The sequence below is a fragment of the Vanessa atalanta genome, chromosome Z (genome assembly GCF_905147765.1).
Source record: "Vanessa atalanta chromosome Z, ilVanAtal1.2, whole genome shotgun sequence".
In the NCBI taxonomy this organism is placed as follows: domain Eukaryota; kingdom Metazoa; phylum Arthropoda; class Insecta; order Lepidoptera; family Nymphalidae; genus Vanessa; species Vanessa atalanta.
This window is the reverse complement of record NC_061902.1, coordinates 4,138,458-4,210,362: the sequence shown is the minus strand read 5'-3', so window position 1 is coordinate 4,210,362 and position 71,905 is coordinate 4,138,458. Positions and strand designations below refer to the sequence as shown.

The 71,905-nt window shown below is 30.6% G+C and overlaps 7 protein-coding genes across 8 annotated transcripts in view; 1 reads left to right on the top strand and 6 right to left on the bottom strand.

Moving 5' to 3' along the window:
- Positions 1-1,228: 1,228 nt before the first annotated feature.
- On the bottom strand, positions 1,229-4,583 carry LOC125076204. The gene is made up of 4 exons (XM_047688254.1): positions 4,566-4,583; positions 3,924-3,976; positions 1,366-3,371; positions 1,229-1,329 (listed from the first exon to the last, which is right to left on the bottom strand). The coding sequence occupies exons 1-4, from the start codon at positions 4,581-4,583 to the stop codon at positions 1,229-1,231; spliced, it is 2,178 nt and encodes a 725-aa protein (XP_047544210.1).
- Positions 4,584-25,804: 21,221 nt separating this feature from the next.
- On the top strand, positions 25,805-30,437 carry LOC125076196. The gene is made up of 3 exons (XM_047688227.1): positions 25,805-25,822; positions 27,684-27,912; positions 30,325-30,437. Exons 1-3 carry the CDS (start codon positions 25,805-25,807, stop codon positions 30,435-30,437), a joined length of 360 nt encoding a protein of 119 aa, XP_047544183.1.
- A 7,261-nt stretch (positions 30,438-37,698) lies between these two features.
- On the bottom strand, positions 37,699-39,193 carry LOC125076293 (zinc transporter ZIP10-like). Its single transcript, XM_047688385.1, has 2 exons — positions 39,114-39,193; positions 37,699-38,854 (listed from the first exon to the last, which is right to left on the bottom strand). Exons 1-2 carry the CDS (start codon positions 39,191-39,193, stop codon positions 37,765-37,767), a joined length of 1,170 nt encoding a protein of 389 aa, XP_047544341.1. The 3' UTR covers positions 37,699-37,764.
- Positions 39,194-43,116: 3,923 nt separating this feature from the next.
- On the bottom strand, positions 43,117-49,768 carry LOC125076156 (protein eyes shut-like). 2 transcript variants are annotated; one of them, XM_047688143.1, is made up of 4 exons: positions 49,703-49,768; positions 46,622-46,674; positions 43,739-44,084; positions 43,117-43,617 (listed from the first exon to the last, which is right to left on the bottom strand). In XM_047688143.1, exons 1-3 carry the CDS (start codon positions 49,763-49,765, stop codon positions 43,739-43,741), a joined length of 462 nt encoding a protein of 153 aa, XP_047544099.1. In that variant the 5' UTR covers positions 49,766-49,768; the 3' UTR covers positions 43,117-43,617. The 2 variants fall into 2 exon arrangements, with proteins under 2 accessions (XP_047544099.1, XP_047544100.1); XM_047688144.1 differs by lacking the exon at positions 49,703-49,768 and adding an exon at positions 47,380-47,466.
- A 461-nt stretch (positions 49,769-50,229) lies between these two features.
- Positions 50,230-50,885, bottom strand: LOC125076229. Its single transcript, XM_047688292.1, has 2 exons — positions 50,812-50,885; positions 50,230-50,607 (listed from the first exon to the last, which is right to left on the bottom strand). Exons 1-2 carry the CDS (start codon positions 50,883-50,885, stop codon positions 50,241-50,243), a joined length of 441 nt encoding a protein of 146 aa, XP_047544248.1. The 3' UTR covers positions 50,230-50,240.
- An 8,388-nt stretch (positions 50,886-59,273) lies between these two features.
- LOC125076228 lies at positions 59,274-60,236 on the bottom strand. Its single transcript, XM_047688291.1, has 3 exons — positions 60,220-60,236; positions 59,636-59,849; positions 59,274-59,569 (listed from the first exon to the last, which is right to left on the bottom strand). Exons 1-3 carry the CDS (start codon positions 60,234-60,236, stop codon positions 59,279-59,281), a joined length of 522 nt encoding a protein of 173 aa, XP_047544247.1. The 3' UTR covers positions 59,274-59,278.
- An 8,381-nt stretch (positions 60,237-68,617) lies between these two features.
- Positions 68,618-71,905, bottom strand: part of LOC125075828 (palmitoyltransferase ZDHHC3) — an 11,299-nt gene continuing 8,011 nt past the window's right edge. The window contains exon 6 of the mRNA XM_047687616.1: positions 68,618-71,287. Coding sequence (XP_047543572.1) covers positions 71,129-71,287 — 159 coding nt within the window. The 3' untranslated portion in view covers positions 68,618-71,128. The remainder of the gene's footprint in view (positions 71,288-71,905) is intronic.

Sequence of the window (71,905 nt, the reverse complement as noted above, 5' to 3'; positions counted from 1 at the left end):
AAATTAAAAAAAGTTGTAGTATTTTACAAAATAGCAATTGAAATTGGTGAAATAGGGCAGTGAAAAGCTAACATCAAAACAAAGAACTAATTATACCTACATCAATAGCGTAATTTATGGTAAAGATGGAGCAAATTCATGAAAAATATTTCCTAATTGTTTTTAGCCATTATATAACTAAGTAAATAATATAGCATCACTTTTGTCGATATTAACCCTCAGCGCCTCACAAAATTGTGAAGCAATTACGTTTAATTTAAACTTAGAACAAAAATACAAAAGGCGTTATTTTTGTTCAATAAAACCTACAGGATACTTAATAACATGTAATGAACAAAGAATGAAATTATGTCTGATTCCTTTTTTAAATATAAAAGCAATATCTATTATCTTGATCGAACTTAATACATGGTCTAGGTGTTAGAGGTCTCTTTTTATGACTTCAGTAGCGTCGTTTTGCTTGTTTGTATGGGTATACTCTATGGGTATACATACTTTGAAAATGACTTTGCTAGCAAGGGCTTGAGTTAGGAAGATTAGAGAACAAGACATGCAGTACTATAACGATTTGTAAAAGTAAAATTCCCGTAAAATAGCTTATATATAAATTAAGAAATATAACAAAACGATTTTCCTTCTTATCTCAGAAGTTGTAGGATGAAATACCTGAAATAATTACACTAAATAGTAATAGTCAAATATATTACATAAATGTCATAAAAACGAACGCATAAAGCCTTATTAAAAATAATTTAAAACATAAATATACCTTTTTTAAGAATTTTTGCACAAACAATAACAGTATTATTAGTATTTTAAAATGATTCAAACATTCATATTTGATAAGATCATTTGCCGACTTGCCGTTTAAATAGTTACTTTTATAAACATTTGAGCAATACAGATTTAAAATAAAATGCCTGCCAGCTAGTATTATCGATACTTCTACATACAAGTGACATACAAAAAATGTATATTTAAAATAATTTATTGTTAACTTTTTCATTATTTTAATTCTTATAAATATCTAAGAATTTGAATAAAATGCATTAATTTTATTTACTCAATCTATTTACATTTTACAGTCAACATATTTTATTATTAAAATAAATTAAGATACTACAGTGGTTATTCTGTTATATCACCGCAGCGTCCATTCTTGATGAACACAGACTTCTGACATCACTGCCAAAAAACAAATTTATACCACTAAAAGTTTCCAGATAATTTAAATTTTGTCACCATATTTAAGTTTTCCTCTAACAATTGGAGAACCTTGATCCTGTGATCTTGCCGACTCCTGACTTTGTATCACTCTTGTTCTGTAATCTCTTCCTGACGTTTGAATATCTTTTACCATAAAACGATCCCTAGGTTCCATGAGAACGTTGCTGTAATTCGGTTGATGAGACGCTTCTTTATTCTTACTAGTAGATTTTAAATCAGGAATATATTTTGGAGATTCAGTGTGAGGATTTTCTGTACTTTGAAAATTATAAAGATTTGAACTGGGCATGGCAGAAGTCGCTGAAGATGCAAACTCTGTCGTTGAAGGAGTCGGCGCTGCAGCATAATGGAAATTATCGTTGGAAGCTTCAGGCACAGATATTTGTTCACCTTGAAGAGCCTTCGCAGCCATCATAGTGTAGTATTGATGGGCTTGAGAAGAATCTTTTATCGTGTATGTTCCCGTTGTTACTGATTCACTATTTTGTGATCGCTCAAATTGATCGTCATTTTCTAACGCCGTTGGGCCGTCATCCAAGTCATCTACAAAACTTTGATCTTCCAAATGATCAACGTATGTTATGTGATCTTGGTTGCCAAACCTAATATTTTGGGTCGATATTGACTTTTTATTTCCCTTTTTATTTTGATTTGAAAATCCAACGTCATTTTTATCCTCAGACGCATAAACGTTTGACGAGGAAGCAAACGTGTCGTATTCATAGTTATTTCCATAAGAATCTTTGAAATTAGCGAAGGGGTCTCTTACTTTTGTTAAGCTTGAAGGTGCAGAAGCTGATCCTGGAAATCTTTTTGGTTTATATTCGTGTACTACAGTCGATGACACGGAAAATGGAGCTGGAGCACTAGCTTGTTGCAGTCGATAATCATTTGATGATTTGCCATAATATGTGGCTACAGAATTACGAGGCTTTTTATTTTCTTTGTATCCAAAATCGGGAACAGGCCTATAATCTTCAAAGTTTGCCTCATCAGAAACTTCAAACGAAGGTACTGTTAATGAAGGCCTCTGTATTTTATTTGGTCTACTGTTTGGAGAGTAAATACTCTCATAGTAAGAGAAATCATTTGATGAGGGCTTGGAGAACTTTTTGCTTTTTTGAGAATGTTTGATTTTATGTCTTTTTTGTGAACCACTGATTCTCAAACCATTACTATTATAAGAAACTTTCGGAGGCAAACCAAAAGACTCCTTATTTAAATCTATATCCGAAGAAATTTCTCCGTGATCATGAAATATATGATCATGTGTAACTTCGCGAGGATTATATGCAGCATATTCAAAGTGTCCCGTATTTCCTAATGACTGAAAATTACCAAAAGAGTGAGACGGTATGGCAATCAATGTTTGAGAATTTTTGAATGGTATTATTCCTTGTCCGGTAGAAATACTAGGTACTCCATTAAAGTGATCGACACCAACTACACTACCAATCTTTGGACCATCATCCAATATAACTTTATGTATATGTTCCTCGCTGTATGTATGAATATGTTCTGTGTCACCGTCCACAATTTTCTCTACTCGCGGTGGCTTTCTTATTTTCCTTATTGTTCCAGAGCCGTCAATGTCTGAATAAAATTGTTCATGAAAAGTCGATACTGGATGTTCACCGTCTGAGGGGGGTGGGGGTTGAGGTTTATTTCGTATAACTACTCGTTTTGGCTTAACCTTTCGTATTACTTTTTTACGAGGTTGCTCGTTAATTTTGATAATCTTTACTCGCTTGGGAGGATGACCAGAAGAATGTCCAACGCTCGGGGATGAATAAGACGAGGGAACATATTCAGCGGGCTCTGGAGCCGTATCGTAATCTGATTCATCTATATCAGCGGGAGTTGGACCGTAGTATCCACGAGCATGGTATAAAGGCAAGAGTTGCGACGCCGCAGGGGAGATACTGGGTAGCCGTGGCTGAGACTCGTCGTAAAGATCCACGGAGTTTAATGGTACAATATTTGCCATAGCTGGCAAAACGTTCGTAGATACCGCCACTGTGCCCTCGGCACTCGGCATATAAGCCGGCGCATACTGTGAGGATGCAGGGTGGTTCGTTATGTAAATTTTCTTATGATGGTGGATATGCTTCACTTTCTGTGGTAGATGTATGCGGATCTTTTTCCTGTAACAAGAGAAAATTAGTGGTGGTATACTATTGGCTATTTATACTGTTTTTTCATTGTAACAGAAATTATTGTATAAGGAAAGTACATTGAAGGCACGGCATTCGCATGCAAGCTAGTTAGTTTTTGTAGCGGTTCCGCCTAGAGTCAACGCACGCGTGACTCGACAGGCTTTCCCTCTCGACGTCGCGACATCGCTACCCTGTTTGTACATCACACGTGATGTACAGCCAGCAAAATAAATTCCGTGTTGTAATTACTTTAATCAATATAATACGATGATGGTTAACTTAGACTTTCTAAAGCTATTTATTATAACGCCCATTTGTTAATTGCGGTTGACAATGATTATCGCCTTGCTGGATTAGGATACTTATTTAGTCGCTGATGCATAATTACTAAGTATATAATTGCAATCGCGTAGCTTGAATAAAAATACGAAAAATTATTACAAAAGTGTGTGTCTTTGTATAAATGTACAAAATACAATGTTTGTAATATTTATTTATTACAAATATGTAAATATAAATGTATAATTATTAAAAACTTACTTAGGTCCATCTGCCTTTACAGAGATGGAAGCAACAGCTACAAGAAGAGTGAACTGTAAAAACAGAAAAAATATATTATTATACTGATTTTTTTTTAATTTCTTATTTACTATAATTTCCAATTACATTACATTTTCAATAATATATATAAGGCTTGATATAAATAATTTAATAATCCTATCATATTAATTAAGTTTCAACTTAGCTACAAAGATTTATTTAAATTGAAGCTGTGTTTTTTAATCGTCTGTTAAATACAATTAGCCTAAAATAAAATAAAAAAATAATTCAATTATATTTTTGATTAAGCACTTTTTCGTTTGCATTGTGTACATAAATAATTTCACCCTTAGATTTATTTTCGCTTTTTATTTTTATGAAATATAAAAAGACAAAGCCTGTGACAGACCTCAAAGCGATACTTTTATCTTTTTTTAAATTTTTCATTTCAAATATTTCATATGATTTAAATCAATGTAAAAAATCATATCGCGAATATGAATATGTCTCAACAATCTGATCTTCACCAAATATTATGTAATGTGATAAATAAATCCTTCACAATCACAAATAACACTAAAATAGCAACAGTCCTTTGCACTAATCACAATCACGATAGCATCACGAAATCTTGATACCGACCAATTTCAACCAATCCATCGCCGGGTTCTGCTTATCGGCGAGAGCCGAATTTCGTATTCACTTATGTTTATTAAATTTTTTGTTAATTTTCACGACGGACAAAACGGCACAGGACTTCAGGCTAGTATGATAATTGGCCGCGTTGCGCGTGTTTATTTATAACATTCATTTTCACGCCTGAAAGATTATAGCGTAGCTCATGTGTGCGTAAACTAAGTGCGGGGTAAGTGAGAATTTTGTGAGTAAAGCGGCTTTTAAACTGAACGAATTTGAGGAACATCCAAAAAAAAGAGAGTAACATTGTTCACGATACCTAAATGATCTTTGTTTACCCTTCGTTATCCAGTGAGTGGAGACTGGGACGAGAGGAATGCCTTTCTTTTTGTACATTTTTGTTTCATTGGTTTCCAAAACTCTTATATCTTGATAACTTAAAAAGAGTTATTTCCATAATTATTTTTTAGAGTACACTCAGAATTTATATTATAATATTCAAACCCTGAGTTATTAATAGGAATATTGACATTTATATAGAGTAATTTAAAAAAAAAAAACAATTTTTTTTAATAAATTACGTTATTCATTCAACATTAGATTGAAATGCAGCAGTTTGTTGACAGTTTGCAATAATTTAGATTATCTATATACATCGGAATAACAATTAGGATATTATATCAATACATTGCGTAGATTACGTATTTTAAAAATAGCATATTGACATATTGCCAGAGCAGGCAGCGTATTTTGTCTTTATATTTCATAAAGCAAATGATTTTTTTAAATTGCCACTGAAATTAACTAACGGATTTTTATAAAGTTTTCAATAACGACGGAGTGATTCATGAGGAAGGTTTAGGCGTATAATTCAATGAGATATTGCGTAAGTTGATTGAAATACCGTAATGATTGTTTAAGTCATAAAAAAATAATTCTGACCATTCCATGTTATGATATAAATGTTTTATCTCAAGCGAAGCCACATCTGGTAGCTAGTAAATTATATTTAGAGATTATTGACAAGATATTTCATGATGTTTGTTCAAGATATTTCAACCTAAACATCAACAAAAAAAATTATCTGAAAAGGATTTATGGCAGAGTTATATCTGTAAGGTATTATCATATTAAATATGGATGTAAGTAAAATAATGTATAAAATATTTACCTAAGTTAGCAGATACATTGTCAATAATTATATTTATTTAGAGAAAACAAAAGCAAAAGTGGAGTGATCAATGTATAGTGACGTCGTTCCTTGTACATTTATAAATTGCATTTGTTTGTGAAATCAATGAAGCTATCACACGTTTTACATTTCATTTTGATGAACGAACAATATTAACATTATTCTTCGTTTATAATATACGGCAAAATATAATGATCTCCTGTACATGTACAATACAAGTACCTATTTGTACTTTGTACGAGTCGTAAGATAAGATAGTTAAGGCAATTCCTGAGGATATGTCGGAAGGAAGGCCAATCAGGATCGGTGCATTTGGACTTGGTCGGTTAGTACCTATTCTTAACTTAATCGACTTCCGTAACGAAAAAATGACGCGACGTTGATGTCATGAAGTAATTTTGTTAATTCTATTAAGAGATGAACATGCGATCTGATAGAAGGAAGAAGATCTGATAGAAGTATACGTGTTGCAACTATGGTATGAGAGAATCGTGATTATTCTTTTTTACTTCGGAAACAAGTTACGTTTAAATCGTACTTCTATAACTGCCTAATAAAGAACGTATAACTTATAGCCCAAGCGCTTCTATAGCAAAGTACATAAAGATCTAATTAATTTAAAAGTGTAATTATTGCCGTTTTCCATATAATCCACATTCTATTATTATAACCATGTCTCTAAGTTATTAAGTATTTATTGTTTACTAGCACTAAATTATATGTTGTCAGAAAGTAAGTAGTTAAAATTTTATTTCGTAAACTATTAGATAAATTATATTTCAATTATATATTGAATTAAAAAGTTAAGAAATATAGTTATATATACGGTATATGAATTACTAAAGCGCATTTCAACAGCTAATTTGTATCTTGGAAAGATAGATTAATACTATAGTACTCCTAAGCGTCGCGTGCGCACCCGAACGCGTACGTCCGCATTAACGCATACTTTGATAGGGTTGTCACAAATAACATAATATAACTCATTAAAAATATTTAAATGTACTTTTCAATAATGTACATAACAATGATGTATTTGAGATATAAATAGTTTAATAATGTAGAAAATACGTATTAGATCTCGTGATTGAACTTCGTGTAAAGTCGCCACTGAACCTTAATACCTTTTATATATATTTTTTTATTGCTGTGTTTCTAAATGTCGATTGTGTTAATTTTAGGTACAATAGACATAGCATGTTAGTTCTTAAAACAGCACAATTAAGTTATGAAATTCCTATACATTATTGTATTGATATTCAACCTATTTGAGATATAAATAGTTTAATAATGAAGAAAATACGTATTAGATCTCGTGATTGAACTTCGTGTAAAGTCGCCACTGAACCTTAATACCTTTTATATATTTTTTTTTATTGCTGTGTTTCTAAATGTCGATTGTGTTAATTTTAGGTACAATAGACATAGCATGTTAGTTCTTAAAACAGCACAATCAAGTTATGGAATTCCTATACATTATTGTATTGATATTCAACTTATTTTAGTGAATTTCTCGTTGGAACAATTGATTATGTAGTAGCTAGTGTTAAAAGAATACATTGAAAACGAAAAATTATTATGATAGTGAACATTTGGTTTATATTTAATATATATTTTTTTCTGTAACAAATACGTCTTAATTATAAATGATTAATTGTTTTTCCAAATATTTACACTATTTGCAACCCTGGTCGTGTCTCGATCACATAATCGTAGCAATAAACTGTTTGTTATAGAGGAAACCGACACGCATACCCCAATAGCTCACGTTAATGCTCCATTTAATCATTATTTATGAAAATCCTAAACCGAATAACAGATTAAATAATTATGATTCTAACGTAATACAAAATATGTATAAAATTATTCAAGCATTTTAATGGTGGTCACCATTGAATGCGGTCTTGATTTATACAATTCCTAATTGATTTTAATTTTGATTATAATGATAATGTATTTATCAAATTAAATTGTTTTCCAATTGAATATATAAATTTATCGTTAACATTTTCTCTCAATGCATCAGAAAAAATGATCAGAACATGATTCTTAAATAATTGGTTTCAGAAAAAGGCGGAACAAATCACTTTGTAGAACTATTCTGTAAAAACAAACGCGAAACTCATCGCAGAACACGATCGTAAAAGTTATCAGCGACATTGATTAAATAGTACTAGATACATCGAAATATTTAAAATCCAAGCAACCATGGACTCACTTTTGACAAGGCAACCTAATACTGAATGGAGTATTACATTACTCGTTCCTTCTGTTTCAATAAAAAAAAACAATGAAATAACTGATGATGTATATAATCTGTGTTCCTGTTTGAACCTGGAAAATTCAATAACTATAATTAATATAAAGGAAAAGTTGGCAACCTATTATTTTCCAATTCTTCGCGTATTTAAATCCCTTCTAATAATCGATTATTGTCAATAAAAACATCGGCGAATTTTATCGAAAAAAGTCAATTAAAGTTAACATAATTTAACAATATTTGTCGGAGATTTTCCTGTGGGATTATTTGCGATTTCTTTTCATAATATTATCTGACTTTTAATTTTTGTCACTATTAAATAACAGATCTATATATTACTCATACCGTAAGACTAATAATAGTTACTATATTAGAAAGATGCAACATTAAATCAGCGTATCATCGTCAGATATCAACATTTCACAGATGAGATACGAAGTGAAATCTTATAGAATCGCACTGTCGCAGGCCACAACAAACGATATGATTACAGTTGTCAGTGATCCGTCAATCCGTGTTTAAAACCGTATTATTTTATTTATTTTAATATTATGTATAAATTAATGCAAACAAAACAATTCTATATTCATACAATATCAATCCTGCCGTGATATAATTAGTGTAGTACAAGTCTAGTTCATAACAATAAAAAAATAATAAAGATATCTGCTATAATTCATCTAATAATTATGTATGTTTTATTATCACACAGATAAGAGTTAAGTCGGAATCATACGTTACATATAAATGGAAATTAATTTTTATTAAAAGTATATTTTATTATTCAATATTTATATTAAATAACTTTTGCTATATATGAAAGTTTTCTTGATTTTAATTATTGCACGGCACGTGTATTGTTATACAATGTTGAACATTTCCTTTTAATATTATGTTACGATAGATCCGGTGGAAGTCTTTAATGCAAAATTAAAAAAACGATTTGGAGTCTATCATGCGAAAAATAACAATCATAGTTATACAAGATCTGTGGAGCTATTCGGTCAGAATAACGCATGAGACTCGATGTAGAACTCGATCGTGCTGTAACCGAAAGTGATATGTGAGAACGAATAAAATAATTATCCGTCCGTCCGTTCAAAATCAAAATATTATTTAATTCGAGTAGGATCATAAAAGCACTTATCAATTGTCATGTCACAGTGTTGAATTAAATGTAAAACTACCGCCGGTTCGAAAGTAGATTCTACCGAGAAGAGCCGGCAAGAAACTCAACGTTTACACGGTAAAGTCCATACACCTGTCCCATTATTTTGTTTCTTACAGAATAGTTTTGGCAGGACTAATGATCGTATTATATTTCGACACCGGAGTTTCATTCACAATTCATTAATTAAATTTATATTAATAATTAATAAAATCCTTAAATTGAACTAAGTATATAATAATATATTTTCTATATAAATGGCTCCTAATATTTACAAAACCCAAGTGTATATGTACATTTCTGGTAGTTAGTGTATGTTTTCATCTCCCAAAGCAGAATCTATACATATTTTGACTTGACTTTTGTTTTGGCTTTTGCAAATTTCAAACGATTTTTTAATGGAATGGATGGAAAAGGTCCATCAAGAGGCTTATTCGATATTCAAATATTATTATTAAATAAATAAGGAAACGTGCAACAATTATGAATAGTCGTTTCTCCGGGAGTACAAGTTATCAAACGTGTTAATCATTATACTTAACAATTTATGATATCTTAACAGGTAGCGGGAAAAATAACGATGTACATATAAAAATAGTTTAAGTGTGTAATGGAAACATTTTCCTGCTTTCTAATAAGATTTACGTTCATTGTAAGACTGTTATTCGCCGAATTAACATGTACCTACATACCTTTTATCCGATGATGTCCTAATGGATGACAGTTTTTTCTCCCAAATTTTCTATCTGTTTTATTTGAAGCTCAAAATAACTAGATCGAAATCAAATTAAATCAAAACTTTCTTATCAAAATCATCAACATTTGAAGGTGTTGAAGTTTTTTATAAACTACGTCAAATTCAGTTTACATGATGATATTCTCTGTATCTAGTCTTTTATTTTAAAAGGAATCGAAGGGTATTCGTTTTCCTATTCTACTAACACAACGATCCAGGTGCCTTCGATCAAAGTTTCATCAGAATAGAATTGGAAACCGAACAGAAGACAATCCGAATGAATTAGTATAATTCCCTGCCTATATCGGATGAAATTCTACCACATAAGTAAAGCACTATTACAATCGAAGAAGGGATTAAGATAAACAAATCTAAGATTTATGTATTCCATGCGATTTGTTAAATAACTCAGCTATATAGTGCATTACAAACAGTTCTTGATTGATATATCTTTATTCATATTTCACCACGTTAATTTTACTTCCAATGTTTCGACAACAGATTCGTCAAGGTTCAAAGCGCCATTTTTTCGCTAATCCATAAATATCATAGCTCTGGACCAATGATGTCGTATGTTGTTTATTTGGCTTTTGTCCTCATGTAATTGCTTATAAGAAAATTATTAAGTTTGCAAAATTTTGCCAGTACTTTCACATTTTCAATATAATCTGGAATTATCTATAAAAACAAAGCATAAAAGCAAAATTATGGAGCGAATAAGACCTTTGGGCTTAGCAATGATGAGGAGGTATTTGTAGTTTAAGGGTTACCGGTTAATAAATTACTTTACTATTTGGGAATACATCAACGTTTCGTCGACGAGTATTGTCTAATTGACAGAAATCGGAAACAGATTAAAAAGAATTGACTATAAGAATAAAAAAGAGTACTTATAACGTATAATATATATCTTAGTATTCAATACATTCGAGCAAAAAATGTTATCTTTTGTTAAAGATATTTTATCAAGAAGATCACAAAGTGTATTTTAGGTTATACCACTATAATTATGTTCCCCATCAACTAAATTATAATGTAACGTGTCAAAGTCTTCAAAAATTTTTAGGGTTCCGTAGGCAAAAAGCCTTATAGATTCGTCATGTCTGTCTATCTGTCTGTCTGTCCATCCGTATGTCACAGCTACTTTTTTCCGAAACTATAAAAACTATACTATTGAAACTTTGTAAGTAGATGTATTCTGTGAACCGCATTAAGATTTTCATACAAAAAAAAACAATAAATTTTGGTGGTTCCCCATACTTAGAACTGAAACTCAAAAAAGTTTTTTTCATCAAACGCATACGTGTGCGGTGTCTATGGACAGGTCTACAAAAATGTTGAATAGTTTGCACGAGAGACACTTCCAAAGTGGTCAAATATGTGTCCCTCCCTGTAACTTCTAAAATAAGAGAATGATAAAACTAAAAAATATATGTGATGTATATATTACCATGCAAACTTCCAACCAAAATTAGTTTGAACGAGATCTAGTAAGAAGGGTTTTTTAATACGTCATAAATCGTAAACCGCAATTTACCTTTCATTCAAAAGTTACAAAGAACTACAAGAATATTATATTATGTGCTGCTACGGAACCCTTTCAGGGTTGCGTCCGATTCGGACTTGGCCTCTTTTTATACTTAAGTAGATAAGTTTCATAAATAAACACCCGAACAAACAAAACATACTCATGTAACAAAATATACCTATTGAGATACTACATCTATATTAATATTATAAACATAGTGATGACTATCTGTCTGGCTAACCTATCAAGCTTTCACGGCGAAACCACGGAGCCGAATTGGATGAAATTTTTTATGCAAGATTGAACCCGAAAAAAGGACATAGGTTACTTTTTATACGTAACACCTGACAACCAACGCCGACAATGGGAGGGAAGCTGCGGCCGACCACTAGTATTTAATAAAAAATAGTGCATAAATTAACATGATGTTAATGACACTTTACAAAATGTCGATAGGCAATATGATTTCCGGCACACGCCAAAGTATCCTCATCGACCTTGTTGAAGTTTTACAAATTCTCATAATGACATTTAACCTCATAATGGTTTTTTGCCCCGTAATACATAAAGGCGGAAATTTGACACATCATTATTTTTTAGACATCTCATACACACACTTATGACTTTTCAACACTTGTTTATGTCATATGATTGACATTTGCATGAAACTGCGCATTTAAAAAAATAAATACAATAGTATTTACAAAATTTCGATTAAAAAAAAACTGATATTCTAATGTAAATCTCATCGTTCGTTCCCACAGAAAATTGATCTTGACTATTAAAATGTTACGAGGCAGTAACCAGGGTAATTGTGCCCCAATTTCTGAACCGTTTTATTACCCATGCAACTATTAAATTGTTATCTCGGTCCGTCAGTCTTTCCACGCTTCAGTAACGTTTCTCGGACGTTAAAAGTATTTTGTGACCCTTGTTTCGTTGAAAACGTACGAATTCAAAATTAAAATATACTTTATTCTTAGTTCTTTAGTAGGCTTTTAAAAGCAATTTTGAATCGTCATTTAACAAACTATTTTAAGTGAAGCTACCACCGGTTCGGAATGCAGATTCTATCTAGAAGGACCGGCAAGGAACTCAGAAGTTACTCTTTTTCAACTTTTAAAAATACAAAGACATGTTAGTTAAATACAATTACATATATATAGATATATAATACATTCTGCCTGGAAGTCAACAAGTATTAGCTCCGCGCTTTTTTATAATCTATAAAATTGAATAAATACACACTTTGGCTGATATAGCAACAGCCTGTAAATTTCTCACTGCTGGGCTAAGACTTCCTCTCCCTTTGAGGAGAAGGTTATTAGCATTCTCCACCACGCTGCTCCAGTGCGGGTTAGTGATTTCACATGTGGCAGAATTTCGTTAAAATTAGACACATGCAAGTTTCCTCATGTTTTTCTACACCGCCAAGCACGAGATGAATTATAAATTAGGATCAGGAAAATTGAGTGGTGTAAAAAATTAATTAAATTAATTTAATAACAAGAAACGTAACCGCAGTCATCGGTTAAGATGTATGCGTTCTAACCACTGGGCCATTTATAATGTTATATTTAAAAAGATATAGCCTTGCAAATCATTTTGACCAGATCGAACTAAAAAGCGATTCAATTTTACGTCCGTAAATGTTAGGAGCTATTTAATAAAAATCGGGACTGTATATTGTTCGAACGTACCAGAATCCAGACTCTTATGATCTACGTATGAGGAGTGGGCGATCTGGGTGCCAATTCTTTTATCAAAATGTCAATTTATCGGAATCGAATTGAAACAAATTTATGGCCGTTGAGTTGTTTTCCCATTCTACTAACACAGTGATCTATTTGCGGTTCGGTCGAAATTGGATCGGAACATAATTGGGATCGTATCATACCCGATATAAATAATTGTCCCTCAGTAACGATTAAGCTGAGGTTTATTTTTTGAATATCGTAATCGAAAAACGTTATAAGTTCTTAGAATTGCCCTCCTGATAGAATCTTTCTAGTGGAAGAATCGTTCAACATTTCCTATTTAAACTAGAACCCAGATGGTCCAGAGAATAGAATGCAATGGAATTTTAACCGAATATTATACGTTCAAATATGGAATCCTAAGCACTGAGCTATGTAATTTATCTCTTGCTTGTGAGGAAAACATCGTTAGGAGCCTAAAGCGAGATACCCTGCCTCGTGCGTAACCAACCAGCACAGTATAGGCATGATTATATCTCGTTAAGAGGAGACTCTTACCCCAGTAGTGCGTTGCGTATTTAAATAATGGACGAAATATTAAAGTCAGAAGAAATGTATTATTGTTGATGCAACCAATAGAATAAACGACTATAAATAATCTATTCAGGCAAATATTTCTGTGTTAAAAGAATATTTAAATATATCGTCACATACATAACAGTTATGAATTTATTCATAATAAGTTGATTTCAATATTGAGTTTTTGCTTCAATTTTTTTGGGATCACAATGTTATTTATGTTTACATAATTAATTTTCTTTAACGATTCATTCGCCCGTAATTAGTACGTTCATTTCACATTTAATTTATGTTTTTATACGGTTTCAATGTACGTTTACAATGTGATATAGTTTAGTTAGGAGTCATACTAGGAACTGTATTGTTGTTAACGACAAGAGATTTATTTATTACAAAGAAAACAGCGTATATGTTATTGAAGCTATTAAAAAAACTTCCTCGTTTTTTTTTATTAAACTTGAAATAAAAAACGATCTTGGGTCAGTCAGATATTTTTTAAAAACTCATTAGCTGACACTTGTATGTATGCATTATATAATTTGCTATGATATCGTAACGTCATACTATTAATTATTATCAAATATAAAGAAGAGATTTTTATTAAGTATAGAGATTTAAATTAAATTGTATTTTGAGTTATGACTAATACATTATGCAAGCTTGATACAAAAAAGTACTATGGTAATGTATGTATGTATGCATATAACGTATATATGTACATATACATATATTTGTATGGAAATGTTACAAAAGTGCTATAGTTAAATTATATCAATAGCACTAACATTATAATATTGGCATCGTTTACGATAAACATACGCAGAACATATGATACGAACATTACCACCGAGTGTAGATTGATGTTTAGGTGTCAAGGCGTTGCGTGCGCCCGTACTTCCTACTTGCGCTTGCGCACCGGTGAAACTCTTTAAAATACGCGATCAGGGAAATGACAGCGCGAAAGTGATTTATTAATTTAACCAAAATGTTGAATATAGTTTAAATTACTTAGCGTTAATGAACCTGATTAAGACTTATTTTAATTAGCTACGATTTTTGTATTCTCTCTTATATTTGTTAGAATTAACAAAGAAACGTAAACGTACTCATTAAGGGAAAAGCTTAGAATATTTTATTTTAATATGTATAATATAAAACAAAAACATGAAATAAAAAAAATATATTAAAAACACCTTTTTTTTTTTTAGGTGTTTTTAATATATTTTATATTCAAATATTTAGGTATCAACTAAAATTTAAATATTATATTCAAATATTCTTCGTCGTTGTCCATTCTCATAAACTGCATTATGACAATCATTTAACATCCGTTCTTATTGAATTGATTAATTAAATACATTAGGTAAATCTGCCTCATATCTAATACGATCAAGTCAATGCCCTTTCTGCACTATTTGCATTAGATGTCAAATCTTTATAAATTATCTTATGAAATGGTATCAACTATAGACGACCCAGTAATCGTTTAATAAATATATATATATGTATAGAAACTTCTATAAGTATCAATAGGGCGAGAGGAAGTGGGAAACAAACAAATTACGTATACACCATCGATACGTAGAGTTCATTCACTTTCCGTGCATTCTCCGAGGTTTAACGGTCCAGCCACTTATTATGAGAGATAATATTCTAACTTGTATAAAAAACTGAAAATGTTTACTAAGAACGAAATGGAATTTGTGATTCGGGTTCTGTGCTAGGTGATCGACTTTACTGCGTCATTAGTATGTTAATAATATTACATGGAATTAGGTAAATAGTAAATTTAAATTTTTGGTGTGGCAATAAATCTATTTTTTATTTATTTAATGATGAATTAATTTAGGGTTAATTAGGGCCACACTATTAACGCTTATTGAAATCACTTATGTGCTTTTCTCGTGTAGACGGAAAGTGTTTTTTAAATTTTGATTTAGATCTCTTTATGAAAAACCGCATGCGATCCCGTGACTCACAATGACGAAGGTATTTGTTTTTATTGCGTAGTCGGGATTAAGGAGTATTTACTAAAGAAAAAAAAAGTTTAATTGAGCTGAGATTAGTCATTAAAGTAATTTTTTAAGTGAATTTGTTACATTACAATTTTCTAATACGTTGAGAATAATAATATCGGGTTCGAGAAGGTTTTTGTAATGGTATCGGAGATCCCACAGGCTGGTGAGAGTCGTCGCGAGTGCCGAGAGCCAACGAGAAGCATCAATCTAGAGGCATGCTAAAGCCCACCGATATACTCCACAGTTTTTTACTCTTTCTGATTATTAGGCCACATTAAAATGTCAGACAGCGCTACTCAAACTGTGGCCCGTCAGCTTTAACAAAACTGTTCGTGTCAATATCCGCATTTGTACACTATGTGGGTGATTTCAAAATGTTTTCTTTAGAATTGGAATGAAAATTGAATCTGCAGTTATTTATTATTTTAATTAAAAATATAACGAAAATAATCGATAACTTATGTTAACCTATAAATAGTGTTCAAATATATCGGTAGGTATTATTTGTATCCGAAATATTTCTTAAATCAAGTGAAAAATAACAAAAAAAAAACGATCAAATAAAATATAATTGCAAAGATGAAACGTTTGAGCAGCGCTGCGTTTAAGAGGAGGACTCTTTAAGATTTATTATATACAAGGGAGGAAGGGCCGACCGTAGCGGTATATATTAGAAAGTCGGCTTATCTAAGTATTTTTTGTGTTACGTTAAATCAGGGATCCGACGGGCCCCGGGCAGAACTGACCGCTTCGTGACTACGATCACGACATCCTGTATGATGAACATACACAATCTTTACCTATGAACGATTTTACATATTTGATAATATCATGCATCTGTTCTTTTATAAAACCGTAAACTATCCGTTCGTTCGAACATCACGAGAAAAGAATACTAGATCGGTTATGTAGAAATTCTTTGTTTTTTGACAGCTCATGATTAAACTTAAAGACTTGTAAGTATTTTATTTCTTGATGAAAACAGGAACCGCATACATAAAAATAGAGTGCTAGATAAAAAATTGACATGACAATGACATTATAGTAAATTAAAATCATAGCGAGCAGAGCGGAGAAAATAAGCTAGTGACAAAATTATTGGCATATATTATGAAAATTTAAAATTACATAATATAAAATATACTACAATAACATCATATGTTCATCGGAATTTTAATATATTTTCGTAAATTATCAGCTACGTATTGTTATCATGTATGCATTTATATGCAAGTATACTGTTTAATATATCTTTATTGAAGGACAAACATACAAAGAAAAAACATTGTTAGATTATTATTAGATCGCAGTTATCGTTACATTTATTTTGACTTAGAATTAGAGATGAATAAGGTTACCGAGAAAACTTGATTGTTCAGCCCTTTATCATAGACTTCCAGCTGGTCAAATTATTCCCTATCATTTGTTTTTCTACAGTGCTTGCTGAAACCACCTATCTCATATAACTAATATATGGCATTGAAAGCGATTACAATCCTAAATATATAGTGGATGCTAATTTTATATGTAGGTACAGATTGTCTGAAAACGAAAATACAAGCGCAGATACATATTCTTACACGAATTTAAAAAATAAAAAATCATTCAAATAAATTCCTTACAATCGACGAAGATACACAAAGAAAATAATCTTTATTATTATATATATCATCGGCTAATAAAATCATATTACGCGTATCGGAATCAAACGCACATTCTAATAAGGGCTAATTGGTTGGCAATTAATGTAACTCTATATAACCAATTGTAATTAAAATAACTCTATTATAAGCTTTCATTAAATAATTATCAAAAGTGTATAATATATTAAAATGTTTGAACAGATTTAAATATTTACTGTGTTCTTAATTTAAATATTTTAAACAAAAAACGGAGTGAAAATTTTCTTTCATGATTTTTTTTTGTAACATTAGAGTACCATGTTCACAAAAAAGTTTTTATATATTTTTTTTACGTTTATTAAGCTTATTCCGTCAATTTGTTCGAGGGCGAACGTTCGCTCCATAAATGGATCCTGTAGCACTGGCGTATTACAATGTCGGAACGTTGCGAACGAAAGATCAATTTGTAAATAATGCTCTGTGAAGTTGAATCCGTTAAATGTAGTATAATAGAGTTGTCGGATTTAAAGCGAAGGGTACAAAAACCTTCTACAAAAATTGTCCAGACAATATCACAAATTAAGCACTTTTTTTTCTTCAAAGCGTTTGTTGCGTCTCTTGATGGGATCCGATCTCGATCTTCCACTTCATCCTATTCAGGACATCTTCCCTCAGTGAGCTTATTTATCATATTATATCTTGCAAAGATCAACCATCACAGTTTTGCTCTAAATTCTTCTTTGTCCGAATGGATTGACATAAATATTACATATGAATTATAAGATTATTAAACTATTTTGGTAGTTATCTACTATTTACTATGTTAATTTTCGTAAGACATTTTAATTTTAGAACTTTTACATACATTTTAATTATAGAAATATAGAAGTTTTGGAAAATTCATTGCGAATTAATGTGTAATCGTGGAGTGCGTTAATGAAATGAATAAATCAAAATTGTTTTTTTTTTTCAAATATACATTCGTATGCGAACTATTTATTGCCTAAAATAAACGCCAATAGCAGTTCGGAAACCGCACTAAGTGTTGCATCGCCATCTAACATTACCTCGAGTATATTTTTGCGTAAAGTGAATGTACTAACATTCAAGTAAGGCAAGCAATGTGCTTGGCCCCGGATAGATGGTGCTAATAAAATTGAACTAGATTATTTCGATCCGGGAAATAAAAATAGAATTGCGAATTTTTTTTTCTCAAAAATTGATAACTACATTGATGTTATATAATATGTTTTAACAATCTGAATTCATATCTTAGAATGTGTTTTAAGTTTAACATTAAACAAAAAAAATATTAAGGGTTTCCTTTCTCAAACTAACTGATTTTCATGAAAGTACGAATTTATTAAACACATTTGTGTTTTGAGTTTTCTTTAAATCTGATCTATAACATCATTGCTTGTATATCGATTAAGCATCCATCTCTTAATTGCGATAAATTATTTTGAATAAAGATAATTCGATCGTAAATATAATAAAAATAAACAAAAAGTATTATAAAGAAAGCCGATTCGATTTTATATGTTAATACGATATAGAATTTCATTTCTTAATCCAAGTAATGTCCGGTTATTAAATAGATCGTTACGAATAGTAATAGCTACCGTCAAAGAGAAGCACGTCATCTAATTAATTGAAATAGTTGAAAGATATGAAACGTCATAATTCCACGTGACCATTTGTAGTCACTCTATGAGGTCCCGCGGGACGGCATGACCACCCATCATGTTGGACAAGAATATATGAGGATATGAACACGAAGTGTGTGGTCGGTTTTTTTTTAATAAATAATTTTTTGTAATATATACTTATAGCATGAGTTATTTAAAAAAGAAATATTTGTCTATCATATTCGAATTCGAAATCAGAAAATATGTAATATTCCAATATTTTAATACACATTTTTTTAAATATGTACATCATCAAAATATATTCCACAGATAATTATTTATCAAAATATAAATGTTTTATAGCTGTAACTACATGTAAATGTAATTTATAAATTGATTTTAATGTAATTTTACTTGATTGCGTCATAAGTAATGAAGCTGTTGAAGATGAAATTAATATGTTTCGAAAAGCGCGCTCTTTGTAAGTGTTCTAAGGTAGATGAGTGCAATTGCAACTGCATTCAGGACGTTGTGGAACTCTAGACGCAGACACTAGATGGTATTAGTTTACATACGATTATTAAATAGAAGGCTTATTAAATATAAAACTAAAAGTACTTACTTAATCACACTAAATTAAATTCCTAAATTTATTTTATCTAGCCATAATAATTTATTAGAAATTATACACGAATACGCTCCAAGATTTTAAGTCGTTTTTATCGATATATTATTATAAAACATGTCATCCTTATTGTGTAATAAATCAGACGTAGAAAAACCGTATCGTATCATTGTTTTATTATTAAAACCTAGAAAAAACACAAAATTATTAAAAATCAACAAATACAGAAACGGAGAGTATTAAGAATTTAATATATATTTTTTAAGCTTTGTTTATTTTCCCGCTTACAGCACAGGATAACCCTGTATTCTTTGAGCTGCGTTGAAAAAATTCGCTCTCCTTTATATAGTCGCAGCCTGAACCAAACCATAGCTTGTTTAAAAACGGTACAGAGTCATCTGGCTTTAATGATGAAAATCAAAATATATCCTGTAATTTGCGAGAAAATTATTTAAACATACCTTATTATAGTCAACGACAATTGAAAGAATATTTGATATATTTTTTTTAATTTCGTGTTAGTTAAATAGTATGAAGTTTAATTCATTTGAGGCGAGAGGTTAGGGTTCGTTTATGAGTGGAGATGACATATATTTATGAGCAGGGATGTTTGCTTATAAAGAGCTATAGATATTGAAAATCTATCATCGTAAACGCAATATGAAGTTAAGTTATGAAGAAGATAGGCGTTCTTACAAAACGATGATGATCAGACGACGTTGTCGATTGATTTGAAATTAAACCTCATTTGTTTTCTACTAGGATAAAAGTTTTAAATTTATTATTTGTGGTGAATGTAAATGAAAATAAAGTATAATGAAAAATATGAAACGAAATATTATTATTTTAGCACAATATTTAATTTTAGTCAAGAATCGTTGTCAATCTCTATTAAGTATAATATATTTATACTAAAGGGACATATATTTTCTATTAATATGAATATGTATCTTATATCTAAGATTATTAATACGCGAATAGACTTAGCTCATAAAAAATAGGTAAGTATATTTGATTAATATTCTATGAGTACTTGGTATGCATAACGGATATAAGGCAAATATAAATAAAAAAAAATTGAATATCTAATTAATTAAATGGATTTAATATAACAAATTTAAACAGTTTTCCATATTAGTTGACATCTACTTGCTTTACGATCGTATATTGTAGCGTAATTTTGTATACCACGCTCAATAAACGGACCATCGAAATTAAAAATAATTATTCAAGTAAATCGGAGTTTCTGCAAGTTGCAATACAAATATATGCGTGATATAGATGTATATATAAAATATGTAGCTTTTTAATTTATATTGAAATGTTGTTATATATTATTATTAATATTTAGACAAAGAACAGAATCATCGTCAGAACATATCAGTGGTTATTATTATGGTTGAATTTCGACGACTAGGCGATAACAATTAGTCCTCGTAGTTACGTTATATTTGAAGTCTTAATTGTCAAATAAATAAAGCATACATTAATATAGTTATGTGAAAGTATACTTATGAAATGGAAATGGTTTACGCAACATTATATTTGTTTTTTTCATACCAATGTTCTCGGCGCTTCCTCGATTAGAATCATTCGAAAGTCGATGGTTAAATGTATCTTATTTTATTTTATATGTGATTTTGATGGTTTGGCGTTGAGTAATTATTTCAGCACACTTCTTTTTTAAATCAGTAGTGGCAAGATTGATCTAATCACTTGATTAACTCGGGAACTCTGTATTTGCAGTTTTATAATCCCGAGTCTCCGGGTTCTAATCCCAGGCAAATCCAATATTTATAATATTGTCTTTTTCTGTAGAAAAATTCTCACTAACAACCCGGAGTCTGGAAGCTGGAAGTGTATTAAATCGACAGTGGCCGAAATCTCTGAATTTGACATAATAACAATGACTAAACCTTCAGTATTACGAAGTTTCTATGAATTAGATTTAGATAGAAATTTTATAAAGGCTAATTAAGTTATTATAAATGGACTTCCTTATTCGGCAGAACCCTAAACCTTTATCGTTGCCAAACATCTGAAGTATAAAAATTCAAGTATCAATGTCAAGTTATGAAACCAATAAAATATTTTCTACCTGATTGTCCGCGGGAGAAACGTGCGTTTCTTCACTGACCTTCGCACATAGGAAACTTTGTTTCGAGTTGACTGGCTCACGACACGGTTCATTGGCTCATCCGATATCAGCTCTCCTGTCACCTTCACCTTAGATTCACTGTCATGCCAAAGTGTGTAGCAATGTTATTAAAACCAACATTTTCTAAATGTCTAAATAACTATAAGTCTGAGGCTATTTGAGTATATTTAAACGAAATTAATTTTTCGTTGTACTGCAGTAATTAATGTTTATGTTCTACTTTATTTGTTTCATTATACGGGATTATTTGTTTTAATTTTAGGCTTATGCGCTTAATTTCCATATAAACTTTAACACTACCAATTCTCGCACAACTCCGTGCGCGATTTTTTATTGAATTGAAATATTCTTAAATATTTTGAAAATAGTGCATTTGATATGAAGCCAAGATGGTACAGTGGATGACGTAACTTTATGCGAAATACCACGGTTTTTTTAAATACTATTTAATTTAAATATTTTATGTAGGTTGACCTCATACATATCGGTACTGTAAGAAATATTAAAAAACCTTAAAATGCCATTGTGCCACCAAATTTGGGACCTATTATTTTATGTCCTGTGCCTGACGGTACTGAAGTTACACTGGCTCAATGACCTTTACAACCGGAACACAACAATACTAAAATTTTGCTGTTTGGTACAACATCTGAGGAGTAGTAAGTACCCCGCTTAACCAGACGGGCACGTACAAAGGTCTACCACCAAGTAAACAAGTTTTCAAGTGCTTCATTTGTATAATTATTCACATCTTGGGTCTCGGTGAAGATATCGTAAGAAAAAATGCACCAGTTCACACTGGAGCAACGAATCGTTCGACATTTATGGGATTGTAATCATCATGAAGGTATTATTGTACTACGTCTATATTATGATAAAAATCTCACGACTGTCACACTTTCATCTCATATAGATCTAACATTGACTAGACTAAAAAATACGTTCAGTCAGTTAGTTATAAGTTGATTTATATATCGTTGTAATTTGATTGATAAAATTTCTAGCAAGATTATTTGTTAATGTGTAGTTATATTTCAATGCGTTTTGTTAAAGGACGATCAATTGTCATACTTGATCCACTGTCAAACGATTCATTATAGATCAGTACTAATACAGTAATACAGAATATAATATATTTTTTCAATATTTCATCCCCAGTTATTACTTTGGGAGTAAATATTACCTTGTCTTCCAAAAAAAGGATAAAATTGTATCCAAAATAAAGAATATTGACGTAAAATTCTATGCGACTACAGTATGGTAGCTAATTTAACATCACCCACACTCACTCTGACTTCTTTATTTATTTCCGTTGAAGCTTTCTGAACGGAAACATAATACAAAACAACAATCATCAACACAAACAGTGAGAGTCGTAATGTGCGCACGCGCAGCTACGCTTGCGATGTAGGTCATTTGCGCACAAGATTCACTTTCAGCTGAAACAAGAGTGAAATCTGGATAGGAGTTTGTTTTTCTTGTACTGTTCGTATTCACATGTGGCCTATAGGCCACAGATAAAAAATGAAAACAGTATCTTCATAAAAATAATAAATGACAATATGATTGAGTCAATTAGTTCAATTATTGTTTATGGGGATAGAAAGTGGAACTGTGTCAAAAGAGTTTTCTTGGTATGTTTATGTTGCAACGTGGGCGGGGAGAGACAATAACAAGGCAACTACCTACTTGGATTGATGATTCTTTTATTCAAGTACGTTATATTACAGTGTCCACTAACGTGGAACTCTTTTGTCGGCAAAAGTATAGATGTTGGATGAGTTTCTTGAAGCGTTTGTCTACCGTTTCGCTTCCTCAATAGCAAAAAAAAATTTTTTTTCTTAGAAGTGAGCTCGACTTAAGAGACAACGGGTGACAAATTTATATGATTTACATAGTTCGAGTTAAATTCACACACACGTTAACTAAGATAAGTTTATCAATACAAAATCTCAAATTCAATTTTAGCAGCATCACACTGACATGAGACGAAGTATCTTCTGCCTAAAGTTAAACAAAGAATTTACCTTACCATAACTTACTGGACAAGATTCTTAGTACAGTTAATTTAGTGTGATATAATAAAAACCATTAACATAATTCTACATGAAACCCTTATTAAATGATTTTATGATCATACAAAAGAAGTAAGATCAATTTCATTAACATTACAAATAAAATAACTAGAAGATTATTTGATATCCTAAATAAATGCTTTAACAAGCATCAATATCTGGACATACATTGAAAAACTGCTGAAAAATCATTAGCGAATACCACTATAGGCACTATAGTATAAATCATTATTTTCAAAAACAAATGGTCCTCCAAGATCGTCTTCTAAAAGATATTTCCTTCACCACAATAGTCCTTATAAATTTCTGTTGCCTTACCTCAAATACAGTAACCATTAGTTTAGTTAGTATATAAGATTATCGAAGTATCGAAGGCGTTATTAGTAATTAGCCTTCTCAATAATTAATCTTTTAGAGAAGCTCCTTCGATGAGTGTTTATTATTAGTACTACCAAGTTATTTTAGGATCACGCCAAACTGTCACGGTTAATTTGATACGATATCAATTAAACCTCATGTTTTATTTTAAGTGTTTCCCCAGTCTATCCCTATCATTCATCCCCGTAATTCCGACCGACATTACGATCATTAAACTCGTTTCGGGACAATTATTGTCCAAAGATTAGTTTTGGATGATATTAATTGTTGTTACGGTTCCATGTCGATGACAGGTTATCGTCGGTTTTTAAGTATCTATTTAGTAGGGTATCTACCCTACTTACTTACTACTAAACCCGACTTACTTGATAAGTATTTTATAGGCAAATAAAAGACTCATTTATTATTAAATTACTTCTGATTGTGTAAAAGCATACCTTTTGTGGGCTGTATCGTTAACCTAACTTTTTCTCTATGCGGAATAAATTCTAAGAGATTTTTTACAACTTTTTGTAAAAAAGAAAACGCAATGATTACACTATGCTTTTTTCTTTACGATAAAATTGATGGTTACTCATATAAATGTATTACTTCTTTAATATAGAAAATTGTTGGACCTTTTTTTCTGTATCCAAACGAAATTAGTAAAACTTATATCTATATAATATAATAAGATGTGAATAAAGAAATGGATAAATTTTGATGCGAATGTGATCTCTATTAATAAAAATACATAATCTTGTTTTAATAAGATAACATACGGCTATAAATAAAAAAGACTTTTTTTATGACTTAGGTTGACGGATATATGATCATATGGGCCACCTGATGTTAAGTGGTCAGCACCGCCCATAGACAATGGCGATGTAAGAATTATTAACCATTCCTTACATTGAAAATGCGCCACCAACCTCGGAAACTATGGTGTTATGTTACTCTGTCCCTGTAGTTACAGGTTGCGAGCGAGGGAGCGCTCACTCACCCTTCAAACCGGAACACAACAATACTGAGTACTGTTATTTGGCGGTAGAATATCTGATGAGTGGGTGGTACCTACCCAGACGGGCTCGCACAAAGTTATTTACGTGAATACAAAATAGTTTACTGCTCGTATCTTTGTAATCCTTCGATATTATCATATGTTTCAGTTGTTTTTTTCATATCACATAGAAAATATAAAAGAATATATATATTTTCTACAGGTACCTATATTACAGTCCCTATTTCTAATTATCCAGCCAAATTAAATCATATTTTCACTCTAATAATGGAGTTTTAAATAAGCACATGCCTGCAGTCAATTTTGAGCCTTCTGCTTCAGCTTACAGGTTCAATTTCGAATAAAATGTAAGATATTTATGTAAAATATTAACCATGGCTTTTCATTTAATAATTTAAACCTTATTATTACGAAATAAAATTCAATTTTCTTTAGCAAATTTTGAATGTGGATTAGATCGAAGGCACCGAGAGGCAGTGTCGCGAAACGCGACCACGTTGCAATATAAAAGGAAGTTTAGTTTAAATTTCTTTATCACACACCAGCTAACTGCATCACAGATTGGTCTTCACTTCTTCACGATGTCCGCACGATTTTTGGTGAGTGGACAATAACAGTTGAAATTAGATCTACACTAAAGTACATGTAGAAGTGATATACAGTCGTGATTTTACATTTGGTCATGTTATAATTTATATGTGAAGTGCACTACATAATATTACATTATTCTTCGATATAATTAACTTTAATCCTATATTTTGTGTATTTCTGTGTCATATATATCGTTATTCAAAATTAATAAGAAAAAAGATTCGTAACAAACCCTAAAAATTCAATCGTATTGTGAAGTTAAATAGTGTATGAGATATATATCGTTTTCAATGTAAGATTGTTTAATTTTCTTCGACAAGATATTAAAATAGCTTTACATATAAAATTTATTATAAATTTCATACGCGCACCAACGTCAACGTCATCATCATTCATTATATTCATTGATGATTTTTTATTACGCGACGTAGATCATTGGACTGTACGGTCTAGAAATAAATTTGTAATCTAGTCCGTATCTAAAGGTAATAAGAACTTTGGTCTTACACCAAATAGATTGACGATAATATTACATGAGACCGGAACTAACGATAGTAATTAGCATGAGCGGACGCTTATCACTAAATATAAAACAAAGCACGCTGAGCGTGACTGTACCAATTTTCTAGTTAATTTAAAATAATCAGACTACATCGATGTATTTTGTTCTTCATTGTACTAAAGAATTAAAAGCATATAACCCGGAAAAAGTAGATTAAAATTTACGCATAAAAAATCTGTCTGTTTTGAAAATAGAACATCATTCAAATTTCTGTACTTATAAACAGACAATTGATAGAACAAAAACGTGTTATAATTTTTCCACGTGAGTGTACGGTATTATGTAAAATTTTCTTTTTTTTTTTTCGCTTTACAAATTCAAGTCTGCGTGAACCTTCAGCCGGATACATTCATTTTCCTTTCTTATCCGATACGTCATAACAGAAAAAATAAAAAAAGAACTTAGTGAGAGGCTAAAAATGATCGCGGTAAAAACATTTTGTGTTTTAGTTTTATTTGTTTGAAAGCGAAACATTTTATTACAACATAAAAATAGCTACGTTAAATGACTGAGATGGTTGTTGGGCGGCTTACATGGCGACATTCTATTGTAATACCTTTAGAAAGCTTTGTAATTATTATGCACTTATGTAATGTCAAATGTTATTTTAATTATATAGTACAACGGTAGTCATTTCGTTATAAAAAGCTGAGCGAAGTTGAAATAACTATTTTGCGAATTATAACCTATTTGTCAAATGCATTGCGAGAACTTTTTTTTGTTGTTTGAACAGTTTTGATATATTATTTTTGTGACGTATGTGTCAATTAGGTTTATCGTAATTATACTAAGTCTATCAGACAGTAGTATTAACGTTTTACCGGAAGAGATCCACGTGTGTTTCTCTAAGAAGATACCATTTGAATAGTTAATTAAATTTTAAACTGCATACTATTTGTTTGATTTAGTTTGACGGGCCAGTATATCTAGACCCGAGGATATGAGAAAATAAACTCTTACCTCTTCATATATATATTTTATGATTTGACTAACCGTAGAACGATGATTGTCATTCTGAAAGTCGACTACAAAGGGCACTTTATTTAATATGTATTATACTGTGTAGAATAGTACACAGGTGTGTTTGTAAAAACAAGGACAATTTTAAGACATTCAATGGGCTACGACTAGCTAGAATGATAAAATTAAGACATATGAATATAGTGGTTAATTTATTTATTATAATTTTATTTACATTTAATAGTAATTTATTATAAAAAAAGCATTAAGAATATAATACTTTAAGTTGATAAAAAAAATCAATTGTAAACGAATAAATTAATTTAAATTTATTTGTAAAATTACAGTTGGCACTCGTTTGCGTAGCTGAGCTGTCTTCGCTGATCTCAGCGGGTGGCGGCGGCGGTGGTCACAAGAAAGTGATAATTCACGTCCCGGTGTTTGTGAAACACCATCACCACAAGCACACAATAGTCAAGCATATACATCACAAGAGCGGCGGTGGAGGAGATGACCACTACGAAGTTCTTGGATACACGTATGGGGAGCCCAAACCAGCGCCACACTTTGGCGGAGGTACGTACATGTTAAATGTTACTAACAGTATATATGCGTTTTATATGTAGGGGAATGGATCTTAATAAAATTGGTAATAAAATTTTATGACGTCATAGGGTCGTGTACGAAAATGTAGCGAAAATTTTATTTACGTCGAGCGTAATGGGTGACCATGTTTTAATAACACTACGTTTTTCAATTACAACAATAACATATTTATATATTATACTCTACTATATGTATTAAATAAAGCTATAATGTTAACTAAAGGAAAAACATAATAATGTAAACTACATATATTTTTACTGACTATTTAAATTATTGACAACTAGTGGGTCTTCCGCGAAACATCGCGTTTATTCAAAAGATTTTTTAGGAATTTCGAAACCTATGACAGGTTTTGTTTTGATTTCATTTCAAAATGTAAACTGCTAGTCGCTCATCTACATATGGCGCCAAAATTATGACACCTCTTTTAAATTAAATTTTTAATATCAAATAGTAGCTATACATTAGGTCAGTTAGAATTGGAGTTTGTCAAAAACGATTTCCTTTAATTTTGTTTACGTTTTTCATTTTTTTCTTATACAGTCGTAGTACCGGTCTCTAACAGGTAAATGTTATCTGCTCTCTAAAATTATTTTTTTATTAAATCGTAACAATTTAATAAATTGCGATCAAGAATCTTCTTTTTCTGCACATTCTGCACGGCTGAAGCTCTTCATAATGAGACTCCATAATCGTCCCATAATCACTGGGAAAAAATCGGCTTACGCTATAAATATATAAGATATTATTGCGCATCAAAAAGTACCCAAAAATAACAGTACAAATTAAAAAATATTGAAGTGGACCTATTTTTGTACAAAGCGCAGATTACTTTCAAACAATTCGCATGTCTATATCCCATTTAATTGGATTTCAGCAATTTGTTAACGACAATGTAATCCTAGAAGAATTCACTTACTATATATCACTAGTGAAATGTTGAAACCGACTTACAGTGATATGCAATTTTGATGCTTATATACTTAAATATTATAATGATTAAAGCCAATATTGCATACCCTTCTAAATAAATCACGTTAGTTTTCTGCTGCGAGTTTCTATTTAGTTTTTACGAAATAAAAATTAAATTATTCGGGAGTAAAAGATTCTAATGACAGTCCCGGTTAAGATCTAATAACTTTATCTTACTCTAGAGGAATTACTTATTATTATTCATACGGTTTATTCATAACATAAGCGCGAAATACATGCATACTATGTATGTCAATAGATTAAATTTAAATCGAGTGAAACAGATACTCATACAATATTATTATATATTAAAACCTGAGAGACGCGATGCGTCGTCAAGTGTGTTTTTGGTCAGCCAGTGTATATTGGTTTACTAGTGTTTTTCAGTTAGGTATACCAAAAAAACTTCTTATTAATAATACTTTCTTCTCATTAACTTCAGTTTATTAGTATAGTTTATCAATTTATTTTTATTATTATTATAATGTTGACTTATATTGTAAAAACTATTTTTATGTTATTTTATTGGTGGTAGGGCTTTTTGCAAGCCTGTCTGCGTAGGTACCACCCATCAGATATTCTACCGCCAAACACCAGTACTCAGTACTCACCAGTACTTACTCTTGAGTACTCACCAGTACTTGTTGTGTTCCAGTTTGAAAGATGAGTGAGCCAGTGTAACTACAGGCTCAACATCTTAGTTCCCAAGGTTTATATTTCTTACAGCGCCATTGTCTATGACATCATAAAAAATAAAATTTTGCAAGTACTTTTAGAACACTTGTAAAAAAGTAGGCAATTATTTATATCGTACTTTGAAAAGGTTCTGCTCAGAATTTGTTGTGTTAAAAGTTACAATCAACGTGCTGGAACTGAAAGTAGATAGAGATTTTCAATAGGCTTCTTCACTAACAAAATCGAGAGCCAAAAATAAAAGACTGAAGAAGAAGAAGAAGAGAAGAAAGAAATATCTTATGCACATTTTGTTTCTCAACAGTTCTTAATAAGTGTGTTCACTTATTAAGAACACTGAATCACTTGAACGTCGTTTTTCATTGGCTTATTTTATCATGTTAATGTCCCATTGCTGGGCAAAGGCCTCTCATTATGAGAGATAGATTTGGAGCTTACGCTGCTCTAATGCGGATTGGTGGATAAATGTGGCTGATTCTCATTCACCTCTGAACACGTATTCAATTATAAATACAAATTAGTGAGTTTGAACTCAAAATCAGAGATTAAGATTCGTGTCTTGTAACCACTGGGCCATCACGACTTTCTAGTTCTATATAGTTTTTGGAAAAATTGATGCTGAGTGAATCACGAATTTTACTATCTGGCTATCGATGTTTGGAATAATTGCTTTTGAAATTGTTACGTATTTCATGATTCATAACATTTATATTGCAGGTCACGGCTGGGGAGCAGCGGAGGAGAGTCACGGTCACGAAGACAGCCCCGTAAGCTTCGAGGGTGGCGATCACGGTGGATATGCCCTCAGTGGAGACGAACATGGATACTGAGCTATAGCGTACTAAGATTGAGTTTTTCTGAATGTACCGTTTAGCTTTCTCGCGGAATTTCTTATCTCACTGCGAAATAATATAATTTTAAATATTTTTTTTTACAAATATAAACTGTAATTCCATTTTTGAATTAATTATCGTAGATTATCGATTAGATATCCTAGTACCTTCGAATTTGGTACTAGGATGGAACTTCAATCGTCCTTGTTTTTTTATTGCTCGTTTTTGATCAAGGCGTAACATTTTAATGCCTAAAATATAAAGCTGAAATCCTCTAAATATCCACATCAATAAATATAACAAAGCAAATGTTAATCTGATACAGTACTAAGAAAATGTAACGTTACAACTATTGAAAGTTAAATGCGTCAAAATGTTCCTATAAAATTTATGGTGATATTTTTATAACGGCCCATAAATTACGCTAATCGTCGCTATATATCAATTGTCTATTACATTCCGATTGGTTATACGTCTCACTATAAATCGGGATAATGTAACCTAGCCAAGATTTAGGGAATATGTTTTTTTAACAGATTATATAACATTTTATGATAATGTTTTACAATCTATTAAATCATGAATCTTAATAAAATGTATATAGAAAAAAAAATTAATCAGCTTGTTGTAAGGTCATTAATTAAAAACACAATTATAAATATTTTATAATACAGGATATTTAGTTATTGTAATTTTTTTTTTCAATTATAATTAGCTTAAAGAACGATATCATTTCGTAATGTACAGGTTTAAAAATCGAATGCTCATATTAAAATAAAGAGTAATTTTTTATTATTTAGTTTCTAAGAGACTGTTGTGAAATTATATTTTAAGAAGAAACTGTTGATATTATTATATTCTATACAATATTAACGTGACTTTCTTTTTCACGAATTAACCTCTGAAAAAATTATTTCTGACAATGATGTTTAGTTTTAAAAATCTTTGTTGGAAATTATAATTTGTTTAAATAAAGATGTAACTACACGTGATAATACACATAAACGGTTTAATGTTAAATATTAAGTTCATTGTGTGTTTTTGCCTTGCATATCTTGAAACCTAATCATGAGTCTCCAAATCATGAACAATTTGAAAGTTTCATTGATCTCAAAAATGGTATTTGTAAAACAAATGAAATTATAGTTTAGTTGAAGACAAAAAAAAAAATCAAAAGTAAATTACATTCAATAATATTTTTATTTTAAATAGGTAGGTAGGTACGTTATTTTCATTTAAGATTGGCATTAAACGAGACAATATAGCACTACTCATATTGTTATCACCTCACTCACCTCACTTTCATCTTAAGCTCGGAGGTGAAGCTAATCATCGTTAGGTTACCTGCATTGGATGACATATGCAATATGCATTTTATATTCACCTATACGCACTGGAGTAGCGTATTTGAACCCGTTACTTATAGTAAGACATTTATAAACTATTACATCACCTCACTCTTTGCTACAGCAAGTGTAAAAAGTGCTAAAGTAAGCAACAGTGGCGTAGCTAGGTGGGTAAGGGCCCCGGTGCATAGAAAAAGAATCGTGCCCTTGCCCCCTCTTCAACGTATATTGGCCTTCAAAATTATAGATAGGAATAAGAATACAGGATACAGTGAGTTGAACATATCATTAGTAAGTTAAATCCATACTTCATCTCTATTCAAAGCTCTTTTGATAGCTTAGGTTAGAGGGCCCCCAGAGCTCAGGGGCCCTGGTGCACTGCACCACCTGGCCCTACGATAGCTACGCCACTGGTAAGCAGTACTTACTTTCTTACTTATAATGGTAAGTTCATTAATGTAGAATGAAAATTATTCATGACCTTTTGTTAAAGACTATCATGTTAATACAAGTCAATTATAAATTAGTTTTTTAATCATTTAAGGCTGCCTGATTGCGTTGATTGGTACTTTTATAATGGTATTTGTATGATATATCTACTAGTGATACGGTTTCTCTTAAAAATTATTAATAAAGAAGTAGATATATTTATAATATATATTTTATTATATACATAGAGCAAAATGTAAATAAAAAAAAAATTAAAAAAAATAATTGGATAATTTTAGTCGTTCCGTAGCGAACGCTTTTTTTCGTTGCAGACAATTTCGAAACGGTGATAAAGTATTCATTCGAATATTATACTTCAAAAGAAAATTTAAATCTATATTAAATATCTATATTATTTATTTTTGTAAGGATTAGTAATGATTTGGAGAAAGCTTTACGATAAAACTGTAGTTATATTACAAATAAATATAGTTAATATTAGTGTTCCTTACAAGATAGACATTGCTATTATGCAGGGTTTTCTGTAGACCTTTTTAAAATGTACAATTTTCTAGAAAATTGTTTTGATTGATGTACAAATGTTTAGCCAGCTTTACCCAAAAAGGCGTACGAAAACCTCCAGCCATTTATGTAACATATTTACAAAAAAATACAAACCTGCCTCGTTTATCGATCTTTCTTTTATTGAAACGAATCAAAATCCTTTAAACGAGAATCAGAAAGTGACATTGTTTTATATTATAAAAAAATATAAAGAAAGAATACATAGATGAGAAAAGAGTAGATAATTCTGAAATAAAATAAATACCTATATCGTTAAGATTTTTCTTTTTTAAGTGTTTTTTTTTTTAATTAAGTCATCTGGTTTAAATAGTTTATATTTTATATTTTTTACTCTTACTAATAAAATATATAGTATAAAAATACGTGTTAATATATAAAAATGTTCTACAATCTGTTTCTAGTAAGATTGTAAGGAAATTTGTAATGAATTAAATAAAAAAATAAATATACAAGTTAAATAAATTCGGTAAAATAATACTAGTATGTAGATACGTATATTGTATATAAATAAAACAAAATATATAGAAATATTAACTATTTATTTAAGAGATTACAAAAGTCAAGGACATTTTTTTTTATTCGTAACAACTTACGTTAATAGACCAAGAAGTCTTCATATAACTGTCATCAATAACTCTAAAAAGTTTTTACTTAATAATCAGCGTCAATGCACAGCATACTACAATCATGAACACATAACCGAAAAAAAACATTTAAAAATATGTTCTTTTTTCATTATGGATAAACAAATAAATATATTTAAAAAGTCGCCTAGCGCTCGGTTATAATGGAAAACAGCATGGCACTGGTGAAAACCTCGTGTTGGAGCAGCGTGGTGAAGTAAGCGCCTAACCTTGTCCTCATCAAGTAAATGATTTCGATATTTTAGTAGATATTTGCATTTAATACAATTGATTTGATTTCACTACCGAATAAATAAAGATTTTCTTCAGTGAGTTTCCTTAAATGTGAAAGTCCTATGGAATAGCGCAAGATTAACATCAGTACAGCAATCACGCTGGGTTTCGACACGCTTCTTTTGTCCTTCATGAAAATACAGTCACAAGACACAACTTTATAAAAAAACTTGTAAAAGAAAATTATTGGTCTCAGCAACTAACTGTATCGACATCATATATATATTTTATAGTTGATTAGTCATTGTAAACATTTATGTTTTAAAGAAATTGGGTAATCTAAAATTATAACTTTAATTCAATTAAAAATCCTTATTTTGTATTAATGTAAACGAAAAAAACTATCTAAACTCAAGAAGATGAATGTGTGTATACAAAGACAAATTTATAATATTTTATGTTAAAAAAATATATATCTTTATTTACATAATAGATATTGTATTTTGCAAATTGGTTTTTGTGACTTTTCCTGACATGAATTTAAGTTGCCATATAAAATAGCATTGACCGATAGAAGCACACTGATAGACACATAAAAATAAGAAATGAGGATTGACAAATTAAATTATAAAAACAAAATATAAAAACAAATTTATCATACAACGATTACTGTACAGCAGTATACACCTACTCGTAATATTGACAACACTCGCGTTAATCACGTTTAAACTACTGAACGTATCGATATGTGACCAATGACTAATCTACACGGAATTGTCTGTAGAATGGTCATTACAGGGATTCCGCTAATCCTTTCCCCATTTTTATTTAATACCCAGCGAAACCGATGTGTAACAGCAAGTCAATATATAAAACGCTTAAAAAAATATTTCAAATAAAAAAATATACAGAATATTTTTAAAGATAAATTATAAATCACCATTTAAGCTTCGGTATTATTCATTGCAACGTGAAAACAATTGTCGGATGGATTAGAAAATTCACGAAGACCTTTTTGTTATTATTAATTTCTCTGTCACTTTTCCGTTTCCCATTATATCCTATTGTATCGTGAGAGTTATGTTTATAAATAAGATTTCTACGATTTGATACAATTTGTAAAAAATCTGTCAGAACATAATTATCTTGTCACGAACGTAATTGACTACGCTTGATTGAAATATTAAAATAAGCGCTGTGCTTAAATGGCTTGCTCCAATGCCTGGGGCTGGGGGATCCGATACAAATACATCATTTTTTTCACCACCAAGCACGAGATGATTTTTAAGATAAATTAAGCACAATGTACAGCATTGGACCATCTCAGTTCTCACACTGTTCAGTAGAGAACATTTTTGTAACTTTAGTGGTACAATCTGCGCGTTCTGGCACTGAGATGACACAATCTCTGATCCCAGTTCCTTAGAAACAGGCTAAAAAATAATTATAATTCATTTATAATTATTATATATAGAATGAGTACTTTGATAATATAAATTTAACAAAAAACACTTAATGTAACCGATGATGAAGAATTGATTGACGACAAGATTACACGCAGAATTTCCCCATTGAACCGCAAATCGAAGGAGGAAATTGAAAGTCTTCCTATCAACAGTCATTAAGATGATTATATTTAAGAACAGGAAACTATCGTCTTTAAGTTATGTTCTTTATAAGCTTTGACAAAATTCTGAAACGATTAAATGCTACCGAATATATGTTTTATATTCAATCATTTGAAATAATAATAAATATAAAATTATTCAGTTACTTAATAATAACTACTTTCATTTCTTACAATTAAATTGTTTGTAAAAATAAGACGAAATGGTCAAACGAATGGAGTTAGTGGATTTTTCTGGAGAATAGTTGAGTTGAGTTGATGAATGGTATGGCAAACCATGTTAGTGACATTTCTCGGATTAAATATGATACCATTTATACTCATATTCATTTTTATTTATTTATTGAAAAAGTTACACAATCAACTTATCACTAAGCACTTAAAATTAATGTGGTAAAACTTGATGTGTGTAACATTCAGAGTGATACGTCTTTAAAGGTGAAAAACCTTGGAGGATTAAGATTCAAACGATATATTTACAGATATTTATTTCACTTTCGGCTTTATTGACCAGAGCTAAAGACGTGTTAAGTGTTTCTTATATATGTACTCATATAAATAAATATTACACTTTTAGCTTTTAATAATCACATATTATGAAAAATTACACATTAAAAAATATATTTCTAATTGATTTCTAAGCAGGATAACTAATAAATCAATTGTATCTGAATATGAAAAATAATATTAGGTAATTCTTAAATTTTAATTTCATAAATTCACACATTGTGTACTGTTTTATTTAAAGTTCTATGATGTTCGGCGAGCGTCAAGCGTCACGCACACCAAGATAATAAAGTTGGCCCGTTGTTTTTTGTTCTTTTTTTATTGAAAGACACTATCTAGATATAAATAATCTGTTAAAAATATATGTTCTATAAATCAAAATCAATCTGTATCAATTTTATATTACACTTCGAAATAATTATGAAAATGTAAAAGACGATTTTTTTATGTATCTATATACAATATATTACATAAATAGAAAGATATATTTCCTGTTTCCTTTACGAAATAGAATACAATTGACAGCTTGGAATTTTTCAAAGAAATGCATTACGACTTACATTAACCGAGTACGATATCCATTATAAATATGTATCAACGTTTCCTACGTTATATAAAAACAATGAAACGAGATACACTTACAGATAACAGCATTCGCATTTGTAAAAACGAAACGAGAACAAACTTCCTGATAAAAGTAGGAAATTATAAAAAGTATCTTGCGCAACTGACAAGTCTATTTTTATTGTTACGCCGATATTGGTTTGTTTTTGAGTTACACAACATGAAAGTGGAGCATGTCCGATTTATTCAATTTTCGTTTGTCTCGTTAGCTACCAGTGACATTATTACAGGCAGCCGTTGCGTTCGATGTAAGTCGTATGCACATTACGCGCAATTTACTTTACGTGTTTCAATCTTTTATTTAAAGAAATCACAACAGCTGCTAACATGTCAATATTTTAATATGATAGCAAAATTTTATTATTATGTTTGTTTTTACACCAAATAATTCATATTATAACAAAATAATTTCGAAAATAAGATTCAAATGTAATTAAAAAGATCAACATTATATTTTTTAATATGCCGAAAAATATCTAGATAAGTCTGACTGAGAAATTGTCTTAAAGCCAATAGTTGTAAAATTATAAAAAAATAATAAAAACATTTTTTTCTTATTAATTGTCGGAAGACAGATTATATATTATTTCGATATATAGGCCTGTTCGTAGTTAAAAAAAGTCATACAATATTAGTAATATATTTATTTAAACAAAATAATAACAATGAATAACCAGTGCATATAAAAATGTGACGTTAATCCTATACAATAAGATATTATTAATAAGAAAAATTTTCAATTAAATTATGTTTATTATCTATTAAGTATGTGATACCATCGACACAAATAACATTTTTAAAAAAAAATACTTTTATTTCGCAATTATAATGAATATACTAATTCCTGAATAAGATTAATCTAATATGATAGTGAAAATACTGTGTGTATCCAAGGATAAACAAAATTATTGAACACTATTTAAAATATCGATGGTATAACATTGTATAACTACGCTACTACATCTAAAATAACCTCTATTACTAAAAACTTTTTGGTACTTCAACCTTAATTCATATTTAATTATCTACATAATAAATCTGGTTGTTTGTCAAATGCAGTAACCACCAATACGAATTAAAAAACAATCTTTGAATGGACGGTTTTTTGAGGAAGGTTCGATAACCTTAACAGCGTGAACCGATAACAACGTGAATTTACGAACCGATGTTCGTAACTTCACGCTGAAAGCCAAAGGAATGACATAGTAACCATAAACTTCAACCAATTCGACAAACTGTTGGCAAGTTATCATCATGTGGATGAAACAGGCATGCATAATAAAAAAGTGCAAATGATCACGCGAGAAACATATAAATCTATTTATACTTAAATATAAATAATCTCATTATTAATAAACGACGCTTTCAACCCCGCCAGTTTTAATAGTTTGCTGTATACCAGCTTCTCTGCTAAAGGACACGGGCGAATCATCGCTAAAACTTTCATCAGGAGATAGAAGAGCAGTACTACTCACATCACCTATTATTATGTTATTAGGGTCATCAAATCCTGTAGCATCATTTATAGCATTTCCAGTGAATTGTGAAGGGTGAATGTTTGGTAAAGATGAACCTTGAGTTGGGACAGATATGGTACCAAATGCGTCACCTGACCCAGTTGCACCTTCGTAATTTGCGAATGAGGTTGGATGTTCTATAGCTGCGAAAGGGTCATGATTGGGTGATTGAGCGGTACTCTGTTGGGCGATCTCTGAAAAGGGATCGTTTTCTGTATGAGCTGCGGCACTTCTCACGTATCCAAAAGTGCCTGGGTACGTTTGCGATAGAGTGTTAACGGCAGTGAATACGTCATCATCACCCTCCTCTTCCTGTTCTCTTACTTCATAACCATGCGCAGCTGTATTAACCTTTCCCGATGATGATACACTTGGTAATGCACCGGGTAAAGAATCAAATACTTTAACTTGTTTAACTGTATGAACGACACCGTGTACATGAGGTGAACTTGGAATATCTGGTACAGAAGGCGTGAAAGATCCATAATCACTTCCATAAGATGGACCGGGATTGTAATTAAATTTGGGTGGTTCATAGCTGATAGCGGGATAATCGTAGTTTACAGATGGCGAGTCGTAGCCTACAGATGGTGCATCATGATGTTTATGTTCATGCCCATGATGACCATGTGAGCCATGGTGCCCATGAGAGCCATGGTGACCGTGATGTCCATGATGACCATGGTGGCCATGATGGCCATGTTCCTTATGACTAGAATGACCTTTAGAAACGGAATGAGTTTTCTTATGATGGTGATGATAATGATTACCGTGTGGTATAATATGTGGCTTTTGTTGGTGATGATGATGATGGTGGTGATGATGTTCCTTCTTAGGCTTATGATGATGGTGGTGTATTGTAATCACTTTTGTATGATGGTCGTGGTGGATGAATTCGGGCACATGTAACTTGACGTGATCGCTGAAAATGAAATAAAAAAATAATATTTAATTATACTTTTTTTTTTTTACATAAATATTCACAGAATGAAAAAAAAACGAATTGTTAAAATATAAATTAATTTTAAACACACGCATAAAGCAAATATAAATTAACTGATGTATGTCGCTTGAGCCATTTTTAATTAAACTTTTTAGAAATAATACATGTAGTGACAGTTTATGCGCAAAGCAATATATCGCTAATAACTAAATATAATAAAAAAATCTTATATACATACTGATGTTTCTCTCCATGACCTCCGGCGTCGCTGTCGACGAACATAAAAAACAGCACTAAAGCGTATTTTATTAAGTCCATTTTGAATTCACCTAAATATATCTCATTAAACGAATATTACAAACTTGAAGGAAGATAAACAATATTCACATTTTGTAAGCTAAACTCTATTAATCATAGAAATTTTATATATTGCTAGCCACTGATCATCACAAGAATTCAGGCACTGCGCCGTCGCAATGCGGCGCTGGTATGAACAGCGAAATATCGTGAGATGACCATTTATCTTATTTCACTTAAATAAACCAGCGATGTCAACAAAAAGATCACAATTTACTATACACCTCGACGGTCCCTTCCGCTACTTTCACTCTAATTTCTTTACAGTTACAGTTCAAATTACATCGTGTGTTAATTTGTAGTCAGCTTTTGTAGCACTACCTGAAATGAGTATTTCGCTACCGTTCCAAAACAACGCATTCGATGAGGCCGTTGAATGGATGCCGTAATCGCATTGCATATTAGAGTTATTAGGTTGCGTTCAAAGTTCTATCGGAATTTAATAGAGCTATTGTTATTTAAATAATAGAATACGGATACAACTTTACTGTTGTAAGTATTTTGACCCAATTTTATGGTTTTATGAACATAATATTTTGTTTCTATATTTTCTAACAACACTAATCAGTCGAAATTATATATACACAAAATTTCCACGTTGATTGAATCGCATCACTCTTCTAACAAAGAAATTGCTTCAGTTTCATTGTCCCTTGATGTCATGACATCAAGAGGTCTGGTCTATTTTCGCTCAGAGAATCACAATACGGATTTACCTGTATGTTCATGTCCATCATCAACATCATCGGTGCTACCAAAATTTGGATGGTATAAATATATATATTTTTAAATAGTTGAATGCATTAATTACTTTACATAATATGACATTGTTTTATATAATTTTTAATATAAAATGAACATAAATAAAACAATTTTATGAGGTAATTTGACTGACGCTGAACAAAGAATTCAGACATTTATAGCTTACATTAACATTAACATCTAGAAATTTCTTTCAGGAACAAGAATTGCTAAGCTGTGTATTTATTTTATAGAATTCTTCTAGAAGACTGCGTCTACCGTAATATAAATACAAAAAAATATTAGATATATTCAAACGATTTATCTCCATAGACGTTACAGATGTAACTTGAATTTTATTTCTCATTAAAATGCATTGGACAATTTCGATATATTGGTTACTCTCGAGGTTCAATGATTGTATTATAAATATTAAAATTAGTAGAGTTTCATTCGCTTAATAACAGTTATGATAATAATGGGAAATATAATTATTATAATATAAACAAAGCTAATATCACTCTTGAGTTATATTAACGTAATTTATTTATTAGGTTTACGTGCTATGTAGATATGTCAATTAATTTAATCGTTCATCGAAGTCTTTATTTGCAACGAAATGTCTACGTATATTGTATTGAATGCCATAAAAATATCTTTATATATGTGGGTACATTTAATGTATATTCAATATTTATGCTCACACTTGATAGAAGCAGTGTGCTGGCATCAAATTTTTAAGAGACCTTCTCAGGCGCCAATTATATATATAACACTTGACTATCACCAGCAAGGCGCGACCAGATTGAGACAGGCCTGCTCTCAGCCTGGAATCTCAAATCACCCCTGCCTAAAGATTCCATCCCTGGACATTGCGGCAAATGTATTTTATGGCATAGCATTAGTTCTGATAATTATGGAAAATGCCCTTTTGTATATTAATAAAATTGCTATATCAAAAATAATTTCATCCAATGAACTCTGGCGTAGAAATTTTCTTAAGCCTTGGGCATTTAATTATTTGCATGTACGTCATCGTTAATATATCGAATATATTAAATTAAAATTCATTCGATACTTTAAAAGGGCATACATCGATCGTTAGTAAACCTAATATATCTATGTATATATATATATATATATAATTATTTTTGAGATATCAATTCGTTAGTTAGTTAATCCGGTTGAACATGCGTTATTTATTGAGATATGCTTACAATTTTTTGTGAAACATAAATCTTATGGTAACAAGATTTACGGTTCCTATACAAACAGGACGGATTAGTAAGCAACGTGATTAAGATAGTCAATCATTGATTTAGTAGTTCTGGGAACAAATCTCGGCTTTATAAAATGTTTTCTACTGGATTTTTTTTTAATTGTGTCAAATAGCTATTGGCAATACACTTGTATTGAGAATTATTGGCCGCTATCGCTCGATATGTACGGTAGGACATCTTAATAGATTAGATTTAATGATGTAGAAATAACATCCTTATATAAATAATGTTTTTATGGACATTTCTTCAATAAATAAAAACGCCTAGAGATACGCCTTACGCTGAATCTATTTTAATCATTACAATCCCATCTTTAAGATAAGACAATATAAAAACTGGATACTAGATGTTAACGGTCACGACATAACTAAAAAAATTAATAACATTCAAGTTCTATTCAATTTATCAGCTTCGGTTTATTATCTTTACAAAACTGAGAGTAAAATTATTTTATTTATAAAAGAGTTTTATTTATTTATATATATTTTTTTATACTATGAATATATTTTTTTTATTGAATTATAATTAATTAAGAATCAATTTATATGATATGATATTGGCACTACTCGAATGGACATCAGATAAAAATCTGAAATATGATTCTTGAATCACTAAGAATAGTTAAACAGGCAGTTTTAAATACATTCATTCAACACAATGCTTAAAAGAATGTGAGATTTTCTGTATACGTCACAGGTACCTATACTCGAATTGATAGACAGTTGACATTTGACTATTAAGGATCATAAAAAAAAAAATAGTGTGGACTAGACAATTGCACATCCGACATAAAATTAAATCTTAATAATATTTTGATAAAACGAATTTGCAGTTTCGAATTTGATTTTTATTATATTATTAGAGAGATTTGAAAAAATTTGTGAAATCAAAATAGATTTGTGACTAGAATTAACAGATAAAAACAATCGGTTAATGCATGACTATACATATGTATATATATACGCAATATATTTACATATGTATAATACATTGCAATCGAAGACGGAATAAAAATAAACAAACATTACATTTACGTATGCCACGCGATTTGCTAATTACTCAGCTATATTGTACATTTCTAACAGTTCCTAACTAATAAATCCTTATTAATAATACTACACTAATCCACTACACTTTACTTCCAAAGTTCCGATAACAGTTTCGTCGACGTTCAAAACAGCGCCATTTTTTCTCTCGACCAATGATATCGCGTCAATACGATGTCAATTTGGTTTTGTCCTTTCGTGGTTGGAATAGACTTTAGGTAGGTATTTTTAGATTCGAAAGAAGTACATTTCACAGGCTGAGCTCAGATCAGCTCAGATCTGTGACTCGAAAGGGCTGAAAATAAAATTTGCATTCCATCACACGTTTAGCGGTGCTTTTAGTATTACCACCAATCGTATTCTCATCCGGTTATTTTTCATAAAAAAATATTTCAAAATCGGAAATATAAAACATTCTCTATCTTATTATTTATTAACCAGCTCCACATTTCGTATATTTTACTTATATTTCAACAATAAAACCATAGATCTGAAAGTTAAACTATAAGTAATAAATTTTGTAAATAAATAAATTCTCGAAAAAGAATTGGTAATATAAAATAAGTGTTGAAATAATAATTAATGCATTGACGTGACGTGTTATGAAATAAAACAAAATTATGTTTATATATTAATATAATTTTCGTAATCAACATGCTAAGTAGCCAGTTTTAGTGATTTAAAAAATAAAATAAAAAAGTTAGTCCAGATATTCGCAGCACAAATGGAAATTTGCAATTAATTTTTAAATTAATTGAATATATTTTTAATAAAAACATCGCAAAGCTAATTATATCATTAATCACTAACGCTGGCTTAACAGAATTAACTTATAAATAATAATAAAAAAAAACATCGATAAATTAGTATAAAAGCGTAGAAATAATTTATTAATAAGCAAGCATTCTTTGGCATAAAGTAAGAAATCCCTTAAAACAATTAGCTGTGTCTTCACAATAATAAAATTGGCAATTTTTATGTTGCCAACACGCAGTGGTCGATACGGGTTCTATAATTAGCTTTATACAACTACATAATTTGACAACAAGAAATATTAAAATTCAATTGTTTTTTTTTTAAATATTATTTCGGTCTTTCGGAAGAATCGCAAGCAGTTGGAAACACAGAAATTGCCAACTATTTCTGTGGAAACGCAGCATTAAATACTTAACCTAGATAATGAGATTATTCTCTTCGTTTTGTACACATTTTTGGTTGTATTTTAAATAACTACTCGGCGACATCATGAACACAAGAAGTTGGGTTTTCATATACATGGCAATTAATATGAAAGATAAATTAAAGGAGTTCCATGACCCTGAAAAAAATACTCAAAATTAATATCGATACATTTCAACTTAAAAATTAAAATAAAGTGTCACTTAACACGACGTTAACTTCTTAATTAGGGTCTAAACTGTGTGAAAAAGAACTCATACCTATTCTCGTATGAACTTAGGAATGTTGAGTCGCTTTGGTTTCCCCGTGATATCTCGCGGCAAATCTGGAATACTTAGAGGCAAATCTAGAGGCGCATCTGGCAAGAAATCCGGGATTCCCATACCCGTTATTCCAATATTGGGAATTTGATGGTTCTGGACGATGGGCGCTTCGTCGAGGTGCATGTGGTGAAAATGTTCGTGTTCCTCAGCTGGTAGTATTGTATCGAGATGATCGTGGTGGTCATGATGCGAATGGTGGTGATGAATGGTTTTAAACACGGTGTGCGTGTGCTTGATTTTTTTCACTTTAAATGGTACATGAATGACCACTTTTTTTGTTCGTCTGTAACAACAATTAGTGAGATAAATATTTCAATCATCAGGATACAACAATACATTCAAAAGTGGTTAAATATTTAATTTAAATAAATTTTATGAGACGATTTTGTTACAAAACTAATTACTTTATAGATGATAACCACCATGGGAATAAAACTATTAGTTCCAGGCCATTTTAAATACATACTAATATAAATAAATACATTGTAAACAAAAATTGTTTGAAAAACGAAACCACTAATTTTATTTTGTCGGTACTTCTCGGTTATTAATTAATTTGTATTTATGCTTAAGGTTTCGTCGATTTTTGACATTCAATAATTATTTATTTTCTTTTTCAATTTTTATTTATTTATTGCCTTTTTCAAATACCCAAAGACAATTATTTAAATCTGTATCAAATAAAAAAAGTAAACTTCTGCTTTGTTGGATATATTTTAAAAGGGAATGTTTACTTGTAAATTATTTACATTTATGTTAAATATAACAACAAACAAAATACGTTCTACAATATTACTTATGTAATAATTTCATTTGTAAATGCGTGATAATTCTATTACGAGTATGCGAATACATGCGAATCACTTAATTATGAAAATAATATACAATAAAAACTAATAACAATGGCTGCGAGTCGGCCTACTGTGTGTGTAAATACACATATTGGCGAAGAAAAGTAAATATTTCCGTCACATGCCACTGAATCTAAGTTTTCCTTGTTACGAAATTGTCAGGGATTTACACCGACCTGAGTAAGCACGGCGTGATCGACCAAATTGTAGCCTAAATGCTTGTATGTATTCAGTTCAAGCAGAGGAGAATTCTATCGTTTTTGTTCCTTTTATAATTAGACTAGCAGCCGGCCGTGTCTTCTTTCGCATGCTGTAAGTTTTAAACTTGACATATAGGTCAAGTATATTACAAATTTCATCCAGGATTAAGTGACAAGTCATGAACGCGAGGAATTTGTTGTTATATTATTGGATATTCTGCAAAGATACCTTCAAACCAAATAAATAAATAATTTTACTATGGATTACATTGCTACCTGCATTTGGTCGAAGTTCTTCCATTATTCTAGCACACAATTCGACTATTTTTTGTGTGAACATATTTAGTGGCACAATGACAAGATCTCTTTATAATAAATACTAAAAACCATACAGGTCATATCTGATTTCACATAAATTGATGACCTGTTTCATAATTTATTTATTTTATACCTTCCGACATAACGCGTGTAACTACATTTCCTTTACAACATTGACTTCACATTTTAGACACGAAATTGTAATCGGTGTTTATTATTGTTTTTTTTTGTGGCGTATAAGGTCAATGACCTTACTTTTGATTCACCGTTTGTGAAGGTTTATCGATAATATGATAAACGAAATTGCGTATGTTACACGACAAATGAACTCTATACTTGAAAATTGAGGGGGTTTCAGTAAAATATTTAAATTTGGAATAAATCACTAACACACCACCAAATTTGGGATGTGGTCCTATTTATAGGACTTAATTAGCTGCAAATATATTTTGTTTAACATCTTTCGAAATGTAGGTATCGTATTTCTGTCAGCCATATATAACTCAGTTATCAAAAAAATCACATTAGTAAGAAGACAACGTAGTATGAAACGATGCAACACTGTACATTATTAAGGGGGTTCGTATCCCCTTCAAAGTTCAAATTATATTTGTCAAAATTACCTACAAAATGAAAAGAGGCTTAGAAATTACCCGAATTTAAGTTAATGACGATCGATCGATCGACGGTTTATTTTTAATTAGACTTTTTAGAAATTAATATTGACTACAGGTCTTTTTCTATTCCTATACAGTCATATACTGAAAAGCCTATAAGGTTACATACAAATTCTATATATAGGTAATAACAATTAGGTTACTTTAATTAGGTATTAGGTTGACTAATATTTTAGTATGTATGTTGATGTGACATCAAAACCTTAGAAAATATATTTAAAGTAACGGGCGCAGGCCGAATAATTGGATGTCTAGCACAATACTTCACTGTTGCTAGAGATACATGTTTCAGAATGTCACAAGGCACATACCGATTTTCTCATTTTTATTTCATTCACAACCAAGACATAAACACAAAGATTAATATCATGTAAAATCAGTGGTGCGTGTCCGATTTAAATATTTTCAGCCACCGGGCCATCTAGGGTTATGTGGCAATCAAACTTAAAATAACTTACGTTTATTTTAATTGAAATAATGTATTTAATTTAAATGTATTTAACATATTTTTTCCTTACATCAAAATGAGTGATTATTGATTCAATCTATTAAGTGAAAAATTAAATTTATTCAAATATAAATTAATACTGATAAATACACTAGCAACCCGCCCCGGCTTCGCACGGGTGCAATGCTGATACTAAATATACTATAGAATGTCTTACAACGTTCACAGTTTTTTAGTCGTTAGACAATACAAACCGCTCTGTCCACTTACCGATCTCATAAAGATATAAAATATAAATATTAATTAATGTATCTAACTGCACTTACCCTTCCACGCTTGTAAGAAGTATTGCTAGAAACACAGCCAAGCAGAAAAGTAGCTGCAAATAATAAAAACTGATTAAGTAAATATGATTAAACGATCCTTTTTTTGACTATAACGTAGACCTAAATTATTATAAATATATATATCATTTTATTTCTAGTTAAGTTAATTTTGAATTTAAACTACTAAATATATATTGTAAAATCGTATTCAAACATTACGAATCATATGATATACATCATCAATCCTGTTTGTTTTTCGCTTTGACATCGTTGTTTTAATACGAGCGAAATTTTAAGCGTCATTTAAGTTGCACGCTCGCTTGCTGAATCTTTACGAACAATTATCAAAAAATAATTTATTCAAAAATTTTAAGTAAAACAAATACGTCTTAATGATATCGATAATCAAATGAATCCCAACAAATACCATCACGTAAAGTTTGAAATTAATATCGCCTAAAATATTTTAAACATAAAAAACAAAATAATACAAAAAAGTCCTGAATTCTGTTTCCAGATAATTCTATTCATAAAACATATGTAAAACTCTGATTGTATACATTATCCCTACGGTATATAATCCCGAACGACCTTCAATAACCGTAAAAATAAACGCAAAATCTATACGCCGTTAAACAAGAGAAATGAAAAAGTATGTATGCAAAATGAAAACCGAAAGTTAATAATTATACTAATTGATTACATCGAGTATCAATGGAAGGCATATTATTAACACGTAAAAAACCATACGAACATACCACCGAACGACAATCCATAGTGGTAGCTATTGTTTCTAAACAATGTAATGGAAAGCACTGGTGACGTCGAAAAACAGTGAAAATCTCGCGACGCGATACCACGGGAATCGATACGGATTTTATATATACGATGCAATGTTGCTGCACGTGAAGACGAACCGATAATGAAAGCCGATGCAATTGTTAATACTTATATATGCCACACGAATGCTATACGCAGATCCAGAGCCACCCATCCCTCATTAGAAAACATTTCCCACAATGATTTAAATAAAAGACTAGATCTTTCTAGAATTCATCGTTCGATTGAATAAAATGTTGCCGTAATCGAAGATAATATTGATGTCATTGTTGTTTTGTAAGTTATTTTGATAATTTTTGACGTGGAACATTCGATTTTCATGGTGATTTGCCGATGCGAACTTTGCTCATCATGATTATGTATAATTATTAAATTATAATGACCCAGTTTCGCGATTGTAAATAAATTAACGAAATCAATTGATGTAGATGACAAATTACTAAGAGAAGCCCACTTCTTAAATTCGTAGACACAAACTTATTTAAAGATCATTTGAAAGAGGTGGAGTAAACTGAGGATGACGTCCGACGATGAAAGAATTAAAAAAATTATGGAAGAAATATGATACGATAATAAGATTATGAAATAACATAAATAAAGAAAAATATCAAAAAGGTATATTTTGTTTTTTTTATCTATTTAACAGTCAATGACCAACTGATTAAGTCCAAATATAAAAATAAAAGTTATTTAGGCATTATATATAACACTCACTATATAAACACTCGTTATACGGAACACATGAACTAAAAAATAACTTTTGAAAATAAATTAAATATAGTATTTTTTCAATAATTTTATCATTTTATTACATGTTTATGCAAGAAACCAATGAAACTCATTAAACTATTATTAGTTAAGGAAATAAAATCAATTGTGGAACTTAATTGCTATTACGGCGATCGTATACAGTCCAGTTCAATAAAACTGGTGCAATTAATTAAAAATTCTACCAAATGATGCGTAAGAAAAAAAAATATAAATTGCAGTATAAATGTTAATATTTGATGTTAATGACAATTATGCCTAACATAAAAAAAAAACAACTTAAAATGACCTCCTTAGACAAAACGTCGGATGCACACATTAATTATTCACGCTATTAATTATTCTCAAATGCATGTCTCATTAACCACCTGAATGAAAAATAAAATATTAAATCACATTATTAAAAGTAAAATTATAGTAAGACTTTTATACGAATCGTTAAATAGATGTTTGTACTATATTTTGATGTCGCTTTGCAGTGGTTACTGTTCCCTGGTTATTTTTTCCCCTAGTTTTGAAAAAGTTTTGATATTTCGCGTAATAACGGCATCAGTTATCGAATTTGTTCATAAAAATAAGTACTCGCATTGAAAATTAGGTTATTGGTTTGTTCACAAGTAGATAAGGGCCTAATTATATAAATGTATTTTCTGAAAGAAAATTGCAGTTCAAGAATTTGAAGTTTGAGTGATAATTAAATAGAAAAATTAATAAATATTTGATTTAATCTTATTGCAAATATGTTCCCTATTTTCTCATTATGTGTTATTTGTATTATTTGAGTGTTAAATAATATTAATTGTATATGATTGAAAATAAAAAGACCCACATTTTCCTTCCATACAATTAGATGTCTGCGTTATAAAAAACGATCGATTATTCTTTGAAGGAACACACTCGGGAATATTTCATCGGTTATTTTATAATCTAAATAATGTTATGGTACAATTTTTCGGATTCAAATTGATATTTTAAGAGAAGAGTTTGTATTATAACTGTCAATAAATGGATACAGCAAACGTTATTCAATAAGCATTTTCATTTGTAACATATTTTGTTATGTCGTTTATATCAACAAACAAAACAAGTCAAAGATGTGAAGGCAGGGCCGGATTATCCATGAGGCAGTGTAGGCAACTGACTAGGGGTAAAAGATTAGGAAATAAGTTTTAACAATTAATTATTAATGGATTTGTTGAATGTAAATATTTGTCCGTTTTGAATAGTTTGATGGCAAATATTTAGCCCTTGTCAACTCCCTTGTAAGCATACTATTTATATCTACTTCGGTGCTTATCTGTGTGAACGTGTGTCATGTGTATACTGTACGGTAAAAATGGATAATTTATGAATTAATTATATGTTTCTTTAATTAATTTATTCTATATTTTTTGTTGTTTTTTTTTTATAATAATTTCGCATATGAAATCTGAGCATTCTGGGACTTTGACAGAATATCATATAAAAACTAACCTGTAGTAAACACAATATTAGCAATGATCTTGAACGTAAACAGAAATTCTCTTCTCGTAGCATTATACGTGATTCTTACGTTTATTACACGCGGCGTTTGTATTTCGATTGATATCTAGAACACAATGAAAGTGGTGAGGTAACTTCCTGGCTTGAGTGGCCGCCGCGTTCGTGCAAAAAACGGCTTACGCGCACCACAGATATAAAAAAACACTCTTATAAATCTGTTAGTACCCGAACTTCATTATTTTGAGAAATGTAAATTATGTTATGAAAATAAATAACACTAAAATAGATCGAGAAAAAAAAACGTTATTATTTAAAAAGTTATTATTTATTCTTAATTAAGAAGTATTTGTAAAAACTATAAAGGCACATTTAATTTACTAGAAATAAAAGGTATGATATATATTTTTAATGTATTTATTTCCGAAATTACACGACCATCTTAATCTATCAGTCTTATGTAAATATAAATAGAGAAGTGAAATAAATTATTACATAAACACACGAATCATTGGTGGGATATTGTATAATGTTACTGTTTATTGGTCGTTTTTGGAGCGTCTGCGACCGTCATTTGCTGTGGGATGGAATAAGCTTGCGAGTAAGTCTGCGCGACGTACGGACCGGAGCCAGCTTGCTCTTGTAGTTTGTCCGCTTCTTCAGGCGCCACTGGGCACATGCAGGGCACGAGCTGTACGTGTTGGAGAGAAACCGGCGTGAGACTTGCTCCAGCGGGCACGCTGATAGGTATCGGAGCCATGTTTTGTTGCATCTGCATATCGGGTTGAGCGTACTGTTGTTGTTGTACTTGGTATATTTTTCTGGACTCATACGGGTACATGTATTGATATCTGTACGGCGACATCGGTTGCACCCAAGACTTCTGAGAGGACTGACTTCTGTAACAAACGGTATTATATTTAGAGAAAATGTAACATTTATTAACTACTGATAAGATCAAATCGAATATAAAATAGAAGATGGATATTCGCAACACGTTCTCGCAAGCAATACAAAAATTTCGCAATTGCTTTATTCTAGATTAGTAAACAAATATAACTTATAAAGTAGTTTATCTATAAAGTAGGTACTGTTTCACCTACCCGGAATCTGAACCCCATTTTAAGAAGAACCCCTCCGTAGAAGCTATTAGCACCAAACTCAGAAGGATGCTCATCTGTAAAGACAGATTTTGTATATAAATAATTGTGTAAATCTAGAAGTAAATAGTTTAGATTAGTTGTAAGCTTAAATAATAATTGCAATACTATAAATATTAATTTCGCAGTTGCGGTAATATTTTCCCAATAATAACATATGATATAATTTTACACATAATATTAAACACATCCCTGTTGTAATGTGATTTATATGAGAACATTAATATCGGTCAATTATTGTAATGTTAGTAGAAGAAAGCGAAATCGTTAGTAATAAAGAAATAGTTCGAAAGTTAACCATTATTACAAAAAGAAGTGACTGCAATGCGTGGTTTGTTGCTTTCTATCTATAACGAACGACTTATATTAAAATTACGATCATTTCATCAAACTATGTACAAAATTTGAACTTAACATTTCGTTATTATTATTTTTTTTTTAAATATAACTTCAAAGAGATTAATAATATATTTTATATATATACAAATACAAGCAAGGTTTTCGGGAATAGTCGACTAATAAATTACGGTCCTTCGCAATTCATAGGTAGTTTTCAAAAGCTTTGCTTAACCTTTTACTTCAAAGAATATAGTTATAATATTTCATGTACATTTACGATACGTTTGTGTTTCGTTTACAATGCTACAGAAGAACAGAGGAAGGCAAGCAACGTTATTATAGGTTAGTTTATTGTTTAATAAATTATTATGCTTAGTTGCTAATATTCAACTAATTTATAACGATATTGATACGCTTCTCCGATCCAAGTACGATTGCAAAAAGCTATTTGTTAGTACAATTGGAGCCCTGTCTTATGGAAAAAGACATATAACGCCTTAGATATGACGTTTTCGTTCTTCACTCTAATCCGTTGTATATAAGTTTCACTAATAATACTGTTACAAATTTATACAATGTAATTGTACTAATTAAATTGACGACATAACAAAATATATGTTTTTTGGCACAAGTTATCTTCATCATCTGACTGAAACTGTATCTATACTAATATATTTATAAATAATATTATAGGTATACATTATATTTATATCATAATAAATAATTAAATATTATTTTCTTTATTAATAAAGGCGCTAGAATTGAATGAAATTCAACAACTTCTACTGTAAGTGTACAAGTATTGGGCGAATTCGTTTAATTATCTTCTCAATCTAACAGTCAGTCCTCTTTTATTTATTTATTTTTAAACAAAAATATACTTCGTCACAACGTGCAATCGTTAGTCAATATATAGTCCGAAACAGACCACAAACCACAATTCATAATAAAAACTTAAAAGAACACGGCAATATTGTTATTGAGTATCTAAAATTGTTTTCGAAAATTTTGTCAGATTATTTTGTAATATATTGGTTAAACTGACAGCAATACTGAAATTACTGAAAAAGCGTAAGCAAATATTTGTAATACTACTTCGTACAGTATTGTTTTTAATTTAGCAGATATATTCATATACACCAGCTAATAAACAAACTTATTAGATCATTTCAAAAGAAGTATTATAAGAATAACAATAAACAAATTTGTTATTTTAAATTCGCATTGTATTCCATCTAAATCCTTTTTTTTTTTAACCATTACGAGATAAGGCTCATTACAGAATTCCCAAATATATATTTGGTGATATACGTATATGAATATGAGACAAAGTACAAATGTAGCTCTCCTGAATATTTCAATCGTATAGGTCTTATCGATGATGTTATTCCAAGTTAATTTCTGACCCATATTGTTATAATTAGTATTCTAAAATAAATCGAGTGATTAAGAAGACGCAATCGTTACAACGATTACTGGTAAACAAAACAAAAAAAATGTACTACCGTTTAGTTTAATCGTTGACAACTTTTGAAAAAACATACAATTCGAATCGATAGTAGATTTAATTTACACTAAACGTTTCAAAATAATACTGAATGATCGTTTTAACTTGGTTTTACCTAACCTAGAAATTTTTGATAGTCTTCGGCAAGTTAATAACTACAAAATATAAATTACTAAGGCGCGTTAACAGAATCAATTTTATTGTCATCTGTGCAGGGCTGTCAGGTCGGAGATTTCGATGCAAAATTTTCTAATTCAATTATAAATTTCGCGAGAATTAACAAAAAAGATTTCCGTGACTTGCTAGACTAATTGTTTGAAATATAGTGGAAACATGAAAAATAAGGTCATCTATAACACTGCTACAGTTTTCTTAGTTTGTATAATAAAATATGTTGTATCCCAATGAGACTGGAGGTCAATGCAATGATTCACTAATTATATTCTAGGCTAGTTATTAGAAAAACACATAAAATAAATGTTTGACGAAAACTTCGCATTGCAATTCACAATATAACTTAGATATATTTTTCAAATTTATAGAATAATCTGTTGTAATTACACCAGTATTAACTACACCCTACACTAAAAATATTTTTTTTCTTAGCATTACTGAATATTAAAATATTTATGTTTATATCCATTACGTGTATATACTTATAATAACTATTGTACAGTATGGTTTAGTAAATCATATTACTTACATTTATTAACTAGATACAAGTAACAAATATTTATTACACTAAGCCCATTAGTTTCATAAAGATAATGATGATGTTATCTTTACTAAACCATCTGACTATATTTATAATTATCATCGTTAATTAACGTGAATAAATTGCTTCATCTTAAAATAATCTATTAAAATTAACTTATAAAGTAGTTATATTTCTACACTCGTATCACCGCAGGGTATTCGTCCAAGTTAAATATAAAAAAAAAAGTTTGAAATCGTTGTCCAATGATTAATGATTCCATATTATATAAAATGCGATAATTAATCGTTGAAATAAACGCAGTAATTACGAAGCGCAGACAGACGTATGGATGCCTCGAGTTAATCACTGTCTGGTTAAAAACAAACTAATTCTGAAATGATAAGTTACGTACATTTTTGTAATATTCACTTTGAGATGAACCTTTGCTCTGGTATTTTATTCTGTTAGAAAATACTCTGAACTGTGTTTAGAACTCGATCGTGAGATCTCAGAACGTGATTTGCGATATTTAGAATAGTACTTCTTAATAAGTGATTAATTAACAGTTGAAGTCCGCCTTTATTTTTCATTAAATACTGCAAGAACTCAAACTTTCCGACAGATTTAAAAAAAAAAACTTAATAAAAACAAACTTTTAGTACAGTTAGTTTATTTTGAATGCTCATTTTTCGGTAACTAACACTTAAAAATTTATCTTTCTATAATATAAAAGCAGGACACGTTTTTTTGTGTAATGTCTAATTAAAAAAAAAAAAAAGCTGCTAATCTAATATGTACACAAAATTTTAACTAGAAGTTGCAACGCGATTCGGGGAATGTTTAGTAATAATATTATTTAAGTAGCTGGGATACACAGCTCGCTAATAATATGCAAATATATTTTAATTAAACTAGTATAGTATCGCAAATTCGATTATTGCGGAATAGAACCCAAGCAAGTATATACTTTTCATGCGCTCAAATCCCGTGCGTTTCATCCTATTAGACACCGGTGTAGCCTTTACGTAGATTTTGAGGCAGTTATTTAATTTTTATAAAGTAGGACACTCGCTCGCCAAACGTTAATTTAAAGTAATGTTAACTTTTAAATTAAATATTACATTATTGTTATAACAAAGCGAAGCTGTGTCTGCAGTAGAGTAAAAAAAAGGCGTTCAATAAGATAATTGTACATTGAGTTACATAAGAAGTGGTACATTCTAAAATTTAATTGATTTTTACTTTTTCTGTTTTAATCCACGCGTGTTAGAAGTAGAATTGGACAAGATGTATTATTATTATATATTTTTTGTTTTGCATCGTATAACATATGACAATGTTAAATGTAACACAAATAAAAAAAAAAGAAAAACAGAAATGTGAGCAACACTAAAGGCGGTATACATTGATTTTTAGTGATTTTTATTTTCAACATTGAAATTTTTAATCTCCGAAAGATTTTACTGGTTTAACACGTTCGTGACGTAAAGTACTATAGTTAATTTCAAGTCAACAATTCCGAGTTTAGCGTGTTTCTCCTCTCATAACATACTAAAAATAATAATGATATTTAATTTATATAATAATTATTATTATTAATATAAATTACTTATTAGTTAACGTTAAAAAATAGTTTTTAAAATCCTGGCTCAAATTATAGCGCAGTTCTAGCTGAAATCAATGCACACAGTAAGTTCAATAACCGGTCGTGATGAAAATATCACATTTTTGTCATTATTTCAGAGAGTGGGACTCGTTGATGGCAATAAATATCTATACTAGTATTATAAATGCGAAAGTAACTCAGTCCGTTACATCTTCACGCTTGATGAGACGAAAATTGATATGGAGATAATTCGAGTCCCGGGACTGACATAGGTTATATTGTTAATTCAACCCTAGTTGTTAAAATGAGGATGGTTTGTGAGCTATATAATTTTGCGCGGGTAAAGTCACAGGTTCGGCTAGTTTATTGTAAATAATAATCAATGTGAATATAGCAAACAATTCACCGTTATGTTATTATTATTTGAAAATTGCATTTAAAAATCCGTTAACAAATTACTAGACCTGTACAAATTCTCTTCGATTTGATTAGTTGATTACTTTATAATAATTATTAGTCGATATCACATATCACTGTCTAGCGTTTCTTTATCGTGTTCTGTGCCCAGATTCGATTTTGTTCTTACAGAATAATACATCAACGCTTTTAACATATGCATTTTATAAATGTGTTATATGATTTAGTACAATGAAAGAAAATTACCTATGTGACAAGAATTCATTTTGATAACATTTTAAAAATTTTTTATGTACTGTTGGCTTATTCGTAACTACATTGGTGTCGGCAGCTGTCACAATGAAAGTGTTAACAAAAGGCATGATTCGAAACAACAATGACTTGACGCTCCTATCGCGTCTCATTCATCGCAACGGTACCAGCATGTAAATTGAAATTTCGGCTAACAATAGATTATCTATAATGGAAAAGTAAACACTAAAGATTGACAAGCTTATACAGGGATTTGATTTGTTTGTCGGTAAAGTCACCGTGGTTTTTCATTTGTTTGATATAGATTTCTTTTTTTTTTAATCTTACCATATTCTTGCACTAAGATTGTATTTAGTTCGTCTTAAACCTAAACCTAAATAAAATTATATTATATTTTGTGGTCTAATGACATTTTTAATTTTTTACATGATATATTTACAAATATATATAATTATAAAAATCATTACAAATAAAAAAAAAATATAAAGTGGAAGTCGCAACGTAACAATAGATTTATAGATAGACATTTGGAATCACCATAAGAACTTACCGATGTCTTCCTGTGCGAATACATTGCACTCGATTTGCTTGATAACTAGGACACGCTGAGCCTTCCCGCACCAATAACAAAAGACAACGAAAATAAGTAAAGGAAGGCTTATAAAAAAGTCCCACTCGTATCAGAACGGAGATGCGCGCACCCAATCCAACCGCGGAATGACCGATCCCCTGGGACCAGTCGTTTTTTATACACGATTTCAGAAACATTCCGACCCTAAAAAGCCGGTCCCCGGCCCGAGCATGAAGTATAATAATAATCTTATTAACTTATCTACACTCCTATCTTTACTTAGAACGTACCGTTATATTCGCCCGAATTTAAAAAGGAGTTTCTTAGACACTGGCCACTTAAGATAATTTCACACTTTTTTATGGATCTGGCTAAGTGTTTGGGACATGGGGCGAAGGGAAAGGCTCCACCGGCGCTCGGTCTGGTGCTCTCGTAATGGCATGGGAAGGATGTTGCCGACGATCGTGTCGAATCGAGACGGCTCTATTACAAGTCGCGATGCTCAAACGGATTCATGACTCGTCAAGTTTTTTGACGCGTGAAATCCTAAATGGGTGCAGCGTCAACATTTACAATGCAACAACAAAAAATTTCCATCGGTCCCGTAGATTCTTAATTACCTTTGATTGATATTTTACTGAGGGTCTTCATTACTTTTTTATGTTCATTTCCGCTGTCTCGGGATTGTAGGATTCGGATTGAGTTTCAATCGTATGGGATATTAACGTGGGTGGGTTGATTTTTGTAAGAAACTGCTTTGAATGTATCGAATATCCGAGTGCATTTCTTTGTAAAAATTAAAAAAGAATTGATGAATTTTAAAGAACGTAAATCGAAGTATATATTTATGATGATAACTTAATTTTTTACAAACACATGCTTTTTTCTGAAAAAGGGTATTTCGTTAAATATATTTTTATATAGAAGATATATTTATTGATCGTTGTTTAATTACTATATTAGTAATTAAACAACGATCAATAAATATATATAACAACACTAATGTTTCTTAGTGTTGTTTACTTCGATTCGATGTTACACTTTGAGTTGTTTTTTTTTTTAAGATAGTGCTGGGAATGGCACTAATCAGAACATAATATTTAGTTGACAATCATTTTTAATAAAAAAGAAACATTTGCAACATTGATTATGGTTGCAATATTTTTAGTATTTTTAAGGAGAACTCCAAATTATTTGTATCGAACCTTGCGATGCTAGCCTTAAGACACGATCGACGATATTCAGTCTAGTGTATGTGGTAGAAATGAAAATTGTAAATGGCCCTTTACTGGGCAAAGTTGTCCTTCTCGCAAAGGAGAAAGTTTGAAGTTCCACCAAGCCACTATGCTACAAAAATGCGGGTACTGGATACGCATATGGCAGATTTTTAAACAACACACGCAGGTTAAATCACAATCTTGAATGAATATTTTCCTAAAAACAAATTGAGCACATGAAAGTTCTGCATGCCCGGATTTGAAGTCGTATTCTCCGCTAAGACTCAAACATTTAAACCGCTGCAATATCGGCTCTATCGATTATATCAACGATACAGTTAAAATATAAAACATTGAAAATACTTTCAGAAAGGAACACACATTATAAATTTTAATAGCCTAAAGAGAGAGGTTTAAAGCATAAAAATGAGCCATTGTGACCGCTTTTATTCCATGAATTCACTTAAACTGTCCGTCCGTCTTCCTAGATAACAAATAATGGTCATTAACGACAGCGTCCTCTATGATATATAAGTGCTATCAAAAGTAACGAATGACCCGTCTCTGATGAGATAAGCGAGGAAACCAGCCGTTAAGGCACCAAAAGTTCCTTTTACAGTTATGATGACATTCTTAGCGCTCGAAATAAGACTAACAACATAATAACCAAGAGAAAAGTCTACTTATACATCTGCTTTGCATGGGAAAACGATTAAAATTTCAACGGTTCTGATAAATGCTACTCAATGCACATTAAGACCATGCTCTCATGGCTTAGCATGCTGATTCTATGATATTTGAATTCAAATTGGATGCTGTCCGGTACTCAGAGACATGTTGGAATTTATTTTGACTTTCATTTTATTATTTATTGCTTTCAATCAATTAGGCACATGTATTTTTTTTTTATTTCCTACTAACTATTTTGTAACTTTACTTATTCGTTTCGTGAAATGCTGAAAAGTGATTTTATTGTGAGTGTAGTAAGTAAAAATATGTATAAAAGTTTTATAGTCCAGTCATTAGATACATTTGGAAATGTAAATGAACCGAAATAAATTGTCGACCAATTGCCTTGTGCAAGTTCCGCCATCTTGAAAAAATTGTTAAACCTCCATTTTTCATAATAACTCATTCCTCCATTTTTTTACGATCTACAATTATGTTCCTTTGCATTTAACAATATTATTTTAATTTCAGCTGTTAATAAGACTTCATAAGGACTTTTAAATCAATTTCATCCCATAGATCTATCTGAAATTTGCTTATCTATCAAGTGAATCAGTAACTACAGGCACAAAATATATATAGTAGGTATATCTTAGATATCCAAGATTGGTGGTGCATTGGTGTCGCAAGGAATGGTTATTATTTCTTACGATGCCAATGTCAAAAAATATTGGCGATGGTGACCACTTACCATCTGGTGCTATTTGCTCATTCGCGTGTATTATAAAAAAATATGATTTTGTATTACACTGATTCTTAGTAATTATATAATAAGTACTTTACTTTACTTTCTTTACTCTCTATTGTATCTGTTTAAGTACTTAGTAATATTTTTATTATTTTCTATTATTGAATTTCATAAATAAAGATTAGAGACTTTAATTGATACGTAAAATAGAAAATATAGAAATAAACCGTTACGTCATCGAACATAATATGCTTAAAATAAATATCATGAAATAAAATTTGTAAAATGAAAATAAATAGAAATGAAAATCAAGTAGGAGAAGGTTAAATAAATGAATGGTTTTATATTGTAAAATATAATTATATATTTTTTCTCCTTAAAAACGAATTATTCTTCGTCATCATCAAAGTTGAATCTTCTCATGCCGTCAAATCGGAAGCCGTACGCGGCCGCGTTTTTCACGTCTACTAGCGCCGGATTGCGGTGCTTATAGAAACTTCCATGGCCATGCGCAGGTCTTGAACTACCGTTCGGTATTCCATGTGCTTGCCGCGGATAGAACGCTTCAAACTCGCCGCTAGATGGCAGGACGCTCTTGATTTCTCCATCTTCTGGATCGTACGGTCGACCCATAGATGCCGCCACAACTAACAACATGCAAGTCGCGCGTAGCAACAACTGCAATGAAATATGTTTAAAAGAAAACTTTCAAATAAAAAATAATAAAGAGGACAAGTTACGTACCATAACGGTTGAAGATGTAAATGAAGTGAGCTTATTTAATGGTGCTCGTTGCGTAACGAAATGTGACAGGTCGATTTGGCACTCGGTTACCTTGGCGGGGAACGTGGCTAAGCCTAACCGCAATCTGACCTGACGATGTTCCACAACGCAAGACTTTCCATTTACGTCACCTGTGATACCATTAACAAGCTGACCACTGCGCTCTAGCAAGTTACTTTCAATGCAATTGACATAACAGTATGCTAATTCAAGCAAAGTAATTTTTACCTTTGCTACTTTCTCATACGAACCAACTTTTTTAGGTGAAGATCCTAATATATATCCTACTAAAACAAAATTACTAATGTAGGTTCTAAAGCATTGATAGTATTTGTATATTCATTTTTTTTTATTTATGGTTAAATACTATTCTTATTAATTTTAAGAGTATTTCAAAAATAAAATTATCCCCGTATTTTTTAACATATAATAAAGGTACACCTATTTACCTAATCAGTTTTTTTTGGTCCAACTCAATTTGTAATAATTTATAAGTGGTACGGCCTTCAATTTATAGTCATTTTCGATTTCTCGGACCATATTACCATACTAATGGTTTCATGTTTAAAACGTCTAGGTCTGTTGAAATAAAACCAACTTTCCGTGTCTTGTTAACTAATTAATTCATAGATCCCGTATATTGGTCCAAATTAAAAGGATATTCTTTCATTATTATTTGGACATAGTAGAAAACCAATAGGTTCCAAACCTTTTATTCTAATCGACTAAATTATTTTCGTAGATTTGAAGGTATTAAAAGAAAATCGTTTTGGAAGGGAGATACCGATTCTGCAGTGTTTCAATCAGAACTGTTCCTCCTTTCAAAGCGGTACAGATCGCTCTCGACTCGACTCGGCCATAACAAAATCCATAAAGAAAGCATAAGAGTGGATGGCAGTTATCAAGTCAGTTTTACCCGCCTTACAGTAGAGTGAACTAGGTGACTTCTTATTTTAATAACAATTATATTTATTATCATTTAATTATTTTCAAACATTATTAATTTATTTAATTATATATTTATAGTATATATTCGTAATATATTTATAGCGAAAGCAATATAATTCCAATAGGGTGCCCCACGGCACTTCTTGTTTCTTACTAAAATCACGCCCTGGAATGCCATAAACAGCAACACACTGATTATGAGACATCACCGTCACCAACAATGTGCTACAAAAAAGTTACAACTGCACGCTGGTTGCAAATTGTAATATTGTACAATACGAAAATCATCATATTTTACAATTAAAATAGCGAAAACTATGGGAACGCTCGTGAAAATGGGAAAAATGCTACAATTTAAAAATGACGATCAATAATGGAGATGTCCCGATTGTAGATAAGCTGGCCTTATAACATCTAGAACAGCTGAGGAATCCAGAAACCCTCGACGACTAATAACACCAAGAAACACTACTCCACAAAGACTCCGAGTCAATGAAGAAGTCGTAGATTTCAATGCAAGCTTTTTATTAGCAATTTTCAATCCAAAAATTTAGACTGTGTGTCTTAAAATATAAAAAAGTGTAGGCATATTGAAAAAACATACTTATACAGAACTTTAAATAAGATATACTTACGGCACGGACAGCACGACTGTGAAAAATCTTAATCGTACTGACAAGAGAATTAATGTTGTGATGAATTGTTGGATAACTTAAAAAATAAAATTAAATATATTCTTATCTATTTAGTCGTAATCTTTCGGAAATGTTTATACGAAAGTAAATATTTTTTGTGCTTCTTTAAGGCAGGCTGATGAACGGATCAGTGAGATTATTTGTTATGAGATAATTTATAAATCAACCAAACGCTGATCATTCAAGTATTGATCTAAATTTTCACTGAACCTATAAAGGTTCAGTGGAATATAAATGGTTCCAGCATACAATGTATATGCTGGATAAAATCGTTTTGACATTATTGTTTGACAGTATTGCCATTTAAAGTATTTTTTATCATTCCTGAAACGATATTTTTATAATTGCTTTGGATATATTTACTAGATGCAAAAAGAATGCATGTCATGCGTGACATATGCACTCCCAGAGAGAACTTTCTCGATATCGCTTTTAAGCATATTTAAGAACAACATAACTAAAATCGTTCGTTCGTTCCGTCGTTCTCCTCGAGGTCCTCGAGAATATTCTAATATATGATAATTATGATATATCAAGTGTAAACCATTTGGTTTATTCATCTGGATACAAAATGAATAATGGCAAGAACGTAAACTGAGTTTAAAATTTAAAAACTATAAACGTCTTCTTAATTAAAATATTTTCGATCTATATATTGTCAAACGCTGCTTCTAAAGCATCAAAATATATGCAACTTGAGTTACATTTATTTTATTCAACAAATGTAGGTTTTCTTATGTTGTTTTCCTTCGCCGCCGAAAACCACATGAATTAAAAGTTTATGAAAAGACAAATTATTGCTCTTTCTCAGATGTATGCCAGCGGTCTTCGTTTAAGATCTACATTAACAGGCCTTTCTGCCATCGCGACTCATATCTCCTTTTTGAATAACTTAAATATTATCTTTATTTTGAACGAATTATCAGAAAGACAAAATATAAATACCGCAAACTGAAACGGTATAACGGTGTAACATTTTGATAATACTTTGAGACAGTCGTACTTAGTGTTACATGAAAAAATTGGAACATAATTATAAAAAATAAAAACATAAATACGTACGTACGCACTGTAATCTGATAAAAGTATTTAAATAAATTTAAATGAAATACGTTTTTAATTTTAAATTGATTTATTTCTTGTTTAAGTAAGCACCCACAAAACAAAAAGATATTTATATATTATGTTAAATAGTATAATAGATAAAATATACATTTGCTTACTATATTTTTACATATAAATGTCTAGATAATTTGTTGCTCAGACCAATTTACTTAAATTCTAATTCCATTAAGATCGTAATCAGTGAAAAAAAAAAACGTTCAATTTCTTGTGACCAAATATTATTCTTAAATATAGTGACGTAGCCTAATGATAAATAATATTTAACGGCGATGTTCGAAACCATCGATTTTTATTCTACATCTACTGGAATACAACTATTATTACAGAGACAATAATACTTATATAAAACAGTCAGATAATTCAGAACGTCAACGGAAGTGTAATGAAACTATCTTTTGGTCAAATAGTCGAGTTCTTTATTCGATAGTCCCGAAACACTATTGGGAATTGTGCCCCAATCATTAACCGTTTCATTTGTAATTCGATTGTCGTTCTTACATTAGATACTTTATTTTAGTTCCAAATTCAATTTTATTTTTTCTAAGTTTTAATTATAAGATCAAATATTTTTTTGGAATAAAGTTGATTCCAAATTCAATTTTACTTTGACGGACTTTTTATATTATAAGTTCGAATACTTGATTGTGAATAATAGCAAGTGGGTTCCAAAATCGATTTTATTTCGACTGAAGTTTTAAATTGTCAGAATGGTTTCCAAGTTTAAATTATCGCTTTAGAGCGAAGTTCCTTAACGCATGTAACGCTTCAGAAATTGGCGAATGAGAGCTAGGTAAAAATGAGTATAAAACTCTAACCGTCTCTGTATAATTATAATATTGCTGTATAGACGTGTGACTTGTACAACAACTGTCTTTATATATTCATATGCGCTTATTAATTATAATTAATATCAGTCGTCCAGATATTTATTTTTCACTAGCTGCCGTCCTGGCTACGCACGAGTAGAATATATAACTCCTTTGGTTGCGCACATCAGTAGGTTAAGCTCTCGGTTGCTCCCAGGTTTTTTCCGAGATCAACAACAATCATCATCTTATTGAAGATGTACACGAAACCTTAATAAACTATACCTAAACCTTTCTCATAAATCCTTTGGTGTAAACCGTATGACAGTCCGTTTGGTAGTTTTTGAGTTGATCGCGTTCATTGATTTAACTGCTCTCAAACGTAAAACGTTTGGTACGGTTAATTTGTTTCATTTTCCCTAAATTAATATTTAGCGAAAGAAACTTCGTTCCAAGCGTACCATTCCGTTACAAGATTTCCATACGTCGTTCAAAAGTACCATACGACGGGTTAAGTTTATTTTTCTGTGTTAAAATCAACTTTTTCTTAAAACTGCTAATGTTATTTAATCACATATGATAAAAAAGTCGATAATCATTTTGAAGTATATTGGAACTACACTAATCTTATTTCGGATATCAATAACGATTGAACGATTGAATCAATAACAATTAACTATCAACACCTTATGTCATAATTCAATGTGTGAAATCTGTAAAAATACAGATTTTTAAACATTACATCAAAAAATCGATATTACGAAAATCTACTAAACGTTAAGTACGATGGTCACATTTCCGTTGACGGCCTTATATTACTAAAAGGGCGTAACACTCACGTTAGTCAGCAATTGTAAATGAACACTTAATTGCATTTTAAGCATACAATAGTCGCCACGGATCTAGGGATTGTGATCAAAAACTAGCTTAACACAGTACCAATAATGTACTAGCTAGCATTTGATTACGTTAACCACTTGCCTCAACTCTGCCCGGGTAGTTTTACGGACACATAGACGTATGAGATTTTACTTAACGATTTATTGAGCACACTGAAATAATACACTTAAAGGGTTTCTTTAATTCTTTGCATTTATGTATCGTGCAAAACCTGCTAATCCGATTGATATAAAATTATCACCGTTCACATTTCAGGGAACGATGACAAAAGTATGACTGACATTCCAAAAATTTTACATCAAAAATTTCAAGTTCACCGAAATGTCTAAAAATTAACTATGCTTAATTATTTAATACATAAGTAATAACAGTTTTGTTTAAAAGAAAATGTTTGATAAATTTATATCGGTTTAATTACATAATTCGCAAATAAAATCGCACGTTACTTTTGCAAAACTAAAATCTACCGTTTACACTTTGATATTTGGTCAAAACATGATGCGTGCTTCAAAAAGTTGTAGTACAGTACTAACGAGTAGGTCTTCTTAGCTCGTTACTGATTATATTATAATTTTTACTCATAGAAAAACATTATAGAGTACCTTAATTTTACCCGGCGGAGTACTTTTTGCGTTGCTAAAAGCGACAACTCCTCGACTTGAACCAAACGTTCGATGTTTTTAGGCCGAAACCGAAGAGTACGATGACGTTTGTAGATTAAGCTTGCACATCCGAATAATAAAGGAACACCAGCTCATTTTTAAGGACTATTAATTAATGACTTAAAAATATATATATATTTAAATCACAAACTCAATTCACACGCAGCAGTCCAAGATCCAAGACGAGCATTGTAATTTTAGTGAAGATTGAATCGTGACCAATGATCGTTTACCCGCAAGGCCCGTTTATTAAAAAAAAGGTTATTATACACCAACGTATCGAAGGCAATAGTAACAAGGTAACTTGTTCAATTACATTCTAATTAACAAATTCACTAATTAGCTAACGTTCCTAGAATACAATACATACTTATTCCACTGTAACTTCGAATAAATAGCAGACATATTACAATTATTCTACAACAATAAACTGAATTGTTCTCTATTAAAATATAATGTGGCTATTGATATTGTTAGTATTATATTGATATACTTGTATTCACATCGTTTAAAATTTTACTCAGATAAAGATCGCCGATACACATGTGTGCAATGAAAATTCTTATATAAATAAGAGAAATCGTACCTATCATATCTAATAAATTGTTAGTTTTTTAAGGCGAACTTTAAAAAAAAAAATTTTAAAAAGTCCAATTGACTGAAAAAAATAAATAAAAAAAAATTGTTTATTCGAAACAATTATAAAATTCAATTATTCCACAGATACTTTTGGATATTCATTCAAAACGCATTGTCCACAGATTATAACTATGTATGGGTAAGGCATAATATTAATCATTGGTGCTCTATGGAAAGTTAACAATATTAAATTTATCTATTACCATAGCTTACGGGTCACGTGTGATCGACCACAGATTAAATGGACTACGAAAAAATATCAGGCACATTAATTAGAATATTAAACTTATCGTTAGTTTAGGATTACATAGTATTTTTTGATTATCTCCAAGGAATACTAATTACCCTCAATCTGTTGTTATAAATGTATGTATATTTTTATTACCGGCAGTTATTGAATGTTAATTGGTCAACAGCTGCCCTCGACCAATGAGCATTCAGATTAGAGCCAAATCAGTTATTCCAATATTGGAAGGAATGTAAATCATCAGAATTTATAAAACCAATTTCCGTCCAATATTCCAATATTGGCAACAAAGTCGCAAAACTTTTTTTGATATCGGTACTATAGATCGAGCGTAGTGATACCGATTTTGTTGTACGCTAAACTCTATTTAACTTGACAGGACAATATATCTTTCTTATTTAAGTGGAAAAGGATATCAAACACATTAGTTCTGGTAGGTTAGTTTGGTCCTATCAAATTAGTTTAGTCGAAGTCATATTATTTATGCCAGATTTCTATATTACAAGAATCGTTAACGTACATTACTAACCGATCGTATTGTTACGAGTAACGAGGCGTTAAATTCGTTCATATACATAGCTTATGCGCATTTTTTGAGACTTACATTTAAACAATACTTATATCCGTAAGCAAAACGAGAAACGATTCGTTTTGCTTCGGATTACTACCTGGCATAATACTACCTTAATCCGTGTTTTACATTAAATATTGCGTACATCGTAATCAACTTTTGTATAAATACATATTGATATTAGAACTTAGTTCGAGGCAAACAGATTTTCTTAAAGCACAAGTCATGACAAATGGCAACAATAGACTTGAACTCAACTCAACTCAATGGAACATGCTCGATATTGAAATCATTGTTTGGTTGAGATCTGTCATCACTAACGATTTCATTTATCAACATTTATCATTGATACGGTTAGGACTTCTTGTTGCCATTCGAAAAAATAAATAAATAAACAAATACACACATTTGTTCATACATATTTTTAAGTATATTATTATTGTGGAAAACTTCATAGACTATAATTATTTTATATTATTTCGAACTGTATATATTTTTGCGTTGAAGAATGTAACGTACATGTACTTACATCTATAATATTGTACCAAATATATGCACAAATTGTTAATCATTAGAATTATTAAATCGAACACATTTAATCCGCTAGCAAATCTACGTGAAAACAACAATGATCGTATCGTTTATTCTCATCAATAACAAGTCGACAACAAATACATGTATCAAATACAATAATAATACAAACAAAAAAAAAAAATACACAAAAAAGCACCTGTGAAAATGAGTCTTAGTACATCGAATCTTACTTTTAAAATAATACATTTAAATATATATATAGAAAATAAATCAATATAAATGATAAAGTAATTGATCATTTTGATAAGACATTTATAACAATACATAGGCACTGAGTGTGATCCAGTTGGAGTAGTAAGATGAAAATGTCATCATTCGCATTGTTGTAAATTATTTGTAAAATACTCTAGGCACGCTATGGTACTATTTCATTGTATATCGTGTGTTTAAATTTTTCAAATTGAATCGAGCAACTTCAATATCTTAATTTCGTTTTAAGGATATATTATTTTATACGATTTCCGATTATCAATTAAGAATAATAACTTACGCCCTAGTATGTTTCTCGTTTAAATTTATAAGTTGTGAGCCTACACCTAATAATGTTATGATATACCGTCGTCCTACTTATAATATAACAGCACTTAACGTCGAAAGTTTTCAATCAAAACCATACGGTAGCGTACGTAATTAAATAATTTTTATTGCCTTCACTATTGGATCGCTTATAAATCTTAAACAAACGCTTACTAAGAAAACGATTTCAAGGTCCCGACACGCGTTAAAAACAACACTATAAAAATATTTTTTTTCTAAGCTGAACCGGCGCCGTTTAAGACAGCTAACCTTAACCGAATGAGTCATATGTATACGTAATCTAACGGATGTAACGCTAATAAGTTATATTATGAAGTTATCTCTTTCATGTTATGAACGCTATGAATGAATTCGCGAGACCGCCGTGAAGTCTACAAATAATAACCGGGTCATAGTATCATGGGAAAAGGCCAAGATGTGACAAAGGTACATTTCATTATGATTTAATAGCAACGTATGAATTACATTTTTTATCTATCATGTGCGGCTAAACTTACTGCATTCGTGTATTATGTAAAGTGTAGACTACCTCACCGTTATTAATAAAATAGTTTTACACATCCAGTTTTACACATCGAGATTAATAAACAAATGCTGCTTTGACGTAAATTAGTCAAGCAACGCTATCTCCTTCTTTCGAATTACTAATCAATAATGAGAGAAAGAGATGAATGAATGTCTAACTAAACATCAACTAAACAACATTTAAGAAATAATATAGTAAATTGATTATATTTAATCATACAAATACTGATATTTAAGATGATACAGGTTGTTCAAAGGATGATTGTATATGCCGATTGCAATTTTACATTTTGCATAAATAGTTCGACGTTATTGCTTTGCATTTAGATGTATGGGGTGCGTCTTAGTTTAATGAAAAAGTTCACAGGGCGTTTAAACGACGTCTATTAATAATTTAGGGTGCAACTTAGTATATATTTAACTAACCTTACACTGATTACCCGCTAAGATACACAATGGACAATATTTGATCGATTCAACAGCAATTTGTTCACAATTATCACGCCCAAATTTATACAGAAACATGACAATTGAGGATATTACATTAAAATTCAAAAAGTAATCGTCTACTAAAACTAAATTTAACTAAAACTTAAATCACTATCAGTAATCATCCGGAATACATATACACCTATCACCTAAAATAATGGAATTCAATATTCGGGAGATTTGAAATATTGGAAGATCACGTTAGTAACGGACACAGATGTAATATTGTTAAAAAAATATTTTTTATTTTTTTTTTGTTACAAGCTGTTCTATATATTTTAGTGTTTGAATAAAGCGTTACACGGAAGGTTTATTGAGGAATTAGATGAAAAAGCTGCAGAAAATAATTAATTCGTATTCGTACAATTTTAGAAAAATAATTATTTGCAATATCGTCTCAGAGGAACGCAGAACCTCAATTTTAATTAAAAATAAATAAATAAGAGATCGTACCTACAATACATGATTCGTTCTAAATTTAAAATTAAATTTTATCTTTTACCGTATTATATATAGATAGAAAATTACATGACTTTTACAACGACATTAAGCGTTCATTTCACTTAGATTACTAGACTTAACATACTTTTTGTGATTTGAACTTTTAATTTTGACAAAACTCGATTTTTTATGCAACTATTGCGTATAGAGATATTTTTTTTTTAAGATAAATAATAATCAATCACATGTCATTATAAAAAATCGATTTTTAAATACAAAACAATAATGAAAATAAATATTCATTATAAGATAAGTTCAAATTTTTATCAAATATCCGTAATACTGAAAATCAATCACTATTAAAACTAATAATCACAATTTGACATTAAAAAAAGATTTTACAAAGAAAAAAAAATGCGTCGTTATGAATTTAGGTAGAAAATAAAAATGATTTCCTCCCGTTATTTTCCAGACCATCTGAGACCATCATAAACTTATGCAAAAACGGGACGTAACTTTACAACTATTTATAAAATAATAATAATAAATAGTGTCAGTGCATAAGTGTGTTTAAAAGGACACAGAGATGAGAGAAAAACATACTACTTTCCAATTATAAAAAAAAAAAAATTTACTTTTAAAATATATAAATTACTATAACAATATTTTTCTTACTTACACACACTTGTATCACAACGCGTTTTATAATTTGAAGGGACTTTATAAGACAGAACATTCGTTCTGAAAAAAAATTAAAAAAAAACTATTCAACAATTACTTTTTACAAATAACCTGATTTCTAAGATTTCCAGAATCCAACTTCAAATGGAACGCACATTTTAAACTATATGACGCAATAGTTGCATAATAAAATAAACTTCGTAAATGAAATTCAAATTATTTTTTTATTCAAAGTTGTTTTGTTTATATATGGTGTTTCAAAAGAACTAAGCAACTTATCTGAGCTCGGAAGTCACACCGGTGTTTCAATTAATATGATTATAATAAGGACAGATTACCACAAAAGTAGAATTATAAGTATTTTTAACTTCGAGTCGTACCGTTTTTTTTTTAAATTGTTTTTTTATTTGAATGTGCCAGAACATATAATGATACAAAGAAGTATTACCTAGTTACCAATACTAATAGATGGCGAATATGGTTAGCGATCAGTTCTAAGTTTTTGAGAGACTGAGCCAGCTCTTGGCTTTCATGCGACACTATTATAAGACTTATATAAATCTAATTATAATGCCTGCAATCGTAACTGGTTCACTGGTTTGTAAGGGGATCTCTGGCGGGTTTTCACACTACCACGTCTCCAGTTTGCTTAGAATAAATATAACTTAACATCATCTCAATATTATTAGTATAAGAATACTTTTTTGATTGATTTATTTATTAATTTTTTAAACAATTTTAAACTGTAGTTTAGAATATGAGCAATGATATGGTACTGAAGAAAAGTTATATTTCTTCATAAAAATCTCTTATTTAAGGCAAACCAGTGCCTCTATATAATATTAAAAATATATTGGTATATTAATTCCAGATACAACGGTTGTACAGCCACAGATCTAAGAAACGATAGAAATAAAATTTTATTATTATTGAAAATGTAATAAATCTAAGAGTTTGAATTGACTAATGTTTATTTACGTAATAGAATCGAATATTTTGCAAGATTAGTTATTAGTAGAATTATGAAAAAATCTGCATAAGAACTTAGGCCGATAAGTGTTCAACTAATTTTTACGTTCAAAGTGAAGTAGCAGCTCACGTTGGCATCGTAACCAGCTTAAATATAAAACCAATCGCCAACATACAATATATATTTAAAATGCTCTAACATCTATAATTCTTCACTGAAAACTGTTTCAATTTTAGTTATTTGTACTATATGGTAGTTCTGTAGCATACTTTTGTGGCCAACCTTTTACAACACCATCGATAACTATGACATCAAATCACATCGATATTACAAGACTTAAGATTCTTCCGAACATATAACAAACGTTAAATGCACTTGAATGTAATGACTCCTCCTACACTAAACATTTATAAACCGCGTCAGTCGAAGGTGTAAATATACTTTGTTATTTAAACTTATAAAGAGAAATAAATTAAACATCTGAATATACACATAGAAGAAAACATTGGTGTTATTGCTTTAAACGGCAACATAATTGGTATTGCCATATGCGTAACGCACGATCGATCATAGCCTTTATGCCTTAACATATAGTGATTAAAATCGTGTGAATATCGTCCATTTTTAAACACTATACAAATAACTCTCAAGCTTTGTCTTGGGCGCTGGTTGAGTGAACGGCGAGAACCATAGAATTGAAAAACGACCGAATACTGACTGTATGCTCTTCCACCGTGATTTGCGGACCCAGCGCGCTTGTTCTTTTTTCAACTGCTCGATGCCCTGAAACATAATATTTACTATTACTGTAAATATGCAAATAAAAAAAAATGTAATTAAAAAAGGGAAGCGCTCTGGCTGTATTCGGAGTAATTTATACTTCTTACAGTGCCCTAAGTGTCTATGTCTTTAAATGTCTATGGAAAAATGACCAACTTATGACAAGGCGACTTATTTTATGTTTTTCCTTGGGATATCTTCGTAAGATTTGGGACAGGGGAGACAACGGTTTATGAGGAAGAATTATACATTAAAAAAGGAACAGGAAATGCGACATTCTATCCACGCCATAACGTAAAATTCAAGGTAAGCGTGCTATGGAAGCAAACTATCTTAGGATTTAATTTAGGAATTAGAACATTACTTGCAAAATAATCAGACTAAAGTGGCAGTGGGCTTCTCGCTGTGGGAGGAACATTGGCCATTGAAGCAAAACACTCCTAGAGTGGACCTTGGGGATCGGCAAAAGCAGCGGAACCCGACTGAATACGGGAGGCGGAGAACCGGGAGCTTTGGGGCCTCTTAGGCGAGATTTATGTCCAGCGGTGAGCTACGATTGACTCTTAATTTTAAGCACCTTAAAATTTTGCTTTGAAATATACTCCTTAAAATTTTTGTCGC

Bases quoted from the DNA above. Each gene is read 5' to 3' on its own strand.
- LOC125076204 (XM_047688254.1), bottom strand. The intron at 3,372-3,923 runs GTAAGTTTTTAA...CTCTTGTTACAG, and splicing joins GTAAAGGCAGATGGACCTAA to GAAAAAGATCCGCATACATC. The intron at 1,330-1,365 runs GTTTTATGGTAA...CGTCAGGAAGAG, and splicing joins TCTCATGGAACCTAGGGATC to ATTACAGAACAAGAGTGATA.
- LOC125076196 (XM_047688227.1), top strand. The intron at 27,913-30,324 runs GTACGTACATGT...TTTATATTGCAG, and splicing joins AGCGCCACACTTTGGCGGAG to GTCACGGCTGGGGAGCAGCG.
- LOC125076293 (XM_047688385.1), bottom strand. From the start codon at position 39,193: ATGGACTTAATAAAATACGCTTTAGTGCTGTTTTTTATGTTCGTCGAC. The intron at 38,855-39,113 runs GTATGTATATAA...TTTCATTTTCAG, and splicing joins GGTCATGGAGAGAAACATCA to CGATCACGTCAAGTTACATG.
- LOC125076156 (XM_047688143.1), bottom strand. From the start codon at position 49,765: ATGCTACGAGAAGAGAATTTCTGTTTACGTTCAAGATCATTGCTAATA. The intron at 46,675-49,702 runs GTTAGTTTTTAT...TATTATTTGCAG, and splicing joins TAATATTGTGTTTACTACAG to CTACTTTTCTGCTTGGCTGT. The intron at 44,085-46,621 runs GTAAGTGCAGTT...TTGTTGTTACAG, and splicing joins CTTCTTACAAGCGTGGAAGG to ACGAACAAAAAAAGTGGTCA.
- LOC125076229 (XM_047688292.1), bottom strand. From the start codon at position 50,885: ATGAGCATCCTTCTGAGTTTGGTGCTAATAGCTTCTACGGAGGGGTTC. The intron at 50,608-50,811 runs GTAGGTGAAACA...CGTTTGTTACAG, and splicing joins AAATGGGGTTCAGATTCCGG to AAGTCAGTCCTCTCAGAAGT.
- LOC125076228 (XM_047688291.1), bottom strand. The intron at 59,570-59,635 runs GTACGTAACTTG...ATTTCATTGCAG, and splicing joins TTACATCTTCAACCGTTATG to TTGTTGCTACGCGCGACTTG.